General features: G+C 40.8%; 1 long non-coding RNA gene and 1 pseudogene across 4 annotated transcripts; one reads left to right on the top strand and one right to left on the bottom strand.

Moving 5' to 3' along the window:
• Positions 1-17,084: 17,084 nt before the first annotated feature.
• Positions 17,085-47,165, bottom strand: LOC106010009 (uncharacterized). 4 transcript variants are annotated; one of them, XR_015441700.1, is made up of 7 exons: positions 46,969-47,165; positions 45,532-45,843; positions 30,541-30,618; positions 29,349-29,502; positions 25,519-25,659; positions 23,820-23,933; positions 17,085-22,144 (listed from the first exon to the last, which is right to left on the bottom strand). It is a non-coding gene; the product is annotated as an uncharacterized LOC106010009 (long non-coding RNA). The 4 variants fall into 4 exon arrangements; XR_015441701.1 differs by having other exon boundaries at positions 29,349-29,425; XR_001183973.3 differs by lacking the exon at positions 29,349-29,502.
• On the top strand, positions 27,926-28,273 carry LOC101712989 (alpha-endosulfine pseudogene; annotated as a pseudogene).
• Positions 47,166-56,402: the final 9,237 nt, after the last annotated feature.

Below are 56,402 nucleotides of genomic sequence, written 5' to 3'. Positions count from 1 at the left end.
CGCATCTCCTATGTTTTACATAGATTAATATCAACTTTGTTTTTGCCTGTTCTTAGTCACAAATTGTTTTGGCACAGAATAGAGTCAACCCATGTGAATGGAGAGGGAGGCTCCATGCCAAATAATTGGTTCCTTTGGAATTGCTTACCTCCTGTACAGAGACTGGCCTTGGTTGGCTTGGTTATTACTTGGGGTTTTCCTTTGCTTTGCCTCCCTTCTCTACATGCGTATGCATGTGTGTGTGTGGGGGGTGAAATCTCTGTAAGGCTCAACCTAGATTACACATTTTTGGGCTTGAATCTGTGGTTGGAAAGAGAAATGCAGTTTTTGAATTGCATAAACTGAGTCCTCACAGGATTGCCTGTAGTGCTAAATTTGGAACTGACCAAGTACGATTAGATCAGAGACAATGATTCTATGGAAAATACAATGACTTGGCCTAAAAGCTTATAGAATTGCACATTTTCAGTGACCTACATAAATGCAGGATTTCTAGGTTGTAAATAGCTGTTTCTAAACACCATAAAATGTTGCAGCTGAGGCAAACAAGGACTGATCCAAACTCAAGCCAGTGCTGAAGGAGGTGAGTCGAGAAAGATCTCTGACCCTGAGAGCACCCCTTCCTGTCCCCCAAGTTTGCAAGTCTTCGCTTCCCCCACTGCCCCATGTCTTCTTCAGATAGCAAAGAGACCTGGAAGAGAACTGAGACTAATCAGTTTCAATTAAAATTTTCCTTTAGCAAAGGCATTTCTGGTCATGATTTTATGACCCAGTTAACAAGTCATCTTCCACACAGTTATTGTGGAGGGAAGTCTTGTTCTAACTTACTGTTCTTTTGCCTGGCCTGCTGGTCTTACCGAATGGCCAACAGTGGCGCGGAGAACACCTGATCACCCTGATCATCCTCAAGATATTATGAAACAGATTGTTGTGGTTTAAATCTAGAATGTTTCCCCCAAAGGCTCTTGTATTCAGAGGTGGGGCATTTGGAAAGTGATTGAACATGGGGCCACCATACTCATCAGCAGATTGACCCACTGATGAATCCTTGCCTGAATGTGACGTTAGGAGGTGGGGCCTGGTTGGAAGAGACTGTTCACTGGGGACATTATCTGGAGGGTCTATCTCCCTCCCTGGCTCCTTTTCTCTCTCTGCTTCCTGGCTGCAGTGTTATGAGCAGCTGGCCTCCACCCAGGCCCTTCCACCATACTGTTTTTGCCTTGGGCCAGCTGACCTCTCCTCCTTTCACTTGTGAGTATCTGGTATTTTGTCGCAGTGACGAAGACAAAGATAAATTGAAATGCTCTTCTGGCATTAAAATTTATTTGCTTTAAGAAAATTATTCTGAGGGCTAGAGATTTAGCTCAGTGGTTCTGCCACTTTCCTCAAAAGCTCAAGGACTGGAGTTCGATCTCCAGTACCCCAGTACCAAAAAAACAAAAAAGAAAATCATTCTGCATTAAAATCCTCCTGAGTTTCTCTCCTACAGTATAAACAATGTCAGCACTTGAAAAATATCCAAATATTCGTGTAAAATCCTATCCTCCTGTTCCTCACTGGGTCATTCAACCGCTATGCAGCCCAAGCCTCAGTGCTCACCAGGGCTTATGTCATTCCCACCAAAACACACCAGGTGAACTGCACCTGACCTACCAGGAGCGGCTGTCAGCTACACTTTGCCCTCAGATGCATTCCTATGTGCACATTTGGGTAATTTTACTTTTTAAAGCGTTAGAAGTTTATGGGTTTTTTGACATTCAAAGAAAAAGCAGAGGAACCAAGGGACTCCTGACCCTAGTTTATCAGACGATGGTGCTCTGCTGAAGGGCCTCGTCACTGACCATGTGAGGAAGGCCGCATTTTGTAGCTGTTCACAACAGTGTAAGGTCCAGGCTGCTAGTCTCTGTCAACACTGGGTACTGTGGCCCGACCGGCTGGGTTAGTGGAGTTGGCCGCGAAGGAAAGGCTGCCAAGATAAATCCTTATCTAATTAAAGGTCAAAATGTTTAAAATAATTTTTAAGTCAAAAGGAACAAAAATAAGCAGAGAAAAGAAGTCTTTCTTTGTAATTTTCCTACAGGGTATCAGTAGTCGGGCAGCAACCAGCTCCAATGTTTAAAGCAGCACAGAGTTATCAGCTACACAGCCTGAATCCATGGCTCCCTGGAGAACCTGGTTCCAACTTTTTGCTAAATCAATGAACTACTGGTTTTTCAGCCAGTGTGTTACAAGAAAAGGCTATCACTTTGTTCCAGTGAGAAGCTTAAGTTGTTGGACTAGTTTTGCAGAGTGTGCATGCATTAATGTAGTGCTTCATGGCATGTCTGTGTGTGTGTGTGTGTGTGTGTGTGTGTGTGTGTGCATTCCCACCCTGTGCACCCTTGTTTTATCTAAATTGCAGGCAATAGCAACACCATATCCTCATGTAATTGCTCTGTGTCTGGAGTCAGTGAGTCTGGGTTTAACTTAGTGTTAGGGAAAAACAAGTTCTTTTGGTCACTTCAGACATCACTATATTCGAAGTGAATTTTAATATTCTGGTTAATGAAGTGAAGATGAATGTCTGTATGAGTGAAACATCTTTCGTCCTCTTTTTTATTCTGGAACTTCAGAAGTGGATCTGAAAGTGTGAGTGTAAACACTATATATCTGAACCTCTGGCAAACTCTTGATTCGTGGAAGATTTTAATTCCTTAACTTTAATTCCTTGGCCATTCATTCAACTTTGTGTTTTCTGGTTCCAACTTTGTTTATGTGCTGCCAAAGTGAGCACTCTGGTTTCAGCTTTGAAAGAGTATCACAAGATCTTCAGCATAAATGACGCCTCTCTAAAGTATTGTCTTCAGCTTGACCTACCACTAAATTCCATGTTTCTACCTCGAATCCAACATTTCTAATTTGAATATTATTTTGTTAAAATAAATTTTGATGAGTTCCAAAGCTAATGGTTTGGTGTAACAAGTTTGGATTCAGGTACATATAAAGCATGGCAAATTCATTTCCACTATTCTCAAGATGCTTAATAAAAACAATTGGCGTCTTTATTTGCCGTCGCTCATCTAAGCCTTCCCAAGATCCTTTCTTCCCCTGCATGCTGGCCCTACGTAGCCACTGGGTTATACCACTTTTTGGTAGCAAAACTTTTTGCAAATAAATGCTCAGTTCTTTGGGGTTTCCTCTGCCCCTGCTTCTCACTGGGATTGTGTCTGTGTGAGGAAGATTCCTTTGTCTTCAGGGCAGCAGGAAGTGTGATGAGATTTACATGGTGACTCTGGGTACATCCAGGATTCGAAGGGGATTGGCTGCTTGCCCTCATGTCTGCACAGGCAGGCTGTCCCTCCTCACTCGCTGACGTATCAGGCCCTGAGTCTCACCACAGCTTCATGTCCTGTAGGACCGTGGAACTTCTGAGGCACAGCGCACCTCCTGCTAACACAGGAGCAGTGCAGTTACAGGCACGAGCATCATCTCAGAGGCCCCCGTGGGGCTCTGACACCAAGACCTTTCATGGTGGTTTCCCAGACTGGCCATGGGTGCAGGTGAGAGCCCCCAGCTGTGGCTTCCCTAAGGATATCTGGTTGTTCCCAGCAACATTCAGAACTGTTCACCCTACTCTTCTTCCCCAATATCGATCCAGTTATGCTGAAGTGAACCATTAATCCTGATAGATCAACTTCATGGGACTGAGCTTCCAAGCCAGGTAGTAGAGAAGCTCCTAGGTGTGTCTGGGTGGATCATTCAGGTGCGATCGTGGGCACCATATATGTTTCCTCACCTACTCTTCTCTGGCACTGTTTGCCAATTCTCTCATATCTGACTGGTCAGTTGACCACATTGTCAATTGACTTAGTTGTGATTAAAAGAGTGTAAGTCAAGGGATCAAATTTGGGAGCACAACCTGCTGTGTCTCATTTATTTTTCTATAATGGCTGGGGTTCAGATGTCTGTTAGTTCAGACAGAGGTAAAGCAGCTCTATTGGACCTCATGGAAGTCTTGGTGCGGGAATTGTGGCAGGCCAAAAAGATATGTGGAACTCAAGACCTGTACCGTGAAGAGTGCCATCCAGCCCTTCAACTGCCTTTCCCCAAGCAAACGCAGGAAAGAAGCGCATTTCTATCTCATTTCAACCACCACTTAGATTTCCCACCACTCAGCATCAAGCCCGATTCTATTACATCTCCTCTGCCACCTTCCTCTTTCTTACTCTCTGCCTGAGTTGACAAGGAAGTTCCCCTTTGTCCCTCTGACTTGGAGGGACATCCTCTTCTTGAGGAGCCCTAAGTCTCCTGGCTCAGGATCTTGGACAGCAGTAGGATGCCATCTCTCAAAGACACCAATGATCTCATCTTCCAAGTCTGGTTCCAGATGAGTAAACCAGAATGGAAAGCAATCTAGGAATTTGTTTTCCCATAAAGACTTACTTGGTGCAGATACTACAGAATCCTATGGCTAATGTTCAAAACTGAATACTCTGTACCTCTTTCCCCATTTGTAGTCCCAATAGCATAAGTGTCATCCTACCCGAGGCAATGAACATTTCGGGCAAAATGGGGGTAGGGAGGGCATTGGGAAATTGTGTATGGGGAAGAGGGAAAAGAACAGACATGAAAATACTAAAGAAACATCCTCAAAGCCGGGCATGGTGGTGCACACCTATAACCCCAGCTGCTCAGAAGGCTGAGGCAGGAAGATTGCAACTTTGGGGCCTGCCTGGACAATATAATTGTAGAACATATAATTAAGTCACTGCTGCCCAACCATTCTGCAGGTACGAAGGAAATACATTAGGTTTACTTTTTTCAGGTTCAGAACTCCCTCTAGCTGACGTGGAAACAGAAGGGTTTCTGAAGCCAAACAACCCTGGTCCCAAGTTAATTCAGGGCAGTATCTCACTGCCCTAAACCCTAGTGAACACATCACGGAGACCCCTTGTCAGGTCCCTTGCTAAGGTGTGGACTTGGAACATGGAGAAGAGAGGGCTAAGGTAAAGAGCATGTGCGCGCGCGCACACACACACACACACACACACACACACACACAGAGGACCCTCTACCTCATATGCTAACTACACCAGACTGAAAACAACAGCTCAGTGCCTGACATCCTGTGGCCACAATGACTCACAGTAGATCCTTCTCCACATTGTGGCCAGGATCCCTGCTCTTGGGAACAGGACTTTTCTCCCTCTGGGGGCTCCCCCTCCTAGGCCCCCTAACCTGGCAAACCCTGACCTATGTTAACCCTCTGGACATTGCTGTCCACACGGCACACTGCTGGGAAATGAGCAGGGTCTCTTCTCCTTGGCCCCATGTCACTCGTATCCCAGAGCAACACTGTTTACCGAGTTTGATAAAGGTTACTCATGACACCACCCAGGGAGTGCCTCTACCTCCCTCAACAATGATACCTCATCTATCCATTTGTCTCACCACACCCAACTCCCAACTCCAGGTCCCAGACAAAACATCGCCTCCTGCAGCCTTCCCCTTTGCATCCCCATTCCAACTCCTTCCTGCAGGATGCTCCCCTTGCTCCTGGCACCAGGCAGACACTACTCCTTCTGCAGCTTGAATCTGCTGTGTTCCCTCCAGTTGTGAGCTCAGTATGAGCTGTCCCCTGGGCCCACGATGGTGTCCCACTTCATCCCCGACTCAGTAAATACTTGACCCTGACTTGCCTTTCAGATCTCCATGCAGATATCACTCACATGCTGGGTGCAGCCAGCCTGGCCATGTGTGGTGCCTCTGTCACCTATCAGGACCTCACATGCACTCTCAGTTCCCTTTGCACACATGGTGTTCTCACACTGCTGCATATCAGATCTACATGTACCTGTGTCCTGAGCATGACTCAACAGTATTGTGTTCCTGGACTTCATCCGTCAGAGATGGGCATCATATAGAACAGCAGGGGAAAGCAATAGAGTGGACTCCTCCAAAGCACAAGGAACCCAAGAATGCAGACTCCCTCATGAAACCATCTGACATAAAAGGAAATCAAAAGATATCTGAAAATTTTTGAGTAGGAAGAAAAAGAGGAATATGCTTTAAGAAAGCACAGTTCTTAAGTGTTCTCTTTGACATGTGCAGATAGATACCTACAAGAATGTCTGAACGGTTGACTAATTCAATCTTGTTTGGGTTTCCTTTTAAAGAAAATAAATGTTAGAGTGAGTATTGGCTGAATCATGCAAGGCTGTGGAGCTGCTTAATGTTGGTCCCACTCCACTGTGTAAATTCTGTGCCTCTCTTGTCCTGTGAAAGTTGTGCAGATTTTTTCCTCTGTGCTATCTCTAAGCACAAGCTTTTCATTGGTGTCTCTCTCATCTTTTCTGGGACATAAGGAGAGTTGTATTGTTGGTGGTTTGAACAGTCTTGCAAGAGTCCACTGTGCCCTTCTCAACTCCGAGTTCAGTGGATTCATGTGGGTGGTTCATAACTGACTCTGGTGCAGTGCCATGGAAACTGGCCAATACTGTGAATCAGGACTTCCTTTCCGAAAAGACAGTTCTTAGATGTCCAAATCAAGGATCGTGCTTTTAAATAAATTGATCTGGGGCTACCAGGCTCTGATTGTATTTTTTCTATTCCACTGAAAAACTCACTTGTGGCTATTAATTAGCATATTGTGACTAAACCTGTTGATTTCAGAGGTGAAACTCTTATGCCACAGCAAGATGGAACAATGAAATAAAATAGGACCTCCAGTGTACAAGTTTCTCATTAAACTTACAGTTGTTTATCCACTCTGATCCCATGAACACCAGCTGTGGAATTTCTACCCACACTTTTTCTAACTCAGTCATAAAACAAAAGCAGAAGTTAATGGCTGTTCCCTTCTAATGTGATGGTCAGAAACTATGAAGGAAAGAGAACGCCAGTGGCTGTCACTAAGGTCCTTGGGACACCTGGTACCTATGGATTCTCCTCCTCCACACGCTTTTCCTCTTTGTGCTGGCCATGGTGGCTCTGATTTCTTCCCACTTGCATTCTTTTTTTCAGTCTATTAAAAACTGTTAGACACTTTTTAAAATAAAAAGTCAAAGAAAGAGGTTAAAAGAGGAAATCAGAAACTTGAGAGAAATGACAAATTCTGTGAATAATCCAATAATCTCCACACTTAAATCTTGAAAATAGGAGGGCCAGGGATTTAGCTCAGTGGTTCTGCCACCTGCCTCGCAAGCAGAAGGTCCCGAGTTCAATCTCTGGTACCAAAAAAAAAAAAAAAAAAAAAAAAATCCTGAAAATAGGAAACACTCCTCATATTAATAGAAGGGTCCAAAGCCAACATTTTTTCCTTCCTCTTCTCTTAAGCTTTGGAGCAAAAACAACTCTAAATTTAAACTTATACCAAATCCCATAAATTCTCCATCTGGAGCCTGTTTCTGATCATTTATCCTTTGGGATCCATTTTCTTCGTTGTCTTTATTCGGTATAGACTTATAAATTCATATTATAGTCTTCTTGCTCTTTTAGTGGAGATTTCCATGACAGAGCAAAAGTCATCAGCGTCTCTAAACATGCTCACTTTCCTAAACAGATGTGAGGATTCTATCTCATAACAGTCAGTCCTACAAAGTATAGCATGACCTCAGAGCAGAGGGGAAGAAGGCTGATTGTGAACATTGGAATCCACAGAGCTACAGCAAACACTTACATGTTAGTTAGGCTGTGCTAGAGAACATTCCAAGAACTTTATATGTATGAAAATACTTAATCATCCAAGGGTCCTGGAAAGCAACAATTGTTTCTATCCATACTTAAGAGATGAGAAAAACTCAGGGCTAAAAGAAGTAACTTTCCTGGTAGCACAGACTGGTAAGTGCTGGAGCTAGAACTCAAACCCTGTATTCCAGCTCTCAAATTTATGTCTCTACACCAGCTCACCCAACATGCAGGAAGTGGAATTATTATTCAGCAGTAACCCATCTGAAGACATTTGGTCTGTCTCTTTATCTGTCACCTTGAACTACCTCTGCTGGTATTTTTGTAGATGCCAGGGACCACCTACATCAGAAAGCCCTTGGGATTCATCAAGAGTGCAGATTCCCAGCAGCGGCCCAGACCTAATAAGTTTCTCCCTTGTCTGCCCCCCTCTGATGCATGAGATCAAAGCCTAGGGTACATTACCTCCCATCTGATCACGAAGGAAGCAGTTTTCTCCAGCCACATTCTTGTCCTATGCCATACATGAACTTTCGAGCCAAGAAGTGATGCTACCAGAAAGGAAAAGAATCAAGATCTGTCTCTAGGGTCTTCCTCTGCCATGATGAAGATTCCAAGGAAGAGGGAAATAAGCAAAACATCAGCAATGGGGAAGGTGAGCCCTTTGGCCTGGAAAATGATGGACTGAAAACTGTCTTCTCTGGAACGAAGAGTTGTCAGTTGTTTGTTTCCACTTTATTTAATGTGAAACAATATAATCAAATGCCTTACTGAACTTCCATGTGAGTTCAGCCAAGTGAGTAGGAACAAAACATTTGATGTTGCCAACAGGATACTGCTTGGATTTTGACTTGTAGACACTACTATCAAAAACACGGCTTTGAGAAGGAATCCTGGCAGTTAAGAAAAGCTTCCTTTTGATGCCCTTTTAACAATTTTACCATTAAAAAACAGTCTTCATTGTAAGATAAGCTAGATATATGTTCAAAATACTAGGTATTGAGTATCCCTCCTTGTTCAAATATTATGATAATAAAAATAATTAATATGTGTAACTTCATTTAGCAAATATTCCTAAGGATCATATTAGGAATGAAAACTTTTTTTACTCTAACTGGGACAATGCCAAAGATAAATGAGTTTGCTACCAGCGATCTCAAGGCATACAGGGAAAGACATCACACTGTACTTTAATTACATCACTCTTTTAAAGGACACTTTAAATTAGCCCTAACCAACCACAAACATGTTTCATCATACACTTTGTAATTAGTAATTCTTATTTATAGTCATGTTAAAGAACCAATGGAAACCAAAACACTGAGAAGAAAGTCTGCAACACAAATGTCTAGGCCACAGGTTCCCAAACATTTTAGCACGAGGAACTGGTCTCATGGAAGACAGTATTTCCAGGAACTGGGCTGGAAGAAGGAGGATGGTTTCCGGATTTGATTCTCTTGAAAAGTGCATGACCTATGTCCCTCACATGCTCTGTTACAGTAGGCTTTGCTCACCTATGAGAATCTACGGACTACTCTGATTGACAGTAGGTACAGCTCAAGTGGTAAAGCAAGCGAGCACTGAGTGGCAAGCAATGCAACAGCTGTAAATACAGATGCAGTTTCCTTTGCTTTCATTGCTCACATGCTATTGTGTGGCCTGGTTTCTAACAGGACACACTGGGCTTGAGGACTATCAAAACCTTCTGCCTGTAAAGTGACTATCCAATCCCCAGCAATGGAGGGATGATGGCAGAAATTCTCTAAATATCACCATTTGCCTACAAGCAATTATTGATTCTGTGTTAAAATTCAGCTTCTAAAACATCCCATCAACCCATGTAACTTTTAATGTATTTGTTATCTGAGATAATATGAGTGGAAAACACCTTAAAGTGATATAGGTATTTCATCATTGTGATAATACAAGTGAAAAGCTTGGTGTTCAATACATGGTTTGAACCTAAATTTATCTTGACTAGAATTTTTAAAACTTGTCTTTTAAATGTCACAAAAAAAGCTGCTTACCTTTCCATTTCCTGTTAAGGACTCTACTGACCAGGAGAATTTTACATTTCCCTTATGAAGCATTATCAAAAATATATCAGGTGAATCTCTCTTAAATAGAGTGCTTCTTCATTTGAGTTATATCTCAGATTACTCCTTTATATGGTAAAATTTTTGGAGTATTTTGCAGTATAAAATCTTTGGAAAATGTGAAAAAGTATAGTATAGTTTCAAGCTAAGTTTATTCGTTTACTAAATTAAAAATATCTATATTCAGGATATGAATTTGTAGATTATAAAATCATACAATTAAAGAACAGACCAAATGAGTGGAACCATGCGGCAGACTTCACCAAGCCAAATAAAACAATCTCATACCAGACCCTACAGCTGAATCAAATGCAGTAATATAAAGCCCAGGAGGTTAAGTTAAGGTTAAGGAGGTTAAGGAGGATTTCAGAAAGAATTCAATTAGAGTTTCTATTTAGTCAGTATTAAAATCTGGGAACTTCATTTGCTTTTTTGATATAGGTTAGATGTAATCAAATATCATTATATTTAAGAACATAGTTCCACATTCAGACCCCCCAAATGAGGGTAGCTATGTATCCCATATTGTGAGGTCATTTCATATTGTGCAAAATGCAAATGTCTTCTTATCATATTTTGCTATTGTCATGGCTTAGCTGTGATTTCTCCTCTACTGCTGTCCTCCCCTACCACCCCTCTCCTTGTCTACAAATCCCAATTTTTTTCAAGTTCTGGGTACCTAAACGGTTCAAGGGGGCCTGAGTTCCACAGTTCTAGGGGTGAATTCATCATAGAAATTTCACTCCCTGGCACTTCTTGTCAGGGATTGATTTTGAAATGGCCAATGATAAAATTCTGCCCAAAGGATGTTAAAGCAAAGAAAATCAAGGCCCTTGGGACAAAATCCCTTTGTGTCTCCCCTTGTCCAGTGTGTAATTCTGCTGAATAAAGTGGTAACACTTGAGGCTGTAGAACCTTTGTAGCAACAAGGTGGAACAAGATGTCAGAGTCAGAATGGCAGAGCAGAACAACAGTGTTTTGGATTTTAACGACATCCGTGAGCTGCTAAAAAAACCAAACTCACTCTACTGCCTGACTTTTTATTACACTGGATAATAATTCTTCTGCTAGTTTAAGCCAATTGGCTGCCAAACACATTCCTGATCAACTTCCCATATTCAGTTACACACGTTTCCATCAAAGATGGCTTCACTTCCGCTCAGTGTTTCTTCCTCATTGATTATCTCTTTCTATGGAAGCCTCACCTCCCATCAATCATGGTAGACACTCTGTGCCCATTTGACAGATGAGTTTGTCTCAACACTTACTAAAATTTATTTCTACAAAAATGTTTTAAGTTATATATTAGATTGTTCAGTATCGCCCGAAAGAGGAAGGTATGGCAGCTGTTCCTCTTATGACTGGGGAAGCAAAAATAAGTTATTCCAATTCCTCCTTTGTACTTTGCCAGGTGAGGTGGTTAGGATCCATTTCCATTTTGTGCATATTCTTACCATTTTCTGCCACACACTATATTTTCTGATACTTTTTTTTTTGTGAGTTTGATGGGGGAATGTATGAATTCCTTTATGCAGATCCTACACCTGAGATCCAGAAAAGTAAAACTAACATTTCATAAAACTACAGAAGGGAATTCTTTCCATCCCCCAATTTTTCCACTATCTGGAAGGATGAAATATTGTCCTACTTTAATTTATTATTATAGACATTATTGCTGATAGTACACACATTTTTTCATAATACCTTGCTAATGCCCAATGGTAGATTTGGCTTCCCCATTTACTTTCTGCTACCTGCCATGTGTTCTTAGGAAGCAAAGCTTCAGAATAAAGGTAGATGACATTGAGTGTCCTCTAATTGCAAAAATATTTAAATCTTTTGTAAGATTCATACTATCCATGCCACATATGTAAAACAAATAAAGCAGAGCCCGTGCACAGATAAGCATGAAGACACTGACATTCAAGATGCTACCAGTGGGGACAGACACCAGTCCTCAGGGTCACAGCAGCAGTGACAGCTCAGGGGACTTAGAACCTCATTTCACATAAAAGATTATAGATGGCATCTTGAAGGACTATTCTCTCAAAATAAGAGCCACCTTACTATGAAATCAATGGGCAAAGTGGGAGTAGATTGGAAATAATTTATCTTCGTTCCAATAATAGCTAAGGCTTTTGGGCAATAATCAACAGAATTCAAGTATAAGAAGGACCTTGGGCATCAGAAACAATGGATCTAGGAATGCTAAAGAGACGGTCTTCCCATTCCTCCCTCTACAATTGTCTTCCTGCCTCCCTATACCTTTTTGTTCTCTTTTAAAACCTGTTTTCTCTTAAGTCCCAGTCAAAATAGTGGAAAATACTGCTGTCGAAAGCATAACAATTTGGATATCCAGTCCAAATTTCAACATTCCTAGAGATGGATTCCATTTAATGTAGTTGTCCCTCTTTGGACCCATCTGTTTTGTCTAATGAAGAGCACTGTGATTGGCCTTTCTTTCTTTCTTTCTTTCCTTCTTCTTCTTTTTTTTTTTTTTTTTTTGCAGTACTGGGGATCAAACTCAGGACCTTGTGATTTTGAGGCAGGCGGTGGCACCACTGAGCTAAATCCCCTGCCTGTGATTGGCCTTTCTTGACTCAAAAATTCTCTTCTTAGCCAATCAGAGCAAGGATACAAGGAGCAAGATTACATTCAACAAAATGGCCACCTGTGTTTCCCATGTACTAAGAATGAAGAAACACACCAGGAAAAAGAAAGTATGCCGCTTAAAGTACTGCCTATTTTCAGACCTGTCCTCATAATTTACAAGACTCATAGTAAAGTGGAAATAGGGACACTTTGTTTAGAGATTATTAAGAATTTCAAGCAGCAGCATGTCAAGCCAAATGTGAAGCCCTTCTGAGTATGGGGCCCAATGATGCTACATGGGCCATACACTCATGAAGTGGCCCTGATTGTTTTCTATAAGTGCATTTTAAAGATCAAAAGACATTATACTGGTAGTTTATAAAGTTGCCAAGTCAATAGACTATACATATTTAATGAGGGCCACCTATTTGCTCATCTTTCCTATAATACGGTGATATGGGTACCTATTCCATTTTACATAGGAAAAAAAATGACAAGATTCTTCACCCAAATTCTACAAATCCAAGAATTCCAAGCTCAAGTCTTTTGACTTGAGTTCAGGGGATGGTCTTACGTTATATAACAAATCCATAAACTTGATCACTGTTTTAGACATTGATTTTAGATTTTCTCCATTTTCAATGTTTTTTTTTTTTCAGTTGATTTGCAATTTAGCTAAGTGGCAGCAGCAAATGCATATTAAAGTTGAAAAGGTATCCTTTTCTGCCCAGATTAGAACCACTGTAATATATGAAAATATGGTTGTGTTCCACACTAAAATATGACTAAAAAACAAACTCTGAAAGGTTTCTAATACTAGAACAACATTATATTTAATATTACCTAAATAGTACAAATATAACCTAAACAGCAGGTAGGGTCACTTCTTCGAATACCCTTGCTGTAGCTTAGATGTTGAATGGCCCCCAAAAGTCCAAGGCTCGGTCCAAAGTGTGGCATTACTGGAAGATGATGGAACTTGTAGGAAGTAGGGTGTAGTAGGAGGCCCATAGGTTACCGGAGTGAGCCCTTGAAGGGTATTGTGAGACTTTAGTCCCTAACTCTTGATCTATTTTGTTTCCTGGCCAGAGGTAAGCTGTTTTGTTCCCCTATATGCTCCTTCCATGATCTACTGTCTCACTTTAGGACCAAAACAACATGGCCGATCAATCTGGAACTGAAACCTCCAGAACAGAGAGCCAAAATAAACCCTTCCTCTTTATAAGTTAATTATCTCAGGCATTTTATTATAATGACTGAAAGCTAACACAGCACTTCTCGGTATTTCTGTAAATATTAGTGCAGAGGTTTTACCTCTTGAGTTTCTTTCTCTCCACACTACAATCACCAAACACCCACATCTCACCCACTACAACCAATACTTTTACCGTTGTCACTATGCTGATCCAGTATTGAAGCCCTATCCTTTTATATTGAAGATCCTCAAGCCAATCACACTGGTATCAGCACAAGTCTCATTTTACTAAATATCTCAGTCTTACAGTGAAGCATCACAGGTCAACAACACAAGTGAGACCCTGCTGTGTTAAAAGCTGTCCAGCCCTGTACAAGTGGGTACCAGCTCACTGGGTAGCTCTGCAGCACTTCTCAGAGTGGAACTTGCTTGGCCTCCTCTTTACCTGGGAACCTTCACATGTTTTCCCCCCATGCTGGGACAGAAAATGCTATTTCTTTGATCCATTCTGCTACTTGCCTATCTTTAGCTACTCAAAGACATTAACATTAACATCTTTGCTAAACTGACTCTCACTGTTTGAACAGTACAGAGAAGTGACTTGGATTTTTACTTTTAAGACACTCTTCATCTTCTCTTCAGGCCATCAGCAGCAGTTTCTGTAATTGGAAGGAAGTCGCACCGAGAGTGAATTTCCATTGATCACCACTCCACGATGCCAACTGCCCCACCCTCTGCCCCAACAGGCGAAAGTGCCCACAGACAGCTTGGGTCTTATATATAAAGTGTATTTTACCACACTACACTGGATACAAGTAAAATAAGCTCCTTTATCTGTTTCATAAAACATAATTCCATTTTAGCTTATTTTAATCTCAATTTTCTTTTGTTTCTATAGAAACAAAGAAATCAAATCCCAGCATTTAGTGTTCACACATGTGATTTTTCAATTTATAAAATGATCTTTCTCTATTGTTTTAATGTCTAGCAAATTCAAAAGTGCTGCTCAAACTAAGTTATTTGTCATAAAGTCTGTAATAAAAAATACTGCTACCCCCTCAAGAAAGGCAACAATATAGAAAATTGAACTATATTTTATAATGTTCTTGAAACTACTAATGCCACAAGGTAACAAAGCATTGCATGATGGCATTGTCCTTTGGCAATTTGGTTTTATAAGTTGTACTTTTAAAATGCTAGCTCTTTCTTTAATAATTATTTTAATGTACCTGATTTCTTCTCAGTTTCTTAAAAGAAAATGGCTATTATCAACTATAACAATAGAAATATGCTTTAATTAAAAGTCCAAGAAGCTGTCTGGGGGTACAGTACGGCCAATGGGAGCAAAAACGTATCTTACACGGTTATTTTGTAGAATAAATGGATTCATAGTAGTAGCCACCATTTATTGGGTATTTTGCAATCCTATATAACCCTCAGAAAAAATTCTTATATAAGAGTTAATAATGTTCCTAAACTACCTGGCAAGAAAGTTAAGTTTCTTAGAAAGGTTAAGTAACTTGTTCAAACATCAAGTGACAGAACAGAAATCTAACCCAAGTTGCATGAAATCCTATGATTTCACTATCCGTGCTCTATCTTCCACAGCAAAGCAGAGTCTCATTTGTTTTACATCATTCTCACCCTCCTTGGAAAGCAATGGTTCTCAAAGTGTTTTCTGTCACCAACTGTAGCAGCAGCGCCTGTGGCCTTATTGGAAAAGGACTTTCCTATGCCCCTCCACAGGTATATTGCATTAGAAATACTTGGAATGGGACCCCAAATTTCTGTTTTAATTAACCCTTAGATGACTGTAATACATGCTAACAACTGAAAATCACAACAGATGGTATAATTTGGGGGGCTAACAACACAAGAAGAGAAAGACACAAGTAAGCATGAAACAAGTTAAATCCTGGTAAATGCAATAAAAGAGACCAATACAGTCCACAGAGGAAATGATGGAGGAAAACATTCACAATGAACATTCTAGGAATTTTAGCAGGGCTTTGAAGGGTGAGCAGAACGAACAAACATGAGGAAACAGTGACTGGGAGGGCAGAGTGAGGCGTGTCGTGAAGGGAACCAGACGCCTGCTGGGCTGGAGTGTCAGAAGATGAGGCGATACAAAAGGTATCAGACGGTGGACAGGAGCTGGAGCCACGCTGAGCACGCCGAGCAGTCAGGAAGTTATAATGATGCTTCAAGGAGGGAGTCACATGACAATAGCTGTGCTTTGGTAAAAAAGTAAATTCCTTTTTTCAATCCTGGGCATTAAACACAGGGCCTTTCCACTGAGGTACATCCTCAGCCCATTCATTTATTTATTATTCATTCATTCATTCATTCATTTATTACATTTTGAAACAATGTCTTTCCAATTCACTAAATTGCCCAGGCTGGGCTTGAACATGCAATCCTCCAGCCTCAGCCACCTAAAGTGCTGGGATTACAGACATATGGGAACATTCCTGGCTTGAAAAAAAAAAATGGATGGAAATTTGGAGGACAGGATGGAGAGGGGTGATGGGGGAATGCTCAGAGCCTGGAGCACACACTCAAGCCTGAGTCTTGATTGAGACCCTTAGTGAGATTGACTTCACTTGGTATGCAAGTCTGAGAATTATTAGTGTAGACAATTACATATGAAAAGGGCCAAAAACAAACCCTTCCTACTCTCTTGCATGATCTTTGTTTAGCTTTCCTTTTAAGATTTTCTTTTTTGTTCCTGATTATGAAACTCACACTTCTTGATGTAGAAAGTTATAAAATTTAGATAACCCTGAAGATAACAGGAATCACTTAAACTCTTAGCATTCCAGTGCAAATCACATGAAAGATATGCATGCATAAACATGAATGACATTTATCCACATAGAGAGGGATGAGACCTTAATACTTTCCTTCTTGTCCATCACTGAATGTAACAGGCACTTTTTTATGTAATCAAAAATATTTGAAGACAGAATTTTTGATAGACTACATAATATTCGAGCTCTTGGATATTTTGCAGTTTATTGAATGCTCTGACTTCCATTTTCTACATCATATTCTAAATTTTAATCATTTTCATAGGTAGATTCTTATAGGTAGAAATTAAGGGTCCAAATTTAGGGATATAGCCTAACATATCTTAATCTCATATCGTGATAGTGGCCACCAAGAATATTGCACTAATTTATTCTCAACCAAAGTTTATAAACTTATCAATCTTCCCATTACCATGCCAGCATCAAGTATTACTTAATTTATCTTGAGGCATGTTTCTGTGACAATATATTACAGTTAGAACTGATAGGACTTTTGCATTGTCTTCTTAGCATAGTCTGATAGTGACATGGCTGACATTTTTCAGAACAGATCTAATCCTCCCAAAAAGCATTTTTCTTACATAGACACCATTGGTCTGTAAGTACCAACACATGCTGTCAGTAGCTATCAATAAATATCGGAAACTGTGAGAAACTGCAGAGTGAAATGACTTACAGACCAAAGGAAAATCCTATGAGAACCAGGAGACAACAAATAAATCTGGCTTCTGGACCTACAGCAGATTCATTTATTAATTCGTTCATTTTAGTAATATACAGGGTGATAAATTTGAAATAACATACATAAAGAGCTCCATTGATTATGAACAGAACATCAGGTGCAGACAAGAATTTCTTAATGCATGAGAGGTTAAGAATGATCACTTTTGATGTTAATTGGAAGATTTTCTCAGGGTAGGTACACTCTTGACAAATGAGTTCTCAGTTAATTTCAGGGCATGGTCAGTGAGTGGTACACTCTTTAAGAACCAGTTTTCCTCTCATTTATCAATACTGTGCCCTGTAATGTTATATTTTAAATTACTTTTACTTATGATTCCTTTCTTTAAAAATTAAATTTGGAGTGAGGTCAAGTATGTCACCCCTCAGTTTTTCATGGGCAATAGTTTGCAAACACAGAAAACTTATTATTTCTCTTTGAGTTGGCCTGTGAAATGCTTACTAAAACACAACTCAGCTGACAATATCCACTTTTCTATAGAGTCTTCTCAGACTTTCCCAGGCTCCAGTAGCCATGGTTTTCTCTCTGCTTCCTCAATTCATTTCGTCCACGTCCATCTCATCCTGTGATGTGGTGTACTGGGACCAGTTGCTGGCATGTTGGTCTCCCCGACAGGACTATATGTACCATAACAAAGGTCATGGGATTGATTGATGATTGATTGATTTTAATAGACACATAATAATAGTGCATATTTATGGGGTACAGTGTGATGTTTGTGACAGGTATATAATGTGTAGATCAAATCAAGAACAAGGACATTGTTTCTTTCATCCTGAGCATGTTGCACAGTGCCCATCAGCAACACTCTCTTCTTTAATAAATGCGTGGAGACCCGAGGAAATAGTAAAAGTGGAGTAGGGACTTACATGTAACTTTGCAAGAATCTAAGCAAAAAGGTAAGAAGAGTATGAAGTAAGATGATGAGGGTGGGAAAGAAAGAACTGTAGTCTCTTTTATCCTTCCAAATTCAGTGGTTGTTTCTTTTAAGAAAACATAGGAAAGTAAAGAGAACGGGTTTGTAAAGACCCTTGGTCATCTACTCAATCTCATGCTGCTTTTTCTTCCCTTCCCATAGTGTTCTATCTCATTGGAGCAGCACTGTGGTCAGATGTTTTGACTATATTTCTTTGCCTCCCTGGTGGATTGATGCAGCTCTGCTCTGGTCAACTCAATATAAGCAAAGATTATCAAACAGTTCCTTCAAGAAAACTCCCCTTAAAGGATGCCCCTTGGGCATTGGCAAGTGCCCTTTGATTCTGTGGTCTATCTCCTTTTCCTGTCTAAAATACAGAAGAAATGGCTGGAGTTATAGCAACTGTCTTCAGAACGCATGAGTACACATCCCAGAGAGAACCAGAGACCCTCGAAGCATCATCTGTCCACCCTGTAAGTGTGGCAGACATAGTTAGATAAAATTGACAGGCTCACAACTAAACATGGGAATTTCCTGGAACTTGAGGTCAAACGAGAGCCTTGGGACCAAGATAGTGCTGAGGGTTTGAATTTTTCCCACCAGGAGAAGTTTATTTTCATATACAAACAAAATGGCTGAAGTGAAGGGGGCAGGAGAGGGGAGCCGGCTTACAGAGACAGTTGTTGAGCTTTGACTTTGGACACCAAGCTTGACGACATCCAGGTGAAGATAACAAGCTTGGGAGGAACATTATGGGGGCCCAGAGTTTCGGGTAGGGGAGATAACTAGAGTAGTAGATTGGCAGGGTTGGCTTAAGGTATGGGGTAAAGAGAAGGCGATAAAGGACAGAATCCCAAGGAAGCACCTGAAGGCGACAGAAAAGGATTCACTGTAATTGGGGGAGGGGACAAAAAAGTGCTGCAGAACGTAAAAGATGCAAAATGGCAAAAGAGAATCTCATTTACAAACTGTCATTGGATGTGGCCCTTGGGGAGTCACAAGTGCCCAGAAGTGTCAATACCCAGAGGGAGAGAAATGTAGGGATTCCAAATCCATGAAGAAATGCTGCCAATAGGATTATTCACTCAAAAACTTTAACTATGAAGGGAGGAAGAGAGAATGCTATTTAACAAACACCTTAGAGGGGTAGCAGAACAGTAAGTCCTGCTGGGTGGATTAAAGACAGTGTTTTCATTGGAAGACTTATATGATACTTTAATATTTAATCAAATCAAATATTTACTAAATTCCTATCCTTAATGTGTGTAGGGAATATCAAGTAAACTACCAGTGACATTGTATATTTAGTTATAGTGAATACCTGTTTTTCACAAAACAAGTATCCTATCCCTAATGTAAGAAAATCTGTCCTGGTGTTCTAATTCCACAAAAAGTGGCCCTGCATATAGTTTTACCTTTCACCTTTCTCTCTTTGCTATTGAAAAGTGGATGCTAAAAATTGACCCAAATCAGCATTGCTTTATACTTGGCATAGCCCGGCCAGAGTGTTCTACTTTCTCCTTTGGATATTCCCATTGAGCCTAATCCATATTTTGGATCCAAGCAAGTAAACTGACCCCCTACGCAGCCACCCAACACATGGGCATCATTCTTGTGTCAACTCAATGGGATTCAGAAGACTAAGTAACTGTGTGGAAAATAGTTCAGAGGGTTCTCTAGATTGGCACCTGGAACTATGAGTATGTACAATAGGCATCATCAATACCATTTTACATCATTTGACTTTCTTCTCCCAACATCACTCTCCTCATTTCACAGATGATGAAATCAGTGTTCAGAGGTTTTTAGTGACATACGCAGGTCACAGAGCTGGAATGCAGAGGAACAGAGATTTGAAACCAGGTGTGTTTGGTGGTAACATACAAACTTGTAGTCCCTATGATTTACTGACTTTCACATGGTCTTTGGCACTGTAATTTTTAAGGTATTCTGAAATACCTTGTTCTTCATAATGACTCAATTAAAATAAGTATAATTCTTTTGATTTCTATTCATTTTGCCCAGAGGAGACAAAGCCTAGGGAATCTGCCCTGGTCACTAAGCTAGTGATGAACTGGCTCACCATACAAGCCCATGTTTTCCACTTTCTCATCCAAGCCTCTTCTGCTTTAAATACTCAGGAATATAAACCATGCTCGTAAAATCTAACCTCTGTTGTAGCAACTGGGCACCTTTATTATAAAAATTTTGTTTGCATATTTTCTTTATGTATTTTCTAAGAAATACTCTCCTCCTCAGGTTTCTAAAGTCCAGTAATCCACACTAGAGATGGACCAAGCAGATAGTTTGGAAAAAAAATTCTCAGGTCAATCATTTTTAGAACCAAAAGCAGAGCAAACCATTTTCGGTTTACTATTTCGAGGTTCTGAAATGTTCGGTTGCATTTATTCCCTTTGGTCTGAAGCCAGGAATAGAGGCAGAAGGGCTCAAATACCAAATGAAAGGGTGTTCTCACAGTCTTTCTGGCCAGGACCAGAGTAGAAATGTGGGAGAGCTCACAAGCAAAGCTGTTCTTCTGAGATTTTCATAGCAGACCTGCAAAAGCAAGATGCTTGCAAAAAATATACATATTGAGTAGTTATCTGAAGAAGCAAAGTCTTAATGCTAACTCTTCCTGACCTGGCTTTGAACTTTATACCCTGAATCCAACTATCTTGTTCACTCATTCGCCTCAAGCCATGCATCCATACAGGTGTACCCTCTTCCACTTAGGCCTGAATAAGTAAGACATTATTTTATAGACACACCTCAACTAAAGATATACATTCTCAGTTCCAGGAGGATGTATAGAAACAAAATAGTCCACCTTCCTTTAAAAATACAGACCAGGCAAATTATGTCACCCCAAAAACCTACGTAACTATATTCTGCTTCTCAATAGCTCTTAGATTGGCAACTTCAATGTTGTTATCCTCCAGCAGCAATCTCATTTAACTATTTTTAGTTCATTTATAAGTTTTTATCAAGGTATTTCTGACTATTGGATTAATTTAGCTCTCAGACAAACTTGTACTTCTAAATTTATCCCATCAAACTGGGTGCAAGAGTAAGTTATGCTCTCTCAAAATATAATGTTCTCTTTTTTTATTTAACACCCTTGTACTTGTGAATTTTTACTGTTTAGTTATTAATTTTATTTCTAAATTGTTGGTTTAATTTCTTCCAAGATAATTTGTGTTCTACCTTCATAATCTCAGGAAGTTAAACTTAAATAGAATCATCACTAATATGAGTGTCCACTGAAATTAGTAGTTCAGAAAAAGAGCAGATATTGTCCGGGATGATTAGAAAGCCTGGGTCTTAATCAGATCAAAACAAGCAGTAAATTCCCTGAGAGAGGTTATAGAAAGGTAGAACATTAGTTAGAGATTGTAGAGGGAAGTGATCCCTGAAGCATGCTCTGTTGAACATCAATTAATAATTGCCACTTTAAAAAGTTTAATAGTAAAATAACTTTTTGGGGGACACTGAGTGCAACAGATTTAACCAGTCCGTTTTCTTCTGCTCATTTTAGAGTCCTTAAAGTTCTAATGGTCCATTAGCAAGCAGGAAGGAAGACTAAGTGTCAAATACAACTGCCCAAGACACAGTCATTCCGCAGAGCATCCCATGGAGCTAATCCCCTTTGGGAAGCTCTGAGCTACAACAAGGAAGGCTCACTGGAAGAAGAAACAAGGGAGCTTCCTCTGAGCATTATGCCTGTGCCACAAGTCTATTGTTGCATTTAATCTTCACAACAATCGTTTATGACGGATAGGAAATGCTATTCCTGTTTTACAAATGAAGAAACTAGAATTCAATGGATGTATCAGTAGTCATTGACACCAGCTGCTTGTAAACAATAGGAATCAATTTCCAATCTTTTGAACCAAAGGCTCAGGAGGGTAATCCATGTGTACGCATGTGTGCACAGAGTTCCAACCATGCTGATGTTGTAAGTTATGCTCAGGAACCACTGAAATATCCTATTTCTTCAGCACCATTTTGTTGAAGTGAAAAAACTGGCTCTTTGATTTCCATCTTCTTACTCCCAAGCCCAGTGGTCTTTCTACTGTAACATGCCAACAATGAATGATGCTGTAGTTCTCGGTGTCTTCAAGTAAAAACCTAGAAATTGTAAGAAGGTACACATTGGCTGAGGTAACACATGGTTTGAGGTAACACCATAGTCTCCAAGATGGTCGGGTAAACAACACAAGGTTTTAGAAATCAAAGCCAATGTATCAAATTTTACATTCACTTCTTACAAAACCACCTAGGAACTTGTGTCTTATAAACACTGCATGAGGTATTGTCAAACAAAAATGCTTTCCTTTCTACTATCAGACAGAAGCATTGTCCTATTTCTCCAGAGCATTATCTGTGGATTTTGAATGTTTGGTGACTTGTCCTTAAAAATCTAACTTAAACTGTGTCCTCAAAGGTAAAATAAGCCCTTTTCTCTGGCCTTTCTAAAATCCATGAAAATTTTCCCTCTTCACATACAATAGTGAGCTTTCCAGACCTGCCTCCCTGCCCTTTCATTCTGATTGTGAATGTTCCGGTTCAACTCCCATTTCTGCAATAAAACTGCTTGTTTAAAAAAATATTGTCAGTAATTATTAACCCCTTTGCTTCAGCTTCTTCTGCTAACAGAGAGCTATTGGATGGACTCCCAGTCTAAAAATCTAAACATTGAGTTTGTAAAGTTAAAGTGCCTCAAACGCCAATTGATGGGGGAGAGGGTCGTATTGTTTTCTCAACCAATTGTTCTCTCCTGCAGACATTTTACATTGATCTCCTAGGCTTTTTGCACTTGGCTAATGCATCTGTTAATAAGGAAACTCTAGCAGGTCTTAGCTGGTAGACTGCTCCTCACTTAGACCACTCAACAACGGATGAATGCACTTCAGTTACTCCTTGAACTTCGGAACAGAGCAAATGAGTACCCAAACTTGGGGAAAGCTTTGCTATAAAATGGGCTAAGAAAATAACCTGGGAAAAAGGAATGAAAAATTCAAAGAGAAATTAGCTTCTCTTATTATATTTACAGGTCAAATGCCTATTTGGGGATGCATTGTGCACAGTTGGTAAAGCACATAATATCCACACAGTTGAGCCTAATGGCCTTTTGAAAGCCATTAAGGTGTACTAAGTCAATACATATTTGTGGTATGAGTGCTTATTTGAAAAACACATTGTTTTACTTATAATACATTCTTTCACATCAGAACCCTCTGCTCTAAAAGTGGGTTATTGTTTGAATTGGGCAGTTTACCCAGTAAGGAAGGGAGACTGAAGATTTGTGGGTTTGGGAGGCACCTAGGGAGCTCTGGGGTTGAGCACTGATATCTATTTCCAAAAATGTATGTCAGTATTGAGAAAATAAACGCTTTTTGGATTATTCATATCATGTAAGAGTTGCAAGCATTCCATGACAAGAAGAAACTAAGAATATTTGTAAGAGTTAAGAAAGCCCCCTGTGTAATATGAAACCCCAAATGTCACATAAATTAGGTTAGGGAAAATTTTTGCACAGTGACAGGAATATTTTGAAAAAGAAGAGGGGAGGATAACTACATTAAGTGATTTTAATACATTTTAAAATATTTTTTAATATTTTAATAAATCAAGTTGTTTTTAAAATTACAGATTATTTATGAATCTACTCATTCTCTTAAGTCTACGGGGCTACAACATTAGTCCATGATCCCAGAGATGTTGTATAAGTCAAATTTCTGATACTATGACAGAGTACTTGAGATAGTCAACTTACAAGGAGGAAAGGGTTATTTTGGCTTACAGTTTCAGAGGCTCCAGTCCATAGTCACTTGTCTCCATTGCTTTTGGTTCTGGGATGAGGCAGAACATCATGGCAGGGACGTTGGGTGGAGCAAAGCTTTTTACCTCAAGGAGGCTGGGAAGAAAAGAGAATGGAAGAGGAGAAGCTGAGGTTTCCAACATCTCCTTTAAGGGTATGACCTCAAAGAACTAACTTCTTCCCACTAGCCCCATCTCCTAAATGTTCTACCACCTCCTGATAGCACCATGGACTGGGAGCCAACCATGACATACTGAACCCCTGACATACTAACCCATGACCTACTGAAGATCCACATTATAGGAGCCCTTGAGGAGCAGAGTGAAAGATGATCCACATCTTACTCCTCTCCGTAGCAGGCTTTATCTGTGTACCAGAGGAAGCTGTAAATGCAGCTCAGTTCAACAACAGTTCACGAGGAATCCAAAACCCAGTTATGACCCAGTCCTTAAGGAATCCATAATCGACTAATACACATCCTCTGTGTATTGAGCCACTGAATGCTGAAAATTGGACCTGAGCCTCATTTGTTTCTATGACTTCCCTATCAGATGCCCATACTCCAGAGCTGGGAGTCACCTTCTACTCTCCTCTTCCTCATGCCCAGGGATCACCTTCACATGTTGCCAACTCCCAGCACCTCCCTCTTCTCTATGTCCTACTGCTGCTGACCTTGTTCAAGCCCTTACAGCACAACTTCCTAATGAGCTGCACCACCCTAATTGCTGTTCTCCACACAGGTCTGAGCAGGGCTATTTCAACTCTTCCCACTCCTTCTTCTGTTCTCTCACATAAAGCTTAAGCAACTTGGTCTAGAAAAGAGAACTTCCATGACTGAGCTCCTGTTTGACTCTCCAATAACCTCACTGTCATTACCACTTACTGTTAGCTTTGCACACCATAGTATGAATTGCTCATAGTTCCTTACACACTCATGCACACATGCAAGCATACACGCACTGCACGTGGGCTTATACCTCTACACCTGTGATGTTTCTGCCCTCTGCTCGAGATGTCATCTTATTGACTCTAGTCTTTCCCATCTAGTCCAAATTGATCATTCCAACTCATGCTCTAAGGCTTAACATAGACATCACAACCATGTCTCCTGGAAAGTGTCCCCATCTCCTGCCATACCACCCACGCCAGTGAGGTTCCTGTCCTCCATGCTCCCATAAGGCCCTTCATTCTACCCTCCTGCACATGACACTGTGTGTGAGCTTCAGCCTGAAACCTACCCCTTTGAAGTTCACAATCACATCAAACTTGACTCTGTATTGTAAATCCCTAGCACAGACCCAGTATTAATAGAAGGTACTCAGTGTTTATTGGCTAAATGAAGAACAAAGCTGCCATATCCTAGATGACTCCCTTTTCTGAAATTGTGCTACTGATTCTCATTTTAACACAAATACAAGAATTTCAGTTTTTTAAATATTTGTAAGCATGCGATTTTCTTACTTGACACATAATATCAATGAATTTGAAACACTTTAACTGGGATTCTTTTCTAATAATTCTGGACTTCCTTCTAGTTACAAATAATCTGTTCTCTTTTAATTTGATGAATTACCAAAATCAAGGATAGAGATGAGGGAAACAGGCTGTTATATCTTACATAGGAAGCCCTTGCTGGGAATCATAACCTCTGCTTCAGTCAAATGGTAGTCAGATAACTTGCCTAAGGGCACAGGGCTGCAGGTATGTGGCAGAATCAGACATAGAGCTCAGACCCAGGAACTGGAAGTTCACGTCCTTCCAACAGCACAACAGCAAGAACACCATTCTGCTGTGTTTAGAGGGGACACAACCATCCAAAAATCTGTGAAGAATTTTAAAGTGTTTAGTACATGTGAAATTCACAACTCTGCTTATGAAGTATTATATTGAAGTGAATTTCATTATTTCAAACAGCTTGAGCTTGATTTCTTTAGAGAAAAGAAACAAATAATCAAAATAAAGACATAAAAGTCCCTGGCTCTGAGCATTGCTCACCTCTTTAAAGGCTATGGACCATGGCCTGTGGCTCAGAGAAAGCTCAGATAAATTCTATTTTCCCTCCTTCACCCAACAGAGCACAGCTTTGTAATCCTCCTTCCATTAACTACCCGTTGTTCTGTTGCCAATCCTATCTCATTTTAAAATATCATTTTTTATGAAGGGTAATGTTACATGCTAGAAAACTGTAAAAAATTAATGGATAGAGTTGGTATGAAGAAAATGCATTATTTCAATAGTTTTATTTTTGCCTATTACACATTTACAAGTTTTGTTGCTTATATGGATATGTTTTATAGATGACTCTACTCAAAACATATTACTTTAACACTTTGATCATTGAGAAATTTAAATCAGCATTCTAGCTTTTTCACACAAAGAATTCTTTCCTAAAAGATTTACCTGGATTGTTGTTAATATTCTTATTCTTCATGTAAAATAGCTATTAGAAGTTCTCACAGAGGATCTAAGAGAAAATTATCTTAAAGGTTGAATGAATGTGATTAGCTGACTAATATAGTTTCTGAAAATCACACACTGAAATTTGGTGGCTATACATATAGACTCTGTGTGTGTGTGTGTGTGTGTGTGTGTGTGTGTGTTATACTGGGTGTTGGACCCAGGACCTTTGCACTATGCTACAGGGTTCACTAAGTCAATAAGTTTCGCAGGCCGAGGTAGAACTTGCAAATCCTCCTGCCTCAACCTTCTAGAATGCTGGGATCAATATTTTCCATTGTTTGTCACTGAATCAGAACAGATCCTGGTGCCTAATACATTGTTTTCAAAATATGTGTTCAAGGAGAAAATGCCCTCTAGGAATCTGAGCCTAGTCATCTCTCGATATCCTTCTTGTGTTTGCATTTTTAATCTGTCCCATAGTCTATTCGTTAGATCACAATTATATTAAGCAAAAAAGAGAGAAAAATTATAGGAAGGCTCTGAAGGTGCTCACAGAAGCAAAACGCTAGCACTCAAGTCATAGTAGAATAAAGAAGGGTCAGAGCTCCAGGTGACAGAAAGAAGAAACAGCCTCATAAGAATCTACTCCAGAGATATTCCCATTTTTGCTTCTCCACTCAAAATTCAGCTTCCCAGGACAGGGAGAATGGAGGCTGAGTGTGGACTCTACCCACTTCCTAGGATTAAAAGAAGTCAGGGAGTGGATTTACTAAAGCATTCAAACCTCCTGGCCTGAGACCAAGAGGCGTAGCACCCAAAGGAGAATTCAGGTGTCCCTCCTGAATGTGCCACAGTGATGAACAAAACTGACAGATAGCTACCAGGTCAGCAAAGCATTCCAGTTCCTTTTCCTAATAAAGTGATAAAATTCCTGCACATTTACTTTAGATCCTGAGGTCTCAAATTTTATTATTTTCATATACAATAGCCAATAGTTCTATATAATATTTTCTAACTCTAAGCTTCCTCTCCCATTCTTGCCCATTCTCTCATTTCCCATGCTAAAGGAAGGAAGGAAGGAAGGAAGCAAGGAGCAGAAAAGAGAGAGAGAGACAAATTAAACAATAGGACTTTTTTAAGGGAAACCAGAGAAGATGATTTTGGATGAGCAGAACTTTGAAATCATCGTATCAGAAGCATAACATTATCAACAGTACTCATTAATAAATAAAGCTTTCATTTAGGATCTTTGTTAATCTGTGTTTCTCTATAAACAGAACCTAAAGGATAGATCATAGTCTTTTGTAAGCATATAAATGGGCAGATAGTTTGAAGAATCCATAGAACAGGATAAAGGGTGAATAGAAAACCATTACTATGTGTGGGATGCAAGAAGAAAGTCACTGGCTCTCTTTCATGTTTCAAAACTTTGCATGACATTCACTAAAAAATTTTCTTTCTATGGCCAATTCAAATGCCACCTACTATTTGCTGTTGTGTTGTTGTTGTTGTTGTTGTTGTTGTTGTTGTTGTTGATTAGCACATGTGTGTAGTGCTAAATGTTTACTGGCTGCCATTTTGACTGAGAAATCATAATGACAGGAACTGAAGCAGCAGCAGTCCGGTTCTGTCTTCCCTTTCTCCCTACATTCCTTCTTCCCCCTACACTCCACAGTCCCAGTCCCAACATGTTGCAGAAGCAAGAAAACTAGAAACCTGCGGAGGAGACTGGCGAGGAGAAGCAGGACACACAGAAGAAAGAAGATATTCTTCCTGAGAGAGCTGAGGAGGCAAAGCTAAAGGCCAAATGTCCAAGCCTAGGACAAATGCCTGGAGGGTCCACTTCCTCATGCAAGACTCCAGAAAGGGCAAAAGTACTTTAACTCAGGAGACCACAAGATGGTCAAAGCCAAGATGAACAATAAGCAGCCAAGTCAGGACCAGACAAGAATCTGGTGACTGGTAACCACTCCCCCACCTCACAGGATGTACCCCAGATAAAGTTCTCACTCATCACCAGCAAGCTTGCAGGGTAACCTGGGCCTCTGCTCCCTTTCCTCACCCAGTGGACTTTCCTGTGTCACAGGGAGGGATGACATGGGCCCTAGTCAGTTCTCCTCAGCTTGCCAGCCAGGAAAGACTGATTCTGCTGGGGGGTGCTGAGGAGGTAAGGTGGGTGGAAGTGGGCTCTGAATTCATTGATTTGGTTAAATTGAGACCTCCACACCCTCACTGTAGCCCAGGTAGGAGGCTGGAAATAGGAAAGACTAAGATTGGATAATCCTGCAAATTCATTTTCTTTGGTGAGAAACTGGGGAGATATGCTTTCTCCTTTTGGAAGAATATGCTCCAAAACTGGTTAAGCTGAGCCTTGGGAATAGATGGCAATTTTAACATCCCAACACTAACATAACATAATTGGGAAAGGCACGTTGAATGAGACATGCTTTCTGTGCTTCTAAATGTTTTGTCCCTTAGGCTTCTATTGCTTCGTGTTTCCATGATGGCAGGTTGAAAGAATCCTCAAAAAGGAAAACTGATCTGCTTGCCTAAAACTGTAGTGCCCACTTCACCCTCTTTATTTAGTGTATCTTGCCATTTGCCCTGGCTCTCAAATGATGTATAGCTTAGTGAACATTGTTCATGAAAATGGATGCCTTCTCTCTCTTCCAGTATGTTGCTTTCGAACGTTTGGTGGGATAGCAGAAAAGAGCATTGGCTTAGGAGTCAGTCGAGATATCTGGTGTCTGGTTCCACTCAGTCTTGGAAATACCTGTGAATAAACTTGGGCAAGTCTTTTAGCCTCTCTGGATTTCTGTCTCTAAAATGAAGTTAAGAATGCACAAGAGTGATTCTGTCTCTAAAATCCTGTACTTGTCAGCAGAAAACCTCTGTAAAACTAAAAGTGCAGAAAGCTCATGGCTGAGCTTCTGCTCTGCAGCACTGAGACATACTCCAGAGGGGACCACTGGGGGTCTCCATGGGGAAGGAGGACGTTTGGGGTTAGAGGGCTATAAATTCAGGCAGCAGAAGAGCATAGGTATCACAGTCATGAGGTTAAGAAAAAATTATTAAGAAGCTAACCATAGAGCCAGGTGCAGTGGCATGTACCTGTAATCCCAGCAGTGAGGTAGACTGAGACAGGATGATCATGAGTTCAAGTCCCATCTGGCCAATTTAGTGAGACCCTGTCCCAAAATAAAAAAAGAAAAAGAAAAAGGGCGAGAGATGTAGCTCTGTGGTAGATCATCTTTGGGCTTGATCCCTAGCACGAAAAAAAAAGAAAAAAAAAAAAGATTTAGTCATGGAAGCTTGTCTCTGACCTCACCCACTTTCCTGGCCTCCATCTGGCCCTTGGCTGCCAAAAAGCTGCTCAGGCAGCAGAGCTGATGTGCCTGGGGAAACATGCGTGGTCATGTCCAAGTGGTGAGCCGTGCCTCCAATGTAATCAGATGCAGGAGTGTTGTTAGGGAGAGAGAAAGAGAAGGGATAAACTGAGCTCCCGACCCCTGGAGGGCTTCGTGCTACTGCCGGGTGGGGCAGCAGGTTCTCAGGAGAGGATCCACCTTGGAGGAAGCGGGAAAATGGTTGAGGCAGAAGAATGAGAAAGCTGCCTTCCTAGAGCTCAGTAACCTCGCTCTCGTGGGCTAAGGTCAGGTCGCAGTGCTGCTTCCCAAACAGGTGAAAGAAAGGGTTGTCCTGACTGGCACCTTCAATGTACTTATTGCTGGTTTGGCCTGAATCTTACAGAATCCTTCCTGCTAGTTGTGTCAAAGAGGGCCAGGGTGAGGTCTAACTGTTAAAGAGGGCAAGATTCTGTCATCCTCTTGCCCTTTCACCTCACAAATTTTGACCACCAGCCACCCACTTGCCCCTGAGAATGATTTACCGACTCGAGGCTGCGTATGGGGTGCCAAAGTCTGTGTACATCTCCAGACTTCAGCTTTCCGGGTGTCATTCAGACTGGATGGGAAAACGTTGGTGGGAAAGGAACAAAGAGAGGAGGATCCCAGGACTCCCTCCCACAAACTCCCTGATTGTCCCTTGTAAGTTTAAATAACTTTTGTGTTTCTTGCTCCATTCCCTCATGCTGTCATCCTTTATCTAAAGTCCATGGGGGTAGAGGAAAATGCCGAACATCATTGTGTAGTTTCCTCAACTGTCCCAGCCATATTGTACATAGATAGGTCATGTTGTATATAACACATCTTAAGTCCCTTTTCATCCCCTTCCCTTCCCTCTTTCTCTCCATGAATCCCTTCACCCCTTTCCCTTTTGTGTACCTGTTTGCAATGCCACCTACCTTTAAGATACGTCCTTTAAAATATTCAAGTCAGATCTCCAAGTCTTTAGCCATGCTGTGTAGTCTTTCTCCTCCATGCTGTGTACATACAAGAATTACAGCTTTATTTTATTACCTTTTTATCTTACTCTAAATAGTAACTGATTATATTTATTGAACACTTAGCATGTTCTGGAAGCCTGAGTGTTTAACAACATCAGTAAGGGGGTTTCAGTGACACAATGGGCTAGTGCATGGTACTCACATAATAATGTTGATAAGTACTATAATAAGTTAAACTGTTACAGTCTTTATAAATTTATATTTACAAATTGCAAGGATAAGTATCCCATTGTTTTATAGAGTTATAAACATTATATGATTACCCATAGGCCCCTTAGGGGATATCTCTGGATTGTCTCCATTTCACAGATTGAAAGGGTAAGTAATGTCCTTGGTCACACATCTTTTATTTTTCCAGAAACATTTGGGGCCTAGGTATTCGAATAAATGTTTCTTGCATTGTCTGTGGCTTCAAAAGTGAACAGAGACCCTCAGGTAAGAGTAGAGAAAAAGAATTGGCTTTGCCCAGAAAAAGATGGGGGAGGAAACAGAAGAATTGTAGCAGGAAGCCAGGAAGGATTAAGGTTTATGCTTAAGGAAGTCTAGACTCCTCCGGGCAGCAAAATGTCCGGCAACATTTTTCCTAAGGACTTCAAAAAAGAAGACAGATGTGCATTTATCAAAGAAGGTTTCCAGTCTTAAGTGTTCACAAGCTACCAATGTGCTTTAAGTCGATCAGCCTCCCACTATCACACAACTGGGTCCTGCAGAGCCACAGTGAACATGCTCCTGAGGCAAAAACTGTACTGTGGACATGTTCAGCGGGAGAATATCTCCCAGGTGCCCTCGTCGTTTGTGCCAGGTTCAAACCTATGACCAGGCTTGCTCATCTACAGCTTTTACCAACTTTCAACAAAAATATTTTAACAAAAGTGACGAAAGAGGAACCATTATGTATTTTCTTGGTTGAGCATTTGCAAGAGCTGGTAATGCATCAGAAGTGGACCTAAGAGTCTTTTGTCTTTGTGTTCTTTCTGAGCCTGATGTAAGGGCAGGTGATAGTTTGAGAAGCCAGTCTTACAAAGTCATTTGAGCTACACATTTTGATCCAAACAAAATAGCAAACAATTTGGGGGCTTTGTATTCAAAGTATTAAATCACACGTGGCAAAGTCAACTTAAAATTACAGTATCCAAAACCATCAGCATGCCTGTCCCTGTAAGTCAGTAGGTAGTCAGTAATCACAGATTTATTGAGCATATGTAGTCCCCTTAGAAAAGGACAATAATCATTAGCTTGTTCTTTGATTCTTCATTTGTGTCTTTTTATCTTCACTTATATTTTCAAAGGTAGCCATTCCAGACTCCAAAATTTCAATCTTCAAGTCAAAATAACTAAATCTTGCCTTCAATTGAGTATTTGATAGTGAAAAGTAGTCTACTTCCCATCTGAAATCTACACTCCAAATTCTCAGGGTGTAAAGGCAAGAAGAGAAGTTTTAAAACGTTTTTCTTAACTCCACCTACAAAAGTAGATCTTGAGAGTGTCTTTTTGGTGACAACAGATGGATCCACAAATCTTCAGGGATGAGAAGAGAGCTTGACGTTTCTTTTGTCTTTCAAAAGGAAGTTGAGTTCAAAAGTAGTTGAGAAATCTTGATATAGAAAATGGCTATCTTTGCTTTCAATAGATTTTGGAATCCGGTAGCCTTCACCAATTCCATGGGTGATTAACATACACCCATAGAGGTGAAGTTCTAAATGTAAAGTCAAATTTAGCCTTAAAAATCCCTTAGACCACCCAGTAGCCTAGAGGATATGTGGACAGGTGTGTCCTGGTGAACAGTGCTGTGTTACATGGACCCTAGGACCACAGCCTGCATAGCCAGACACATATATCCTTAGCAAGTGAAGAGCAGGATGCTGCTAAAAGTAACAGAGGGGCTGGCAGATCCAACCCCTCATCCAACACTTCTCACTTCCAAGATAAGAGCAAAGCTTGGGGATTGAAATAGAGGGCAGAGTTAGCTACTCTCATTAATGTTTTATTATTTCTTTTTTATGGGGGGAGTACAGAGCAAATAGATAAATTTTCTATAGTTAAAGAAACAAGGAATGCAGTTCCACTTTACACGCAGGTGGAAAAGACTATTTGGACCAAGTATGATCACTTATTTCACTCCCTAACCTCACTTAACACTTTCAATTAAATTTTTAACTCCACTCATGATTGTATAATCACAAATCCCCTTCATAATGAAGAGGGTGGCAATAACTGATCATCCTATACTTTATCCATTTTTATAGATTGCATTTAATCATTATATTTTTCCAATGTAAACTTGTTTTGGACATAAAAATGCCATCAATATGGAAAGTAATAAAAACTTAAAATTATTCAAAAATCAAGAGAAGTGTTAGGGACAGAACAAAGGGTGGGAATTCAGTACACATGGAGTCTCTACCATATACATTACCAGATCATGTTTTAAACTAGTACTTTTACAATTTGAGCAAGACAGGTATCAGTGTCACTTACTACATGCTCAGTAAATGTTTGTCACTTGAAGAGTTGATTGATCAGAGGAAGGCTTCTGTAAGAATGCTCTAAACTTTACTGCAAATTAATGCAATAGTCCACTTGTGATCAAGATGCTATCATCAAGGTATTCAAGGACATTTTTGGCTCCATAACTGACCGGTGTTGAAAATAAAATATTTCAAACTTGAATTATCTTATTTAAGCCATCTGCAAGTTGGGCAAAATAACCATGGCCTATTATACTATAATGTATCAAAATATGGAATTATTTGATAGAACATATCTTCTTTCACTATGATGACTTCCCACCTTTACCGTGCCACTATCCTTAGATGACACCTGCTTTGCTTGCAACCAACAGCTTGGTGTACGTGATGCTGCAGCAGATGGCTTGAGGCGTGATGTGTTAATGGCAGTGATTACTTTATGAATAGTGCCAGCTGATCAGGGACATAATAAAACAATAGTGGCTGCCATCCTGGCAAAGGTGCTAAATAGGGGTGACATGCTTAGTACAGGCCATACCTCTCTCTCTTGAACCTCATTATCAATTCCAAAGAGACACACAGGCTACCCAGGCAACAACGGCAGGTTCGCATGCAGAGGAAAGATCCCAGCAGCTGGAATATTTCCCTCCATGTTAATTGGAATGGGGGAGGGCACCAGCTTTTAAGGCACCAGCCGTTTGGGCAAATAAATGTTAATGTATGTTTTTGGTTTTATTCCTCATGGACTATCCCCTAAGCTTGTAGCCCAATACTCAACCACTTTTCAGAGGTCTGGTTCCCACCGCTCTCCATGAATTGAGACCGGATAGATATCAACTTTTTAAGATTGTATTTCTGAGGACCATCAATGGTCTGAACAAATTTCTATCTTTAATTCACATCTCTAGGAAAAGTTAGCAGGGAAGTCAGGAATCGCTGATGAGCCTCTGCTAAGGGTAATTTATCCATTCCATGCACTGGGTCATGGGAAATATTGTGAAGCAAAAAAAAATGAAGTCTTTTTCTTCAAGGTGCATAATTTCTTGGGAAAAACATATACGCAAACAGTTAGTCGTAATCCAGAGTGGTGAGCTGGGTTGTCTTCGGGGTTGAGTATAAGAGTAGTTTGAGACTTTAGAAAACAATGTCCCAAATTTAAATATATATGTATATAAAATGACCTAATAAAACAAACATTCAGAACTAGGGGTACAGCTCAGTTGTAGAATATTTACCTGCCACATGTGAGACCCTAGGTTCCAGCCCCAGCACCAAAAACTAAATAAATACTCAATGTTCCAATGTGTTGATCCAATACTTCTGACTTACTGTGGATTACTAACATGTCTTCTTAAAATAGTGCTTTTTAATAATTGAAAGAATCATGAGGTCTTCCATGGTACCTATGTTTTTGAGGCTTCTGGTAGGTTTTGCTCTTGCTCACGTATTTTTGTTACCCACATGAAAAAATACAATATACCAAATAATCTAAAATTAAAAAAAAACATTATACACAAAATATCTTCCACTCTTTGATAGGGAGAAATGAAAAAGAAATATTCAAGTAGATTCTACAGTTTATGTACAACCAATATTCTCTTTGTAAGTCTCCCAACCAAAACTGAGACTATTACCATGACATCCTCTAACCATTACAGCGCCTTCCCAGGCTGACTATTAGAAATTTACTGTATTATGTCTGCCCTGCAGACATGAGAAAGGCCTGATATATTTCAGTGATTTTACTTAACCTAGTAATTAGTTTACATGGTTATATAGAGATTTTACTGCTTTGAAGATGACAGTTTTTCTCTTCAAATTTAGTTCCGATAGCCAGTCATTTCATTTCACGGTTTACAAAAGATCTGATACATTGTTAAGAGGTCACCACCTAAAAGCACTAAAAAAAAAAATCATCTTTCACTAACCTAGTGCTTCTTTGTCCAGTCTCACTTTTTTGTTAAATATTTCGTGGTCCATATACTCAGTGGGCCAAGGAAAAAAGATTTCATAAGCATGGCCAGTCTTATTAGGAATATTAGAAGTTTTACATAGCAATGCAGAGAAATGATTTAATAATTTTCAAGGTTTTGAACATGTTGCCCATGGATGTGAGAGGAATAACAAAAATATTATGGGCCTGTTAATTCAGTGAACAAATTATTTATTACACATCTCCTACTTAGGTTCTTAGGCACCAGAATGACACCAAAATGCCTTTCTTTCCTCATGAAATGTATAGCCTAGAAGAGGAGAGAGGAACTAAATTAATGAAGAAAACAAAATAATTGCACACAGGGAAAGAGAATACTTGAGACATGAGGAGAAGCTTCAGGAATTGGGACAATTGAAAAAAGGCATGAAGAAGGGAGAGAACACACCAGCCAAAAATTGGAGGAAGAATATTGCAGGGAGCAGAGATGAAGCTTTTAGGTAACATGGTCATAGCATATTGAATGAATACCGCAAGATTGCTGTAAGTCATGGATTCCATTGACTTATTGATATCCAAAAACTAGAGTGCTTTCCAACCAATGGACAGATGCTGGCTATCTCCTGTGTCATTTCAGCTGTGTAAATGAATGAGGGTATGTAAAATTTCTGTGCAATGCAGTAGAAAATACCATGATGGAAATCTTTTCTCTTAAAGTTTCTAAGACACAGATAGAATAATCCATGCACCAGTTACCCCCCAAAAGCATGACAGTTGTACAGTTAGCTTGCAACATAAGATCCTGAATAGAGAAGGTGCCCTAATATTAAATTTTAGGAAACAACTTCACCACCATTCACTTTTTGTTCTTTTTCAATCAACTTCTGACATTAGAAGTAGAAAATAAATGTTTGCTCTTTAAAAATATGCAATGATCAAGATAAGGATCCTCTCTAGCCTTGTTACTCAGCTTGGTGCCTACTCTTGTTCATCGGAGATGAAGCATTTTGTGATACACTGCTAGCAGAAGTTATAGGAAATTCTTCTTCACTTGGCTTCTCCTCCACTGAGATAAAAACAAACACAGATGAGAGGGTGCTGCTCCCTAGCTTCTGGACACCCCCTTCTGAGACTGGGCTCACATTGAGTATGCTCATGAAGGACCATTCATTACCACAAAGCAGTGCAGTTCCAACATCGGAGATCATGTTCCTCTTGTCTTTGACTTCCGCTTGGAGTTGCCCATGACCCTTCAGGAGAACATGTGGCGAAAGTAGTTTTGCTCTGTGAGCCAACAGAAAATTGGCCCTTGAGATGATTTGTAAAGGGATTTTGTAAGCCATGCACAGAACAGCATGGTTTCCTAGTAGGCATGGAATTCAGAGTTGTAATAGAAAACATTTATTTGGCTACAACTAAACATCTTAACACATGTTAGCATTTGTTGCCAATATGCTTCCTAATTAAGAACAACATAAAATCATAGGAAATCCTTTATCCTGTCTTCATGCACTTTTCATGTATCTTTAGTGGGCTGGCTTTCTTTCTCAAGTGTAACTACCAAACGGAAAGAAAAAGACAGGTTGATTCAGAAGTCCTGTTTTGCCAACCATGAACTACAGTGTCATTAACAAGATGAATGTACATTCCAGAAGGTAACATAAGCATTTTTTTCTCTCTTTAAACGAATGCTGCTATTAAAAACTAATTTTTTTAAAAAAGCTAATAATTAGTATCCCCCCTATAAAAAGACAGCACCATTTCTGTGGTAAGATTTTATCTATAACTGCTGTAAAACTTCAAATAGTTTTTATTAAAAATCCCATCTCGAGGATAGCCTGGACAATTGGCCATGTTTGTATATTTTATCATGTCGAACACACTTCAAGAGGGACAACAAACTAGGATCTGGTTTTCTTCTTAAGTCCTCCTTAAATCCATGTTAATTTCATCTGAAAATATTTAGAGATCTACCTGTGAGTCAGAACTGTCAGTCCCTTGAGACAAACACATGAATGTCAGACAATTACTGCATAGAGAAAAATGTACATGCTATTTCTAATTAAAGCTAGGAATGTATGAATTACTCTTAGAAACTCAGGATTTATCACTTTGGATGTAGTCCTTTTTTTTTTGGTACCGGAGATCGAACTCGGGTCTTTGCACTTGCGCAGCAGGAGGCAAAACCACTGAGCTAAATCCCCAGCCCTGGATGTAGTCTTTGAACCTACAGAGTCAAACTAATTGCTTACTTTCCCTACCATCGGGCTGAAATTAAAAGTTAAAAAAAATAAAAGCAGAAAGAAAAAAATCCAAGCATTCTGGCACATTATACATTAGATTCCTCCCTCTAGGTCCATTTGATTCTCTTTCTTTCCTTCTTTCTTCCTTTCCTTTTCTTCCTTTCTTCCTTTCTTACTTTGTTTCTTTTCATGCACTGAAATCAGCTTTGAAATAACACAAAGAATTAAATCTCAGGTCTGACAAGTTATCTCCAAACATTTCTGTAGGACTCTTTAATGATTTTAAGAATTATTAAACATTTTTCAATGAAACGCACATGATCTTGCTGCCCCTTTCCTGAGTATGGTTTTGCATTCCTTTGGTCTTTTCCCCTTTCCAAATCTATTTATTGCTTGTTGTTCTTGGCTCTTTCTCGCTTTTCATTTTTCATCATGATTAGTTCTTTATGATCGTGTGTTTCCTTTTCTTCTCCCCGCCATGGCTGCCAGCCCAGTTGTTCTCTCCAGGCCCTTGAGTTTCCCTTTGCTGATGAAACCAGAGCTGCCTCCCTGCCTGGCTTTGGCCATCCAGCTGTTTCCGTTTTAAAACATAAACTCATTTTTATTCCATGAAGTTCCTGGACAAACCTGCCTCCTTTTGCTGAAGAAATTGATAATAACATGAAGGATAAAAAGCTTTTAAGAGAGAGGCATATCTGGAGAATTTGGGAGTGGAAAAAGGATGGAAACTCATGTTTTGAAACATTATGAAAAAAATTGTTTTTCCTTAATGTCTTGATCTTCTTCGGCAGCTCTTGATGGTGGCAGGTGTGTCTTAAACTGCTCTTCTCAGGTCCACCCTCCTTCCCAGCCTCTTTCTCCTCCCACCTTATCTGTTAAACATTTCTTGGCCTCTGTGAAAATAGCCCAGGTAACACCACAAACCTATATTGTGTATGATTAGGTGTTGGAAAGTTGCCGACCGGAGCTGCAGCCTGCCAAGTCCAGTCCATTTACTGCAATGCCATAACTGTGCAAGGAGGTCTTAATCCCTCTTTAATCTCCAGTGTGCCCTTGACATCATGGAAATTACTTGCAAAGCTAATGTCATCAGATGAACCCTGCTCAGTCTTTCAGAGAAGGTTTCCTGAGCAAAACAACCTGTTTACTTCTTAAGCTTTCAAATCCCCCAAATATTTCTAGAAAAATTAAGGCGCCCGCAACTATCATTTTACCAAAAGAGACTGGCTAATTCTTTGTCAGTATTATAACTGATAAGAGCTCACATGACTGGGAATTTGTATTCTACCCAAGCATCAGCTGGGTGTATTGTGTTAAAAACCTGATTGATTAGACAAAGAGGCTGGTCTTGTAGCTCTACCAGCTCTGAGTTTTAGAAGAAAAATCTCTTTTGAATCTGGGAAACTCTCCATCTCTGCAAACATTTTTCTCAGATAAAATTTCCAATAAATTATTGGTCACCAAAAAGATGAGGCTCAATCAAGGAAAAAAAAAATAGAAAGAAAACCCAAAAAAATATTTATTAGCTGAGAACCTCACTTGAAAACAACTTTCAGGTAATATAAACATCAGAATCCCCACTGGAAAGAAAGGATTGTAGTCATCTGGTATGTGGTAGTCCTTTATTATTTACAAAACCCATTCACAACAACCCCATAAAGCAAGGAGTAAGAAAGCTAGGACTATTTGATGAAAAGCCTTAGAAGGTTCCAAGATAAACATTCTCTTAGAACTAAGCTCCACCCAGAGCATGTATCCTGGATACCTGTACGATGGAGGTCACTTCAGTGGAGACATCACTGTCCTGTCTTAGAGAGAAGAGAACCTGAGAGGGCAGGTTAGATCTTGAGTATAATAGTTTATTCTCCAGTCTACCAGGTGCTCTCACATGGTACCAGAGCCAATGTCTCTGAGCACAGCAGTCTCGTAGGCAGAAAGAATTTAGGTCCAACAGGCATAATGTGCCTGATCATGGTTTTTATGACTGCTTTGCTTGCCAACTGGTATTGTAGCTCCAAGTTCTTCCTGACCCTGGCTTGTGTTGCCCATCTGACCTTTGAGCATTCCCTGTGCCTGCTGTTTGCCATGTGGCTTTGACTTATAACACACCTGATTGCAACCACTGGACTCTGCAATGTTATCCCCAAGGCAGATCTGACCTCTGGGTTCTGCCTGCCCCCTCGGTCCCCAGAGAAATGCTGACCTGAGGCACACTTTGGCCCTGTCTTCTGACAGGGCTCACAACCATGTTACCAGGCGAGGTGCCAGACAATGACAAGGGCTGTGTGAGCCCCCAGATCAAGCTCCGAGAAGCCAGGCAGGTTGGGAAAAGCTGTTCTTGAGAAATGCTGACCTCTCTATTTCCATGACCTCTGTAAATTAAACGAATGCTGAAAAAAAAAGGCAAGCCCCAAAACTTTCTCCCAGGGTTTCCTTGTAGGAATCCATCATAGGAGAAATAGTTTACATAAAAAGATTGTGCAACCATCTGTGCTACAAATAACCATATCTAATTTTCTGTTTTTATTTTAAGAATTACCTTTAAAAAGTACCAATGTATAATGCAAAACTATATCCTTAAAATGAAAACAAAATACAACTCCTCATTGTTACCCGGTTGGACATTTTTATTGGTAATAAAAGGAAAGTAGAGAAGTGCTTGACCCATGAACGAGATGGATTTGGAAGATGGATTTGAAGCTAAGAATGCCTGATGTTCAGCACTGCTCTGTACAGATTCTTTCCAAGGGCCTGAGAGGAACCCCACTTATTCTGCTTTCATTACCTTTTAACTTTTTATTTAAAATACTCCCCAAAACTACATACTCACCAGGACCCACAATACCTGATTGTGAACCTAAAAATGGATTATGGATTCGTGAGGCTACATGATCTATCAGCACACTTATGTGGACCAAAGCTTTCTAGGGGATTTAAGTAAGATGTTAGAACTGTCTTCTACATCACAAACACAGAAAGGTATGATAAAATTAAAGCATCACCAGCCTACCAGTCAGTCCACCACCACTGCCACAAGTGAGCACTTAATGTTAGCTCACTGTCGTTCATCACGTCAAATCAGTATTGTTCATCTGAGTGCGGCATTTGTCATTTTGTTGGAATTCAGTGTGCAAATTTGTTTTGGATTTTCAGTTGTAGATGCACTATAAGCTGAAGGGATGTACGTCTACTTTTGAATTTGTATATACTGACGGAACATTACAATATGAAATAATTTCAATATGGTACAAGGCAAATATAAAAAATGGGGCAGGGAGGGAGAAAGGAAAGAATTAAGGAAGTTGGGAAGGAAGCAAAGGGAACTTAGTCTGGAACCCCAAAGAAAACAACTCTATAGCCTAAGGGTTCGGATTCCTAAATCACAAACATCACCTCATGGATTGCTTGGGTGTCACACAATGAGACCCAGACCTGCCTTAAGTAATGTTCTCATTTATTCAACAAAATTTCTGGCCCCATTAAGGCCCTATGCTTAAGTCTGATAGATGGTTTATTATTTACTACAGCTACCAAGGAGGGGAGAGACGAGAATGGAACATTCTCCAGGTAAAAATGCACAAATCTAGGTAGAAATAATCTCACCTACATAACGATCACAAATACTTGTTTACAGCCTTTTAGGCAACATGAGAAGACTAGTAAGGTGCTCAAGATGACACTTTCCTTTAAGATTAAAATATCTGTGGGAGCTTTTGGTCCATTAAGGCCCGAATACGTTTCATCCACCACGTTCCAAGTGGCATGCTCCTGAAACTAATTCCCTCTGCAGTTTAACTCCAGAGCTTCTCAGGGGAAACCAACTAATTTTTAATATTGGATTAAGCAAAATACAATTAGGAAGGCAAATTTCTAAGAGGGAGAAATCATGCAGAATATTCCCAAGCCAATTTGTATGATTTTGCAACATTCATTGTTTGAGTTCTCCTCTCCATCCCTCCTTTCACAGGTAATCATGAATTGCCTGTAATTAAAAAATCTCAGGTAACTGGCAGCAGGAACATTCCTTGAGAATTGTTTCCTAGGTCTCAGTAATAAGCCTAGATTTTTATATTTGCCACTATTTTGATGCTAGATATTCCTTCTCCTCTTTGTCTACTTCGAACTTGAGCATTCTAAGGACTCTCTCCCTTTGATCTGGAAAGGAAGAGATACTCTGTTTTATATCTACAGCCACATCTGAGTCCAACAGCTGATTGTTGCATCCTTGACCACATTATCTTTATCCCTCCAGGAATGGGCCTCAAAATGAAAGAAGTTTGACTGTTAGTGATTCGTAAGATATTAGAGCTCAGCAGGCCCTGAGAGCTGAGCTTGTCCAAAGACATATAATAAGACTGAAAGTATTCCTTTGTCTGCTTGGAGGGAAACCCCGATAGGCCCTCTAGATATGAATGTTTATTTCTAAATTTGATTTTTTCCAAACACTTGTTGAAAGAGATTCAACAAGACCTTACACTAACGGCTACATTGTCCAAGGAAATATCCTTCCATCTATAGATTGGTAGTTGGTTTTTCATTAGGACGAAGGTTAATTAAAATCTTAAAAGATTTCCACCTATCTCAATATGAGGAAAGGCACATGAAAAGGGAAAATTATCTTGCACTAAAATCTCGGGGAATTTTACACACCACTCTTAGAATATGAATTTTATGTTTGGATGAGATCATATAATATACCTTCGGATAAATCCACAGTTTCTATTTGGAATCATAGTTTGTGATCTATTTGGTTTATCCATGGTTTAAATTCAAAGATGCCAAATTGAGCATGCCTCAGGTTTGCTACACAGCATGAGGGGAAAAAATGACCACTAAGAGCCATGTGGTTCCACCCTGCTATTTTCTTTTTTTTTTCTAACATACGTCTATCTTGCTGACCTCTGCTCCATACCCATGATCTCTTATCTAGGCCATGAGCAGAGGACACATTCTCCAGGGATCATAATAAATAAAAGAAGGTAAAGGGGATTTTTTTTAAAAAAGAGGAGTACAAATTACAGTTCCAGGAAAACTGGAAAGCAAAATGTAAATGAGAGTCCCTCATTATTTCTTTTTAAGGATACTGGCACACTTAAAATGTGGATTTAAATGTAGGTTCAGTATATACACATTTCTGTGTGTGCATATCGGGCCTGTGTGTGCTCCATGCCTTTCTCCAGGAAGGCCAAAGTGCCCTCACACACCGATTTCAGATCACATAGTGTCAGTGCAGCTGGGACCAGTGTGGGAGGCAGGCTACAGAAGTGACTAGAGCAGAGTTGGAAAGAAAACTAGATTCTAATCCAGTTCAGGCACCTATCAGGTAGGTAATCTTGGGCAAAAATGTCTCTGTATCGGCTTCTCAGGCTGCAGCTGTCAACATCCAATGGCACACCGGAAGTAAAGCGCCATGCTAGGTGTATAGCAGATAGTCAGTAAATGGCAGAGAGTTTGTGACCATCACTCAATGGATGCCTGAGCATGAGTGATCAGCTGGCTTAGTGTCATTCCATTCCATCTGCTGCGCAACATCAAATAAACGTGTGCACTGTGTAACAGGTGGCCGCCAGTGGATGCTTTATCTGCATGACACTGTGCAACTCTTTGCAAAGTTCTTGCCCTGGGTAGACTCTTTTCTGAGGCCTATTTTATCTCCCCAGCTCCCTGCCCTACTCCTACACAACACCTTGCACACACACACACACACACACACACACACACACACACACACTGTTTACCATTTAATTGACTAGCTGTTTTAGCTTCCTGGACAGACAGCAACAGAGCTAAAAATAGCTGGGTCCTCCCAAACCAGCAACCCTTTAAAGGAGCTAAATTGCCCTGCTTTTAATTCTCCACCAAAATCTGATCTCAGGCTTTATAAAAGAGAAGCGCTAAGGGCCCTTCTACGATAGAGTGTTCCGCAATTGACATGCTGTCCATTGCTTGAAAGGTTTTGTACACTGGTACTTAATCCTTGTTTCAGTTACAACCCCTGTAGGGAAATCTGACTCCTGTACATGAGTTCTTCATTTATTTCTGAGCCAAGATAATTCTAGGATTACCACTTAGAAAATTGGGAGAACAGACTTGGGCACAGTTTCCACCCAGACAGCATTGAAAAGAGGGGCATGTAGACTACCTTTTCGGTGACAAGGTTAGAGACAGGTATTGTGGTTAAATCCCATTAGCAAGAACATTACACTCATTAAGTAAATGCTAGAGTGGGAACTGAGAAGTCTTCTTCCCCCATCCCACCCCCAGTGTCCTCTCCTTCTCCTGATGGCATGTCCCTTCCATGCAGGGGACTCCTTGCCCAGGAATGCCTGTCTGCAGTAAATCACAGTGTACTCCCATGCCAAGTGGCTCCAAAGCCAGAAACACACTGTAAAGAACACATGCCATTCTGCAAAACTCTACCAGCATGCACCATTCCTAAATTGTCTCTCTCTTATTTCTTGGGTGACCTTTAGGTTTCAGAAAGTATTCCTTTGTGTTAAAGCAAACACAAACTGTTCTGCAAGCATCATTCAAGAATTTAAAGATTCTATTAATCTGATGTCTTAATTGTTATTGAGAAGAGGAAACAGGAGTGTCTTTGTTTCCCGAATGACCACATGCTTCTCAAAAGTGGCCCACAGTGTTGGAGTTTGCATCTCAAGTTGCAGGCAGCTCTGAGTTCAGTGGCACTTCGGTGGAACTAATTTCCACACAGAATGAGGGGCAGCACAAACTAAAGCTGAGCAAATTCAAAGTGCATCACATGGATCCAAAATGAAGGCGTTGTTCTCCCATTCTGAAAAGTAGTTTAAAATAAGGACTAAACAACGTATGTCTCCTCACTGAAGGAGCTAAGCGGGCTACTCACACAGACACACGCCCCACAGTGAGGAGCATCAACCTGGACTCAAAAGAGAAAGAAACATCCCGGCAGCCCTGAGGAAAAAACAAACATGAATGTAATTTAATGAAAGTACTCTATGTGCCTACTATGTGTAAGACATTGAGGGTCCAGGCACAAAAAAAGGAAGTTTAGCTCCCATCTCCCGACCAGGTACCTGCTGGTAGGAATCCCATAAATTCCCTGAAAAGGGAAGAACATCCAGCTTAGCTGAAAAAGACATACAGAACCCAAATACTGTAGCTCCATGGGCGGGGCAGCATTTGAAATGTGCCTTAAAAGCCCAGTAAAAATTCACTTTTAAAAGATGAGTGAAGCCGGATACACTCTAGGAGGCTGAGGCAGGACAATCACAATCAGGAGATCAACCCAGGAAAATCTGCAGTTTAGCGACACCTTGACTCAGGAAAGAAGGGAAAAGACGGGGTGTGTAGCTCAGTGCAAAGACCCCAAGTGCAATCCCCAATACTGCTGAATAAACAAGAGTAAGCATTACGGTTGAAGAAATGAAGATAAACTAAGCTATGAGGCAGAGACCAAAATGAATAAATAATACAGGTGCTGCTGCATTTCTACTGAGGCTAAAACCCATCATAAATAGAAAAAATCAAAAATGTATTTACTATTCTTCACCTACTGGACATCACAGCTGTGCCTGGCCTGCCTTCCTTACATACAGTTAAGCAGCACCACCCAACTCAAAGCCCATTTTATAATTAAGCATTGACTATCTCAGTTAACTTTCTGAATGACAATATCCAAAACACACTGCCCGCACGGTGCCACCTACAGTTTCTGCGTTTCTCCTGCTGAAATGACTCACTGCTGCTGTCCAGACTGGGAAGAAGCATCACCACCTATCACCAGCCCAGAACAGACTGAATTCAAACTTCAGAGCCTGCTTCCCAGCCTACCCTGTGGCTTTCTTCCCATCACAAAGTTGGGTAAGTGTAGGCTGGAAGATCTTCCTTTGGGAACTGTATGTTTTGTGTTGAGCATAGGGTATTTAGGAGTTTGTGAAGGAGTACTGAGGAAAAATAAGTTGGGGTGTATTTAAAAAGAGTAGTTTGGGGATCAGGGATTTAGCTCAGTGGCACTGAGTCTGCCTCACAAGCGCAAGGTCCTGAGTTCGATCCCTGGTGCCAAAAGAAAAAGAAAAGAGTACTTTACATTGGATTCAGGAAAAAGCTAGGTGCTGAACATTAAAATAATGTGATCCAAGCCGACTGTCATGGAGGATAATGCAGTAGTGGGCAGAGATACACGTAGGATTATTTTTGGAGCTGAAACCTTGATTAAGGTGGAGGCCATTTTTCATTCAACGGACCCTGATTGCTCACCCACCAGGTGCCAATTCCAGGGTCAGCTTTATCCAGTTGGAAGGCACAGCCCAGAACCTTTGAATTAGAAATAACAGAAGCAGAATCCATAGGACTTGGAAACTTTCGGGATGTACAAGTGTGGAAAGTGAAGACACGAGGGGAAATCAAAGTGTGGGGGCCACAAACAGCAGGGCGAGGATCTGGGGTAGCTGTGCACAGCCAGAGCAGGCAGGGAGGGGCCTGGGCGAAGGGTGAGGGTTACAGAGTGGTCGGTGTGGTGTCCATACACGACAATGCACTCTCTGAAGTCACCAGCACAGGACACGGAGAGGAGCTGGAAGAGGAGGAAAGAGAAAAGGCCAAGTCATAGCTCAAGTCTCTCCAATGTTCTAGACGATGCAAAGGGATGAGCAACGCGGTTGTCTTTATTTTTACGGATTTATTTTATTTTGGCCAGCATGGGCGATTGAATGCAGGGCCTTCGCGCTGAGGCTGAGCTCCCTCCCTAGCTCTTGTAGTCATTATTGCGTTTTATTGTGAAGACAGGCTGTCGCTAAGTTGCCCCAGATGGGCTCAAGCTTGCCAACCTCCTGCCTCAGCCACCCAGAGTGCTGGGATTACAAACGTGCGCCACCATCTCTGGCTGAGGAATTTTAATCTTCAGATGTTGTGTTGAAAGTGGGAAAGTCCAGAAAGTAATCGATCTAGACAAGCTCCTAAGTTACATGGCTATCTAGAAGGTTCCACTGCAGCTGACATACTGAGAATTGGCCAGAACTTCAAAACGTCGTTTTCTCTCCCACGGACTCCCAGTAGGAGCTACCCAGTTACGAAGAGGGCTGTGTAAAGAGCTGTCAGCGGCGAACAACGCATTTTCCCCCTGGTTCAGTCACTTCCCTCCCCAGAAGTTACAAGTATTCCCGAGGTGTGCACGCGCATGCACGCACACCCCCCTAGAGTTGCTAGGCGTTCTACCTTCCTGAAGCAAAAAAGTATCAACTGGAATCTAGTATTTGACAGGAATACCCCACCTTTGAATCTTCTCTTCCTGGAGGAAAAATGCCAAGTTCTGGGCAGAATTAACATTGCTCAACTCTGAGGTTTCCAGAGGAAGTGGTCTGGAATTTACCAAAACAAGGCTGGGAATTGAACAAATTATAATCGGGGTGCCTCGCCTCTTCCCTTCACGGGGTTGATTCCCCCCCATGCAGTGACGCCCAGAGCTTATTTACTGAGTCAATTAACAAAAGATAACCTCCCATTGTGCAGCCATCAATAAATCAATCGTGTTAATACTATCTTGGAATGTCCCCCATTATTGACTTTCATATTGTTTACATTAGACATGTGAGAAAGCCAGAGCCCTTGAGTCGGCTTGTTTCAGCCTTAATGGATTCTGGAGTAGCCATGACTGCACACAACTCGCTTTACAAAATATTTAAGTTTCCCTGGGGCTCACCTGCTTTCCGATCGTGAGCAGGCACTCTCCTCCGGCCCCACACAATCGGCAGCAGCGAGTTGGATGAATGCTTAGGAAGGCAAACATTTCTTCCTCGCCGTAATGGAACAGTCACTTAGGGCACACCTACTTCTTTGTGATTTGAATAATCTATTTCCACCCACCCCAGCCCCCCACTGTCAACTACCCTCAACAAGCTGGGGAATCAAATTAATCTTCAATTATGTGAAAGAATTTCAGGAACGACTGCAGCTCAAGTTACCAAGTAACTTGCCCTGGTGAAAAGATTCAAATGGGAGGCTTTTAATGAAGTCTCCTCCCTCCCCAGCAAGGTGAGGGAAGTAAATTTTGCCAATCCGCGATAATCCCTACAGAGGGAACCTCAAAAACTTTGGAAAATAAGTCTTTCTGCATATTCTGCAGGTATATAAAACTAACTGAATATCAGAATCGCAAAGTTAGGTTTCATGTTTATTTTTGTGTTTAGCATTTCCTTTTGAAGGACGTCAGAAAAACTTAGAAAACAAGTTGGGTTTTGGGGGGTTTTTTTCCTTAGCAGTGAGATTTCTCTGCTTCCAGGCCAAGGGTGTTTGCTAAGGCTCTACATGCACAGGATTAAAAAGGAAGGCAGGAGAGGGAAAGCACCACCAGCCCTGGAACTTTTGAAGGTTTAGATTTCAGGGCTGGCTGCAAACTGGGCAAAGTTCACTGCTCCCTCTTCACAACATGCTACATACTTTTCAAGTTCCCACTTGCTTCTTAGAGAGGGAAAAATGTGGCCTCAGAGTTCAGGTTGCTAAGGAGGAGTGGAGCCAATTTAACCATGCATTCCTTCCCTACAAGATAGGCTGGGTTGTTGTTGTTTCGCTGTAAATACCAGAAAGTCTTGATCCTCTCCACTCTAAACAAATACTTTTGCTGCAACTTTGAAGCCCTCTTTCTTCTACGGTGGGAAACCAGCTAGTTCACTCCATCAGTTGGCTGAGTTTTGACAACAGTATTATTCCACCTTGCAGCACATCTTCTTACCAGACTTTGGCTTCATTTTTCTCCTGATAATGATTAGTATTTAAAATGCACAAGACTACTGGATAATAAAAGAAAGCTCCCATTGTTCTTAGTCTTTTTTTTCAACTTCATGACATATATATGTCTATTTAAGGGTGTTTTGAAGAGGGTGAAGGAAACAGACAGGACTTTGAAAGGAAAACCAGATGTCTAATCAGGTAGCTCTTAAAAACCCTTCAGAGATCCTGCCCTGACCACCTCTAATGAAAGTGTGCAATCTGGGATCCACTTCTGCAGGAAATAGTGTTACACTTTCAATTTGTTTTTGCAAAGTTCTTGTTTTCTTCCAAAAGGATCTTGTTAAATGAATAAGGCCTTAGCATAGGTGGCTGATACACTAAGGTGAAATAGTTTTCCAATTTTATCAGTGTAATATTGCATAGAAAAAGAATTAAGGACACTCGTGAGTTCAGGTCATGTCAGTCTGTCACTGTCCATTATGTTCTCAAAAGCATTTTTTTACTTGGAGAGTATATCTTTACATTCAAACAATACTCCCGAGATCCAAAAATTCAGAAAGTCAATTAGGAAATGCTTTCTACACCCAAAATGAGTAACTCTCATGTGTTGTATTTTTTATATGTAGCTCTGCAACTCCCATCTTTGGGTCAAACTGGCAAATGGAGTCAATTCAAATCCTTTCATGCTTTAAAATACACATGAAACATTTAAAAAGTGTTCATTAGTGCAAGGATGCCTTCATTTCTATTTTAGTCAAAAGGTTAGCAGCCTCCCCCTCACCAGGGACCAGAGCATTTGCCTTCTACCTTAACTACATGGGAACAGCTGATGCCCACCACTCCCTCCAACCCTGCCAAAAAGAATTCTTCCCTTCTTTTATTCTTTCTTCATTTTCATGTTGACATTTTTTTAAAAACTTACCATTTAATGTCAATCGAGGTCTACCTGGGCATTTCTCTGTGCCCTTACCAGCTCCTCTTCTTGGGATCATCTGTTCATAAGGATAGCTAAGTGCTTAAATTTTCTTTTAAATACTGTGGTTTCACTTTCTTATCATTAGGGCTTCTGAAAATTATACAAAGGCTGAGACTCATGTCCCATTTTGAGATTCCAATATAAAAACATAAAGACATCCCCAAACAGGGTTTGAAAAATGGATTCAGTTTTAATATCTGGTATTCACTAGCGTTTTCGAGAATATGCAACATAATAAAGAGTATTATTCCAGTTATTGTATATTTCAGCTTGGGAATCATGCCAAATGTCTATAGGTTAGGCATGAAGGTGAGGCCATGTCCATCTGACCCCTCTGCCCCTCCACAACTCCCCTACATGGTATCCTGCTGATTGACAGGGACTAATGTGGGTGGTAAAAGGGCACTGAGCCGGAGGAAGCAGGCCTTCTATCCTACCATTGGCACCTTGTCTTCTTTGACTGGAAAATGAAAATGTTTCCCTAAATACTCCCACGGGTATCTTCTAGTGCTATTTTGTGACTTTATATTATTTGAGGCACCACAGCCATCATTCCATCCAGCTAATAGAAAAAAAAAAAGAAAATGACATAATAAAAATACTAGTAAAGATAAACAGCCTAGGGTAAACAGATGTTGGAGACCTAGCAAACACACACAACAATAGAATGCTAGTGCTGGGGCTGTGGGGGGATGCAGATACAAAGGGAGAGCTCCCAGAGTCAGATCTACCTGAGCTCTCTTCCCAGGGCCAGCCAAGTGCCAGCTACACAAAGTCATATGACACCCAGACACAATTGCACAATACTCCCATAGCTATCCAATTATTCAGCATTGTGTAGCGGGTGAATGCAACCCACAGGAATAATCATGACCATGTTTAACGCTTTTAATTGAACACATTTCCCTTTTCAGACCAAAGATCCCTTCTCTTCTCACTTTCTCATATGAAGAAAAAAAAATGAAAGTAACATTACAATTAGGCAGCAGCAACATAGGCCTGAGAACTAACTTACCTCTGAAAGGTAAGCTTTAGATCCAAGATCACAAAGATCAAGTAGAAGCAAAATACCTTACTGTGAAGGCTGTACTAATGCTAATGTTAATGTTAATGTTAATAGCATAGAAATATGCTATGTTTTCTAGATTTCAACAACTGTGAATCTCAGGATTGAAACTCTGGGAACTCAATGGAAGAGAATGCTGATGGTTAAAATAAGAAGTCTATTTGTTAGGTTGGCCCATGAAACACAGGAATTCCTTCAACAAAATTCTCACACATGCTGCTATAGTTTGGAAGCTGAAGTGTCCCTGGAGGTCCACATGTGGAAGGCTGGGCCACCAACTTGGGGTACTACTGTGGAATGGTGGAGCCTTTGAGGTGTGGAGCTTCACGGAAGGAAGTTAGGCCATTGGGGGTGTGGCCTTGAAGGAGATATTGGATCCTAGCCCCTTCCTCTTTCTCTCTTTTCTTCTAGGTCCCCATGAAGCCATCCTCCACAGTGTCCTCCCACCATTACATTGGGCCTTATCACAGGTCCAAAGCAATAGAACCTCTTGACCATGCACAGAAACTTATGAAGCCCCAAGGAATGACAGAAATCTCTCCTCCTTACAAGATGATTTTCTAGAAAGCTAACACCTATGCTTATCTAGCTTCCCAGTGATAACAATAATGATATTGATGCAGTACTTCTTTCATACCTACCATGTGCTGGACACTGTATGAAGTACACTGAGCACTGATGGTGAATCCATTGTGTTCTTAGAAGTTTATGTATACTAGCTTATGGAGTGCCCGAGGAGCTACCCTAGGAAGTAGGTCCTATTGCTACTGTTATTCCATGGATGAATCAGTGGAAACAGAAAGGAGTTGAATAACTTGCTCTGGGTCAAAGAGTTAGAAAAAGAGGACCTGAAAAACTGAGTTACACAGACCTGCCCCAGAGCCTGCCCTTTAATCTTGTGCCACCACTAGGGGTAAGAGAAACAGAGAGAGTGAGGAGCTAAAATCCACTTGAACACAGCTCCAATTAATAGATAAATCTTCAGTTTTCTGAGCAAAAGCTGCCTCCCTGAGTCTTCATGTTGCCTTCAAGAGAACAATAATAATTTCTTCTTTAGTTTGATAGTCCTTATATCAGAAACTGGCAAACTATGGTTTTGGGGCCAAATCTGGCCCACCATCTGTTTCTGGGTAAGCAGTGAGCTAAGAATGGATATCACACTTTCAAATGGTTACAAAAAAAAAATCCAAAAGCAGAGACTATTTTGTGACACACAAAAATCACATGAAATTCAAATCCCAGTGTTCATAAATGAAGTTTTATTGGAACACAGTGATACTTCCTTTACATATATTCCGTGGCCTCTTTCACTCCACTTCAAGGTCAGAATTAGGTAGTTGCAACAAAGACCATACGGCCCAGGAAGGGCTAACGTATCTCTTGCCCACTCCAGAAAATATTTGCTGACCTCTGCTTTAAATAGCTGGGGTGGGTTCCCTTGTCCTTTCTTAGATTTGCTTTTTTATGGTAAAAATATCTCAAGTCCTCCCTTATGTTATCAGCTCATCACATATTCTATCCCTCATAACAGTAGTATTCAGCGGTAAATTCATACCGTGAAATATTGCTCACCAATGAAAAGGAACAAACTATGACAGAGACGTAAAAACCAGAATGAATCTCCAAACCATTATGCTGAGAGAAAAAGCCTTACACAAATTGTTCTTACTGGCTGCTTATATGAATATGAAATTCTAAAACAGATGAGTCTATGGTGAAAAGTATTAGAACAATGCTTTTCTTTGGGAAAAAGGAACAGGAATTGGCTGGGATAAGCACAAAGGAATCCACTTGATAATACAAACATTCCAGATCTTAATGGCTGTTTGAATTATAGAGTTGTATATATTTGCCAAAATTTACACATATAGTTTGTATGTTATACTATATCTGCCTCAAAAGACTGTAAATAAATATTGTACTATAGTTAATGATCTGCAGACTGAAATGTTTAAGTATATCAACACCTAAAACTTGAAGTGCAGCAGAAAATGAAGATTCTTGGATGATTGGATAGAGAAATGGACAGATGGCAAGGCATGTGATACAGGAAGCAGAGAAAATGTTCACTGTGAAAAGTAGGCAGTGGGTATGTGAATGTCCACTGACTAATTCTTACAAGTCCTGTGCTTCAAACTGGTCATAATAAAATACATTTCTCACAATACATCCTCTATGTTCACTATCTTGAAGACAGATGGTAATGTGTTCACAGATATATCCCATCTCAAAACTTATCCGATTGTATACTGTAAATATGTGCAGTTTATGTCAATGATGGCTCAGTGAAATTCTTTTTAAAAAGTGGACTCATAATGTATTGTACTATTATTTAAAAAATTTTAAAAAGTCTTCAGAGTAAAGTAGGGAAGAACAATGTGAAATGAACTACTCTAAATACTACACACAGTGACATCACTCTTTCCTTTACCTTGGCCATTTTCATGTTAGCTTTTATTTTCCTGTAATGTAACTGAGTAAATTCTGAAGTGTCCTACCTTGCACTCACCAAAGGACACATCTTGGGTACAACCTTGAGGACTAGTAATAGGAGTACATTCTATGATGGAATCTGACTCCATGGCAAGAGACCCACTTTTTCTTCTCTGTTTCAGTTTTATTACAGAAAGATACATAAAAGAAAAGGCATGGAGACATCCCCAGTGAAATGCTCCCACTAAATTCCCTGTGGAAAACAGTATAAGTTCCACAAGTGAGCTTACACTTTTGTCTCATGACTGTGTAGAAAGAAGAGGAATCTTTTGATCACAGATGAATTCCTGGCCTTCTTAACCTCAGCAGTGGTTGTCACGTATGTCTCATACTAAGGTTCACTATCATTTGACACACACCATGCGCACCACTGTTACAAATGTGATTAAGCGTTTCTTTAAGGGGCCTCTGCTGTGTATAATCTGCAGACTGATTTTGTTGCTTTTATCCAATACCAGTTATTATAGCAATAACACAATCATGCTTCAACTATTTGGAGATCAATTAACTGGAAAGTTCTGTTTTCCAAATGGAAGCTAAGAATCAAGGGAGTAAGCAAGAAAAATCCAGACAGCAGTCAACATAGTTGTGAGACTATCAGCCCACCAAGCTCACACATATACTCATGGAACAATCTCTAAAGCCAAGACGATAAGCCCTATGATAAGCCATATTCTAAGAAGCCAGCATTTCCAGTTTATTACTAAGAGAAGGTGCACACAGGCAGACATACTGAAAGCAGCAAAAATTGGAAGAATTAGTACTCACCATTCCAAGCCCCCCAAATTTTGCAATTTGGGAAGATGGAATGTGAGGGCAGACGGAACTCACCTTTCTGCCACTGTGATGGTTAGGATCTAAAATGTCCCTGAAAGGCCCACATGTTGAAGTCTTATTGCCAGCCTGTGTCACCACTGCAGGGCAGCAGAACATTTAGGAGATGTGGCCCAGCAGAAGGAAGTTAGGACAGTGGAAGTGTGCCCTTGAATGAGGTATTGGGACCCCAGGTCCTTCTCGTTGCTCTTTTGCTTCCTAGCCACCATGATGTGACCAGGGTTCCTAGCCATGTGATCAGGCCATGATGTTCTTTGCTACTGGAGCCCCAAGGCACCAGGGTCAAGCAACCATGGACTGAAACCTCTGACACGTGAGCCAAAATAAACCTTTCACCTTGTTTGTCTTAAGTATTTTGACACCGCAACAAAAAGCTAACGCAGTCACCAAGATAGCATTTTACAAACTGTTCCTAAAAATCATAGTTCTAAAAGATACTACCTTTAAAATTTGGTGGAGGAAAAACAAAACCTCTGGACTGGGGGTGCAGCTGAGTTGTAGAGGACTTGCCTATTAGGGGTGAGGCCCTGGGTTCCATCTTCAGTGTAGCAAATAATAATAATCATATTAAGGGGGGGTGTCTATTACCAGGTATGTTTAGAAAATACTGATATAGTAGTTAATGCTTTAAAATTTTTATTGGGATTCTAACAAGTTCTAAAAACAATGATTTTTTTTTTTTATTCTTTTCCCATTTCACTTTTTTCTTTTATTTTGACTAAAATTTATAGATACTGGTTTTCCTTTCTCATCACAATCATGTTCACCATTCTGCCTGAATCTTCTGGTCTAGGTGTAGCTCTGATTTCTCCCACACCCTTCTTTAGACAGATGTTTCCTGCCCTAAACTTCATATGCTCTTTGTTTTGTGCAAATTCCAGGCAACATCTAGTTTCTGAGGGCAACTTCCCATCTGACCATGTGTTCGCTTTCCCTCGATTTTCACTTCCTACTTCCCCTTTCCCATGTCTTTCCTCTCCAAATTGTATGCCAAGCATTCTTTGCTGGGCTCCACTTTTAAATCCTTCCTGTGTTTCCTCTTTGTGTCAGAGATTTGCGATTTGTGCTGCTCTTGTGTCCTCTAGCATGTTTACTGCCTTGCTTCAATCCCAGTTACTTGTCTCCTTGAGCCAAGTCTCATGCTTAACTGAGAGCCACCTGAACGTCCCATTTCCTCCCGTCTGTACATCTCTGCCATTTTATCTTCAACATGCACTTCTCCAACATGAACCCACCAGCCTGCTCAAAGTACAGGTATTGCTTTAGTGCCGATCTCTGGCCAACTCCTGAGTGGGGGCTCTGGGTCCTCTTGACAGAGACTCCCTGCCATCTTGTCCGCCATGGATTTCAAGTCAGTAGAGCTGCGTTTGGTTCAAAACCGGCCTCTTCTTCACTTGGCTCTGTGGCTTCAGTTCTCTGACCTTCAGTTTCTGCATCTGTAAAGTGGCAATAATCCTTTGAGCCTGATTTATGATGCAGGGTCTGGTAGGGCCTCTGAGGCCACTTATATGCAAGTTCTTCATCGCTTTTAAGGCTACGCTTTACCCTTTCACTTGAAACCCATGTTCATATTTGAAGGCCTGGGCACAGAGCTCCAGTCTCTTTTATCTTCTTCATTTCTTAGGGTCCTAACAGGCATTTGCTTATATTCCATTCACTCCCACCAAGTTCCCCAGTTCTATCACCACAGGGCTTGGCAGAAGGGTTCAGTGTGATCCCTCCAGCCTTCAACAGTTGGCTGGACACTTGTCTCCATCTTTTACTGGGTGTAGGAAATTCCAGAAGTCTACTTAACCTTTATGTCCTAGTTTCTCATCTTTCAGATGGGGTTCATAGCAAACATGGCCAGGGCAGACAGGAATTGTGGCAACTAGAATGGTTCCAGTCGTATTACCTCAGCAGGAGCAGTGACTCCCTGCCTGTCATCCCGGCCTCCTTTGTCTTCCTCCACTCTCCTCTTCTCACTGTCTCCATGTGTGTCTCTCCTCTTGCCACCCCAGCGACACTAGGAGCTGGTGTTCCTGCACACTCCATAAAACCTCAGGGGAAAAGTTCAGGCTTTGAAGCATCCCGCATGTCTGCCTGTCTCTCCTCCTCCAGATTCTTCCCTGGCAAACTCCCCAGCTTTCCACTGTCTTCCTGATTAGAGAACATGTCAGTGTGGCAGGATAATTTACTGATATATTAATTTGTGCTTTTATCTCGGTGTTTGCCGGCTCTCCACTTTGCAAAGGAAGCCAGGCCTCCCTGTGCTCCTGCCTCAGGGCAGGTTTGTTTTTAAAAGGCCAAAGCCAAGACACCTGGCTTTTGTTTCCCTAAAGCCCAAACTCAGGGAGGAGATAATGTCATCAGGGGAAAAGAGGAGAGAAGCTCGGAGTTTTGAAGGCGGGAGGGCAGGGAGAGGTTGTGAAAGGTTTTAATAGATGGAAAAGAGGACCAGCTCACCATCCTGTACCTCAGCCTCAGTCATGACAGCTCCCTGGGAAGCAGCTGGGCCTCAGATATGATGAGTCTAGACTCTTTGGGTGAGTCTACATTACCGGACCCTACACCCAGCCCTCCAGCCTTAACTGATATTCCCCGCACAGTGTGCACACGAGAGGGCAGCAGAGCTTGGGGAGCAAGGGGTTCATGGAAACAGGGATGGAACAACACAATAAATCATCACTCTGATGCCTCTGCCTGGTCAGGGTGCTCCACACACTGTTCTAAGATCCATTCAAGGACTGGAACAGAGACTCCTCTGCACAACCCTGAATCCCCATGTACAGAAAGGGAAACAGGCACCCAGAAGGACCTTGGTCAAGATTGCACAGTGAGAACATGGGGAAGTCAGATAGAAATAATGAAAGGGGTCATTAGTTTATTGTAAAATGCTAAGAATGAAAAACTGCATCAGCCAAAGCACAACAGTAAAACTGAAAATGTCAGGCACCGGTGAGACCCCCTGGAAGGTTGACTGCAGCCAGGCCTGGGGTCTCTTGAGAAGCCACCATCTCTGTGCCTGCTGTTGCAGTGCCTTCGGAGAAAGGAAAGA

Source organism: Heterocephalus glaber, unplaced genomic scaffold (genome assembly GCF_053883595.1).
Source record: "Heterocephalus glaber isolate CG9 unplaced genomic scaffold, H.glaber_assembly_v1.0 deba00001531, whole genome shotgun sequence".
In the NCBI taxonomy this organism is placed as follows: domain Eukaryota; kingdom Metazoa; phylum Chordata; class Mammalia; order Rodentia; family Bathyergidae; genus Heterocephalus; species Heterocephalus glaber.
The sequence above is the reverse complement of the archived record's forward strand: the minus strand, read 5'-3'. Positions and strand labels throughout refer to the sequence as shown.